Here is a 72,089-nt window from a genome sequence, read left to right on the forward strand (position 1 = left end):
GACATACAAAAAGCTATTCTTACTGTTCTAAGATGTTTTCCAGAGTTCAATGGGGATTCCTCCACAGGGGAAGGGGAGCAGCCAGATGTTACCCAGCTCAGAATTTAAGGTATGCCTCCATAGGGCTCTCTGTAAATGCTGAGAGAGTCTCATCGTCTTCATCCCACAACACAAAATGTTTTAAACATAGGCTACTTGAAACTTATGCATCAGGTAAAATCTGTTGAAAATGAGGCACTTAATGATGGAGGAATGTCCAGAAGATTGAGGACTCCTTCAGTCACTGGAGATGAATGTGGTTAGATGCAAAAGTGGTAATCAGCAATTAACCATTATTCAGATATGATAAACTTGCCATTTGCCATCATCTTGTGTCCTGGGGAGTACTTGGCCCTTATGAGCTCCCCCCTAGAATGACATCCATAAATGGCCTCTCTGCATTCTGGCTGACTGCCAGCTCTTCAGTCAGAGTGAAAGGTGGTGATGGTGGTAGCCCTCCACCCGTTTTAAGGGCCTCCAACTTCTGTCTTCTTGGCTACAAAGTGAAACTCAACTATTATTCCTAGCCCTACATTTACAATTAAGGAAAAAAAATTAGCTATAAAGTAAATAAAATATTGCCTGACTGAATTATGTTTTTGTATGTTTTATGTTTTTGACTTGCTGCCAAGTGCGTTTCACACCACTGGAGTTACATCTGATTCAAAAACATAAAATGCATTCAGTATTATAGTGTACAATGCAGGCAAAATTACATCAAAATTCTCAGAAGTTACTTTAAATATTGAATGCAGCATAACTACTTTACACAAACTGATAATCTTGCGCATTAACTGTCAGAATTTTTTTTGCCACGCCATCTCCCTTCCCTCCCTTGCTGCTGTCACCGTATTACTTTTCTTCAAGAATATTTGCTGGTAATCTTGGCATACTGTCATGAGTACCTCTTGCTCTGTCACTGTAAAAAATGTTCAATGCAGTTTCTCTCTGTCAGCAGAATCAGTCCATCAATGTTCGACTGATGATGACATATAATGTTCGCCATGAGCGTTCACAATTCAGACTCAGCCTGTCTGAGACTAAGTGAACTTAATCTCCGGAAATGGAATCCTCTGTTCTGGAACCAAAAATTCAGCGCAAGTCAGAATTCGAGTTTAAGTTTAGGTTTTAGGTTAAGTTTTCAAACCTGCTTTCTGGAACACACCCAAGATGTCAGATAAGAACAAAATCTACTAAACAAACTGAAAGAACCCATGGGTGTTTATACCAGCAGAGGCAGTTTTTCTATAATCTTAGCTATATCCTACATTTAATCCAAAAAATAACATTTGGTATTATTTAAATTTAAAACTCTTAAAACTTAAGTGAGAACATGTTCAAGTAAATCATAACATGAGTAACAGCATCATTTTCACTATTTAATGAATGTGTGAAATACATTTGGTTATTTGAGGGTTTATTTCATTAAAGAATGCCTGAGAATTCACAAGAATGCACAACAGTCTATTGAATGTTGTCCATTGCAATTTTTTCCATTTCAGTGGATGTGTGGGTTTATTTGTAACAGTCTAGTTTTGTTTGCAAACTAGTGTGGAGTGGGTTATAGTTTGTTAATTACAGCACATTAGTTAGAAGGAGATATGGAGAAAGAGAACTAAAATAAAGAGTAAGCAGCAAATCAAGAAATATTTTGAAATGGGGGGGGACTAAAAGAACAATACACTGATCAATTATCTTTACTACTACCATAATCACAGACTTAAAATGTGCAGTTAAACTTTTATGAAAGGGAAAAATTTGGCACATTTCCATACTACAATTTACAATTACAATTTACAATTTAGCATTTAGCAGTGGCTGTGGCCGAGATTAACAAACAAATGCAAATCTCAATTCAACAGCTGATGCGACAGAAATTCAAAACAAACTCCCTAGTGAAGTAAGCTAGCGCACACAGTTCTAAACTGACAGAGAACCTAAGGTAAAGCGAACCCTGAAAGAATCTAGCACGAAGTAAGTTATACGGTGGAACGGCAACAGAGTACACAGAGCAAACAGAAATCACGGCTACTAAGGCAAATAACATGCAACAGAGACAAGAGAAACCAGAAATCGCGGCTACTGAAGCAAATAAAGCAAAGTCTTACTAGGATCCTGCTCTGAAGGAGAAGCAATCTGACTGAAAAACGATGCACACCATACTAAGGGCCTGCACTGTACTCTGAAGATATATTTGTTTCCCCACTCAATCTCAATGCTCTGCTTCTAAATTACTCTTGATGAGAGTATCTGCAAAAACAAAGTTATAATAATAAAAGAAACATATTACATACATTCCTCAAAAAACCTGTGGGCTTTGGTATTTATGTGAAAGATTTTAAAAAAAAAATAATTCAGTTGGTCTTGATTTTAAATATGCCATTTAGATGCATGCATTCAAGAAGAATTCTGCATTACACACATGAAGGACACTCTTAGTAAAAATCTTGTGCAGGTTCCACATTTGCTTAGTGTTTTCCAGGAATACTGTATCTATTTAAGATGTCAAACTAGACCAACAAATCAATACCTCGTGTAAGCTTGTCATAAATCTAGTGATATATTTAAATAATATATCAGAGAGCCACTCAATCAGTAGCACGTATCTTGTTCAAGATATTGATCTAGAGACCTGCAGCATCCATACACAGAACTTGACCTGTCCCTCCACTTAATATATTTTGTGTTCTATTTTACTGAATGTCACATATTTTTGTATTCCATTTACAGTGGACAACTGTGTTCAAGATCTTTACATCTTCATTTCAGTTCTCGTCATTTATTTAAATACCCTCCACATGTAACACTTGCAATGCAAATAATCAAAACAAATGAATTCCCTTCAAACCATAGCATGCTTCAAATTTGGTCATGAAGTAAGGTAAGCCTCTTCTGCTTTTTCTTTCATTTTTGGCTAATTCTGTGAACTTATTCTGTCATCCAGGTCCGACTAAACATATATTGTATGTAAAAGGTTATTTATCAATCTAAAGCCTGCTCCACTAAACTTTTTCTTTACTCTCCCTATGCCTACTGTTTCTTAGCTTTCACAAAGAACATGGACCTAGCATCATCAGTATTTTTCTGCATGTCCTGTGGTAGGTAGTAAACACTGAGGTCCTGCAGCTGGAAGCCACAGTTCTTCAGGCTGGAACACAGCTGAGCCTCATCCAGGCACATCACGGGGATACGCACCTCTGGTGCTGGGTATTAGAAAGAAATTACCAGGGTTCCAATGAGCAGGAGGTGGCCCCCCTGACGAAGCAGGCTGGAGATGTGACCCAGAGCTCTGTTAAAGGAAGCCAGGTCAGGACTAGCAGCCTCCAGGCAGTAGCAGGAGATCAGACAGTCAGCTCCAGATGGGGGCAAGGCTTCTGGAGGTAACGGGTGAGGTTGGTGTATGTCAACGGGTAACACGTCGGTTACCACGGATCGAAGACGCTGTGCTTTCTCACTCCATGCATCAGGGCTAAAGAAAAAAACTGTTCTCAATCAGGAGAGGTCTATCAGTTGGTTGGTAGATTTTTTTTCATGACATGATCTATTTTTTGATGTTCAGTTCGTGAATGAAACTGTTTTTACAGGAGTTGCTGGCAACCTAATCTTTCCAAGCAACCCTGAAACTCTTACTTTATGGTGAAATATGCATTAATAATGTACAGATAAGGGTGCATTTTGAGTCTCACCTTCTCCCCTCCAGTTTACAGACATGCTGAAAGAGAGGAGTCCAGTCTAGACTGTTACTCTTGCCCTGTAGCCAGTTCTGCAGTTCCCTGCGGTTCGCCTCCACAAAGTCAGAAAGGATCACACGACGAAAGCGCTCACAGCCGCTCATCACTTGATAGAGAGTAGGACCAGAACCTATATCCACCAGAATGTCCCCATTCACATCACCTGAGAGAGAGAGAGAATGGGAGAAAGAGATTTTAAATGTGAAAAAGTAAAAGAGTCCAAAAAGTTATGGCAGCATAACAACTTAAAGTGGGCAGATGGAAAGGGGAGACAGGGACTATGGAAGAGATGTTTGAGGAAGGGAGAGAAAGAGACATAGAGGAGAGAATGTACCTTCAGTGAAAGCCCTGTGTAGCAGGCCAAGTTTCCATGGTACGACATTGTCTTTGTTGTCAAAGCTGGCACGTGGTGGAGTGCAGTTACACTGCAGGATCAAAATGCTGGTAACTTGCCTTCAGCTCGGCCTCGGACAATGCTTTTTCTTTCCCGGCTCTTTCCCTTCCGTTCTGTCCCTCCATCCTATGAATCTGCAAGCTTCTGCTGGACAAAACATCTCCTTGACATATTTATACTTGTATGAACTTGCTTCAAGATGTTTACTTTATGACGTTGCAGCCTCAGAGATCGAGATTCCCCTCTGTCCAACAGTTCAAATAATAACAATCAGGTTTTGTGCCTCTCTGACCTCAGGTACTACTGAAACTAGTAACTGGATAAAGGACTGTACAGGTGAGGATCAGGTATTGTGGTGTCACCATGATGTGTCGGTAAGAACACCCCTGGAGTCAGAATGCTGTTTAAGGGTTTACTGGTAAGGATTTGGGTAGCACAGCAATGCACAGGATTCAAACTCAGGCTTAGCCAACATGAACAATATAGATGCTATGTTGTGGTCTAAAGGAAAGGAAATAAATTATATAATGGGTTGTAGAAGTAACACAAATTATTAATATGTACTGTCATGCCAATGGTTTAGGGAAATTTTGGTTAACAGTTCACTGTGAATATTAGACTAATATCACTTAGCTGTGACCATAACCTGATTTCAGAACCTGAACCCAGTGAATTGGTGTGCATTGGTCCTGAAAGCAGAGAAGCTTGGGCCATAAAAGGGAGAACTAGGATCAAGGGGATAGGGACAGAGAGGGTGAATGATAGTGATAGTGATAGAAAGGGTCAAGGAAGGGTGAAAAATGATAGAAAGGGTCAGAAAGAGAGAGAGAATAGGGGGACATGGGGAGAGTCTGTGCAATGTTTAACCTCAGAATCACTGAAACATTTCTTAGCCCACATATTGCAAAGTAAAAAGTCCTTCAGTTTCTGCCCAATAGTACAAATATAACCAAACAATGCGTTACAGTAAAGATTCTAACAAACAGTACAATCTTGGCGGTTACGATGTGACTATACTGCAGTCTACAAGTCAGTCACATCTGTTTTAGTCTTCAGGAATAAATGAACAGCGCTACCGTTCTAATGCACTGAATGTACAACATCATGTTTTTAATGGAATCCTCTCACTAATGTTTTACATAACAAATGAAATAGACAACCATTAAACTGATTTAACATTCCGAATGCACATTGTTAACAGTTTGCCTCGAACGCACTTGAATTAGCTGGAAATACACTCGCAGTTGCATCTCCACATGACTAAATACTAACAAAGTAGCTGCTAACACTAAAAAAATAATACAGTATGGAATATATATGTCCAACAAGTGAAAACAACTTACAGAATTTACAGTACATCTCTCATTGTAATTAATCTGGCCTCAGCAGTTATCTAATATTTAAACAAATTTGGCCTTTTTCTTTCCTTTCTCTTTTTCTTTTGCTAGTTCATGGGTAGTTGACCAGTGCTTCTTATCTAACTCTATTAATCTCTTATCACCAGCTGCCAGTTGGTCATTTTCTTGTAAATGTAAATTTCACTCCTATTGTAAGTTGCTAGGGCTGAATCAAATGTTTACCAAAGTAACAGGAAAACAACTGCCCTTCAGTGGACTATGCAAATGACATCAGGTGACAGTTTTATTGAAAAACAGAGATTATGTTTGTTTCTAGAATGAGTGTTAAATGCCTAGGTGCATTGCAATACCATTTTTAGAAGTCACTTGAGTCATTTTTGTAAAGAAAATCTTGTTCTGGTAAAATAAATAAATAAATAAATATATTATGAAATAATGGTGTGTGTTAAGAGGTTAAATTTTGCCTGTATTTTTATTGCTTTGTGATGCACGAACTGTTGGTTAGTTTTATAAACACGGTATCAAATTTAAAATAAAAATGATTTTTAAAAGTATCTTATTGTGGAATTTAAACTCCCACATCCAGGACCCACAGCAAAAATGCATGTGGAATGGACAAGTAAGTCCTAATAACTGTTGAATACATTGAATCTTAATGGCTATTTAAAATAAAATAAGCACACTGCCAAACTAGTGCCAAAAGAGGGAATAAAAAATAAGGCAACATCTCTTTAAAATATTTTATACCATACAAGCTACTGCCAGAGCTTGTCAATATAAGAGAGATCCATACGTGCATCAGTGTCTTGCTCAAAATCTGACAACCACAACATATAATTCTCTGAGACAACAAAGGGAGATGGGCAAACATTATTAACCACATGGAGAAAACAGTAGTAATTGTGCAGTACAGGATTACAAAAACCGCCACCAAATGCTTGTAAATAACACAAAGAATTTTACATATTTTTGTATTTAGCACACAGGTCTGTTGCTACGTTCTTGCTAATTTGTTTCTTTCAAATATCTTTTTCAAAATGTTCAATGTTCAACCACAGCTAAGGACTTAGCCCTAGATATCTTGTATCCCACCTTTACATGTGCCAAATGTCATTATTAAAAATTAAAATGTAACCTAAAATTTAAAAGACTCATTTTAGCAGGAAGAACCGAGGGACTGGTGTGTCAGTTTGGCCACAGGCGTGTGCACTCCGTACTGTTCATTGATTCTACTTTAAACACCCTGAAGCTTTTTTTTTTTTAACTGAAAGCATTAAACAAACAAAATTAAATGAAATTAGTACCTTCCACATATCAGTGTTTCTGACAGTGAAGTTCCAAGTATTTTTATTAAAATCTGCCCAAAATCCCCAATGCAAAATCAAGTAACCTCTTAGCCAGACTACTTTTTCAAACATTAATTTTGTATTTTTTATGTGAGAGGAAAACAAATATCCATATATACATGTGGACTTATGTTAGTGTTAGTGAAGGATCACGTTACTGGGAAGGACTGAGGGGCTTGTGTGGCAGTTTGGCCACAGGCTTGAGAATCATTCTGAGAACCAGAGGTGTTACTGTTACTGTTACCTTTGCTCTTGTGACTCACCCAGTGGATATTGTTAAAAAGAGAACAGGACAACAAGAAAGTGAATTTATCAGGAAAAAAGGTTCCTTGAATACACTGTGGTTTGGGTTTCTCCCAGTAATACTGACTTGGTAACAGTGTTTGATTACAGCATGTACAAAGATAGTTTCTCCTTTGTTTATATTCAGTGTGGTTTTAAGCTGAGTATAGAATTTCAGATGTTCCAACAACGTGACTTTTCCGGCGCAGTTTTTCCATACTCTCAGATGTATCCTACATTTAATCTGAAAAATAATAGTTGTTATTTAAATTTAAAACTTATCATACTTAAATGAGAACATGTTCAAGTAAAACATAACATTTAATCAGTGATGGCATCATTTTCACTGTTAACTGACTGTGTGAAATATTTTTAAATTTTGGAGATACTTCTTCTAATCAAAGAATATAATACAATTATATATAAATGAATATAAATGCAAACACCCCCCCCCCCCCCCACACACACACACACATGCACACACACCTTACAAACCTCAATAATGCTGCTAATGTTTACAACATGTGTTTCTTTCTGCGTTTAACAATGGTGTGATAGTGAATGTGTAATAACTTTTTTACATTTAACAAACCACCAGGCCTGAAGCTTCTTTGAGTCTCACAAGGCTAGCATTATATATGTACATAGGCTTATACTATGTATGTAGGTAGAGGTAATACACTGTCCTCTGTTTTGATTTTAAGATAAGGGCTGTTAGCGGTTTACAGAGATGAAACCTGTAGAACAGCAGTGGTATAAACACAACAGTGAAGCCTTAAGAACAGAGTAATTTTGAAAAAGAGCAATTTTGCAGCTGAAGACTAAACCACCTGACCACAAGTTGTGAAACATAAGACCTGGTAAGTGCATGTTGTATATACACTGCATGTATGCCTAATTTGTACTATTCACTCAACAAAGAAGGCAGTGGATCCAGTTGATTTTTAATGTTATGAATCTCGATTCCTGTAATCCTGACATGCCAAGTAGAAATGTCAAGTCAAGGGGATGCTAGTGCAGAGAGAAAAAAATGCTACTGGAGTTTGGAACAGCAGAGAGCCAGATAGAAAGGCTTGAAGTCGTCACCATGGAATTGCAATGTTGGCATGGCAACAGTTTTGGGCACTGAAAAAACATGAAAGGCTTGAGTGTTTGTGCTCTGAAAAGTGACGTTCCTGACATTAATCGTCTACCCTAAATAGAGTGGAGAGCTGCAGTCAGACCCTGCAAAAGCTGCCAGAGATGTCTTGCTCTGTCAAAAAAAAAAAAAATACCTGTCATCTCTGTCATGGATCTCTCACTGGTCTCATCTGGTTCAAGACTGTGGGGAAACCCAGAGGAAGTCAGCACTGCACTGGGCAGCATAGCAACCAGAGCTCTTTGTTGTTGAATGGCTCATTAGCCAAGTGTTGGCAGAAAAAAGCAAAACAAAACAAAAACAAAACAAACAAACAAACAAAAAAACAGATGTATAGTATAACATACAGAAATAATGAGCAAAAGGGGTAGTGATAAGTCTCTTTTCATACCAGCAGCAACAGTCACAACAGATGCCTAAAGAATTTCCTCCTTTATACACCAAAAGATGAAAAATGGCATGAAATAGTAGGGAAATGAAATGGTACCATCTTTGGAGAGACAGCAATAAATAAACATAACTGAGGTAAGGAAGTCTTGTCAACTTGACAAAAATGAGACCAAACAAAATTGTAAATTTATGTACTATTGAGCAGTAGCAATGAATTCATCTGAATCCATCATGCAAGAAAGAATAAAGATCACAAGTACATAAGACTGGTCCTTGTGTTATTAATCTACTATATATATATATCATAGATTCATAACACAGATTCATAACCATATATATATATATATATACACAGTGGCAAGAAAAAGTACGTGAACCCTTTGGAATGATCTAGTTTTCTGCATCGGTCATAAAAAGTGATCTGATCTAAATCTAAGTCACAAGTATAGGCAAACACAATGTGCTTAACCTAATACCACACAAACAATTATAATATTTCATGTCATTACTGGAAACATCCATTAAACATTCCCAGTGCTGGTGGAAAAAGTAAGTGAACCCTTGGATTTAATAACTGGTCGAACCAAGCGCTTCCGGTAGCTGCTGATCAGACCTGCACAACGTTCAGAAGGAATTTTGGACCATTCTTCCTTACAGAACTGCTTCAGGTCAGCCATACTCTTAGGATATCTGGTGTGAACAGCTCTCTTGAGGTCATTCCACGGCATCTCTATTGGATTCAGGTCTGGGCGCTGACTGGGCCACTCAGAGAGGTGGATTCTCTTTTCTTGAAGCCATCCTGTCGTAGATTTACTTTGATGTTAAAGGTCATTGTCCTGCTGCATCACCCAACTTCTACTGAGCTTCAGCCGGCAGACAGCCACCCTCACATTATACTGCAGGATACTTTGATAAACTTGGGAAGTCATTTTTCCCTTGATGATGGCAAGCTGTCCAGGCCCCAAGGCAGCAAAGCGGCCCAAAATCATGATGCTCCCTCCACCGTACTTCACCGTTGGGATTATGTTTTCATGTTGGTATGCAGTGCCATTTTTACACCATACATAGCACTGCATGTTCTTCCCAAATAATTTAATCTCAGTTTCATCAGTCAACAGAACATTTTCCCAGTAGCATTGTGGAGTGTCAAGGTGCTCATTGGCAAACTTCAGGCATGCAGTGACGTTTTTTTGGAAAGCAGCGGCTTCCTCCGTGGTGTCCTGCCATGGACACCATGCCTGTTTGATGTTTTGCATATGGTAGATTCATGAACAGAGATGTTAACCTGTTCCAATGATTTCTTCAAGCCTTTAGCTTTTTTACCTCGCTGAGCATTTTGCATCGTGCCTTTAGAATCAACTTGGCTGGGCGCCCACTTGGGAGAGCAAGGGAGAGTAGCCACAGTACTAAATCGTCTCCATTTATAGACAATTTGTCTAACTGTGGACTGGCGATTACCTAAAGTTTTTGAGATTACTTTGTAACCCTTTCCAGTTTTTTTGCAACTCAACAATTCTTGATCGTAAGTGTTTGGAGATTTCTTTTCTACAAGGTATGGTTCACATCAGCAGATGCTACTTGTGAATAGCAAACTCAAAATGTTTGAGTGTTTTTTTATAAGTCAAAATAGCTCTGCACCTCGCCCCAATCTCATTTTATTGATTGATTGGACTCTAGGTTTGACTCCTGACTCCAATTAGCTTTTGTTGGAGTCATTAGCCTAGAGGTTCAATTACTTTTTCCACCAGCGCTATGAATGTTTAATGCATGTGTTCAGTAATGACATGAAATATTATAATTGTTTGTGTGGCCTTAGGTTAAGCACATTGTGTGAGCACATGTATGAGTGATGGTGTGCTGGTAAAGATTCAACAGACAACAAACAGATGATAATCCAATTTAAACAAGCAAACAAAAAACAAACAAACAAACAAACAAAAAACCACCACTGTCTAACTCCTCTGCTGCAATGCAGCACTGTTGATAGACCTTTTATCTGTGGGCACATACATAAGTATAGACTCTGAACTGAATTTACTGACTCCTAAAAGACATCATAGGCCTAATTCTTATTCTGTAACTTTTAATAAAGTTGAAAGTTGAATGCTGATTATCCTGATATTTTAGCGTTACTGATAATGTTATACATATTCATTAACACTGATTAACTTCACTTAAAGAGAAGAGTACTGCTGTTGTTACAACTATACCAGTAATGCAGAAAATGTTCAGATGTGAGTCGGAATAAGTGACTTTGCACCTTTACAGTGCAGACCGTTTGAAAACTGAAAATTTCTACACACACGATTCTGTTGTTCACGCCCAGCCTCTGTAAAATGTAAAAAACATCTCAGTTTTCCTTAACTCACTACATCTACAAGTATTTCTGAATAATGGTACAGGGTTTTTTTTTTGTTTGTTTGTTTTTGTTTTTTCAGTAAGTTCTAACAGATTGATACTTATACCCACTGTAAGCCAAGCAGATCACAGTGCCTCTGTGTGAAATCCTTGTTCTTGCGAAGAGGAATTCTTCTCATTTGGGTAGCTATGTTCAGCTATTGTTAATGAAGTAATGAAATAAAAATACAATCAAGAAAAACAGGTTGGTTTCTAGCATATTTGGACTGATAAAGAGACCCCATTAATGCAAGAGCTTTTGTAGGCATTGTATACTGTTATAGCCCAATGACCTGAGGTACAGTGCTGCAGAAATTTTAATAAGGCAGCTGTGTTTTTAATGAACTGATATTTCTTGATTACAAAGCTAGCAGTGGGTAGCCAACTCCTATTCAGAGCTATAGCTGGCTGACATGACCAAAAATGTTATCACAAGATATCTTTTCATATGGTTTGACCAATAAGTATGTATCACAATATACATATAGCAATACACAGCATTCTGGTGTAAAGTTCTGCTGTGAATGGACCTTGAAAAACAAAGCAGGCTAATTACAGATTATAATATAAAATGATGTCTGGTCAAAACAAACAGGTTAATAGGTTAATACTCCACCAACCAAACATAGCTTTCCATAGAGTAACAGAATGCTTCAACAAGGCATAACAGTCAGATTGCTTATCTCCTGTTTATTTTCGTCTGTCAACAAAACCAGGGTTATGGAGTGGAGAGGGTATAGAGCAGACTTATTCACAGGTTTGGGGGAAAAATAAATTAGTTTACATACCACGTTTTGTCTTCTCTCTCTTTTTTTCCCTAATTTTGTCAGTCTTGTTCCCTCAGTGTCAGTGGGCCTTGATTCCACTGTAGGAAACAGAAATGAGGTGGACATTCCTTGAGTACACCTCACATAGAAGATAGAAGAAAATGCTTTCCTAGATCCACATCCACTGTATTGATTATGAGAAATACACAAGTGAAGAGACCCTAAGAGACAACCAGTCAGGCCCAGTCTGATCCCTGTCTGAGGGATCAGACTGTCTTTCCAAGAACAAGTCCAAGACCAGAGACAGACATCAGGAAATATATCTGAATATCGCATCCTCATTTGTTGACCAGGGTCACTTCATCTCCTACTATTTGTGTTCAGTAATGTGGAGTAAATCAAACATGTCAACCTGTCAAGTATTCCATTTGGGAAAACATCAATATTCAACATATTATGTGTCACCAAAATGCTCATAAGAAATGTTAGAAAATTACTTGTTCTACCCCAATTATATATCTTATCTGGCAGTAACCTTTTTTTTTCATGCAAACTTATCTGTGAATTTTTTAAATAAATTGGTACCTGTGTGCTGATGTTGAAATGAGGGTGAGAATTTATAAAGGAGAAACAGTGACCTCCAGTGGAAAGTGTTAGTTACAACCGTGCCAAACGTTGACATTTGATGATGCAGCAGTCTTTGTACATAGTTCCGCCCCTGAACATGGAATAAATTGGGGAAAGATGGATGAATGGATAGATAGACAGAGGCAGACAGATACATATTCAAATGTACTTACCTTAAAGGTTTCAAATGCATCTCCATTTGCAATTCCGGTTATCCTAAGTCAGTTCTGAAATTTAAAATTACTGTGTGAAACAAAATGAAAACATCAAATCCATCATCCACATAATTTATAAGTTCTGTAGATGTGGCAAAGTTTGACCATGCCTCTTTGACTAGCATACAATTAACACTAAGATTCTTTATATTAGGCACCAAAATAGCTCAGGAATATTCACGAAAGAGTAACCCTAGAAAAGAGAGCCAGAGAAACCAGTTCTGAAATGGTGTTGTGGCCTGAAGTTTTGGTGTAAGCCACTTTCCCCAGTGTCCAAATCTAAATATGTTTATGCTGTTCTGCATAAACCAGAATAGCTAAAGGCTAGCAAGAGACAATAAAAAGTGATATAAGTGCTTCTTTAAAACAGTTTTACACTTACTTAACCCTGTCTAAGGGGTCTCAACAGTTAAGGAGGTCCTTGAAACTGTTAGACAGAGGGCTGATGCATGTGATAGCTTTAGTTCCAAGAACAAAAGCATCAGAGGTAAAAGATGAAGAGGGAACATAAGTGAGTTTCTTGTTCTGTATTATGTTTTGCGAGGAAAACCTTTAGTGCTACATTGCTGAAGGTCACATGCACCAGTGTGGCATCTCAGAACCTTCTGAACATATGAAAGCTTCTGGCGGTCTAAGTCATAGGACAGGGCTATTTTTTCACTAATACAATCAGTGCTTGTCTGTAGGGGCCCAGCCCATTGTGGAAAATCAAAGACAGAACAAATGTGGCATTTATTGAAATCAATACTTCGTTCTGAAACCAGCAGTAGGATCTTGCAGAGCTCACAGGCTCTGTGAATAGTCATTTTATATCAGTTCACCCTTGAGATGGATATAAAATCATTTCTTCTCCTGGCAAGTTTAGCAAAGAGATATATGAGAGTTAAAAAAAGGGGTACCCACCACAACAGTGAGCAAATGAGATTGTGGGCATTGTATCACCTGAAGCTCCCTGGCACCGTTCAATCTTCTATAAGCATTTTTAGAGGAAATTTTAAGGCAGTTACCCACTTCAGTTAAAAGACTCTGGTGGTATGTGTATTAGTGTGTGTGTGTGTGTGTGTGTATTTCTTTGCTTATGTGTGTGTGTGTGGGGGGGGGGGGGGCAGAGTCCATGCTGAGTGGTTGAAAAAGAATTTTATTCTTATTTTCAGAATCTCCCTCATTACTTTTAATTCAGATTGTATCTTGACATCATTTTTTGAAAGATATTTTGTGAGACTGATGTGAATGCAAAGGAATGGATTTGGATACTTTAGGAAAGGAAAATAAACAAAGTAATATACATACAGGACAAGATCAATTCAATTTCACTACACAATACCAGAACTTAATTTTAAACCATAAGACATTTGAAATCAATAATTAACAACAACATTATTGCAACCAAGTCATCAGTCAGTTGAACACATGTATATCAACCATTGATACTTCAGTGACTCTCTTTTTTTGCTTTTTTTTTTTTTTTCTTGGTAAATCAGATATAAAATGATCTGTGAGACTCTCCCCATATTGTGCTATGCCAAAAGAACTGCAATAGAAAGCAGATTACAAAAAAAAAAGAGTTTTTGAGTGTTGAACCAACAATGCACCAACAGAATGGACAGACAAGTTTACCTGAAGAGGTGACACAATCATACAAGTGTATGGATTTTTCCTTGTGCTTTTCATAGTTTCATTTTCAGATCTTGTTAAGAGACAGATCTTATACAAGATGGGTAAGAATGGCCAACCCATCTGAGCCAAGTCAAGTCAGATTAAGCTGTCTCCACACTGAGGAGGATTTCTCCTGGCTTTGGATCCAAGGTTTTTTAGTCCACTGGATGAGGTGTGACTGACTCTTTTAACTGAGAAGATCCTGTTGTTTTTGGTGAAGTCTCTGATGATCAAATCTGTTACGCTAGAATGTAAATGGCGTGAAGTACACAGATAGGACTGTACTTCCCCCCCATCATCACGAAGTAATACATTTCTTTACTTTTACTGAAATTGTCTTAATTAAGAATGAGTTGTTTTTCCATATTTGATCACAGGAATGTTCTCAAACAGGGAGTGTAAATCTTCCTACAAGTAAGCAACTGGCAAAATCAATCATGGGGAAAATACATTATGTGATACCAAAACCACAAGCAATTCATTGTTTTCTATTTCTCCTCACAACATGATAGGTTTTAACTTATTTCCATCAGATTTCACCTGATAATGACATAACAAATCAACAGGTCATTACACTCAATAGGCAATAACAGAAAACGAAACTAAACACAAACAAAAAGGGTACTTGCTGGGCTCCGACTTAACAGTAAAATCCAAAAGGATTTGAAACACTCAAAACAGTGCACAGCAGACAATCAAATCGCCAACCGTGAGCTAATTTCACTATAATGTGTATTAAACGCGCAAGTAAATCCTCAATCTCGCATGCAACCGACTGAATGTTAATCTACTGCGGCAACATACTGTGGAGCATATAAACAAAGACACGGAAAAATATGACACAAAAAAGGGTGTTGTATTCTGCACTCACCCAGTGTCTCTCTCTCTCTCTCTCTCTCTCTCTCTGTCTCTCTCTCTCCCTCTCTCTCTCTCTCTCTGATTACTCTGTCCTAAATCTAATCATCACTCAGGAACTGAGAGGAAGTGCTTCATCATATTCATGCAAGGAGAGAATGGGTTGTACAGCCATGAGGCTAGGACGCTAATGCAATAACCTTTTCCCGCTCTTCTTCTGAGGAAGGGTCTGCTCTTGTACAGAAAGAACTCCAGATAAAGTTGCTATGATTCTGATAGATCTTCTGACCAAGGAAGACATGGTAATATTATGTTGATATGGAACAATTCCTCATTTTCTCTTTAGTTTAATGCCAAAGAAAGCAACTAAATGTTCTACACTGTGAGGAGAGTCAATGAGAGGATACTGTCAAATTCTCTCGTCTCTCGGTATAACTTAATAACATATAAGAAATTCAGAAAACATACAGAAATTGTTAATCATCAAAGTTGAAATATGAAAGAAAATATGACAAAAAAGATGACATAGGAAAAGAGTCTGTTTGCTTGGTGTTGGGGAGAGCTCCTGTTCCTCCAGGTACACAATGTCAACGCCTCCTACAAAAATTTCTTTCAGCGCCTCCTTTTTGCAACAGATGAGTTTGTTTTTAATGACATCACTTCTAGTTAGAAAAGACCAATTTTATTTTTCCTCCTCTCTCTCTCTCACTTTTTTTGAGGAGTCCAGAGCGAGTGACTGGTGAATCCGTTTAACAGAAGTTCAGTGGCAGGTGAACGGTATGCAGTAGTGCATTGTTTTTACTCTATCTCTTCCTCTTTCTTTTCTTCCTTCCAGTGGTGTGTGGGGTGAGGCAGGGAGCCAGTGCCCAGTCAGATGCCCGTGGTGCTCAGGCCCATGCTGGCGGCCTGACTCATGCAGGGCAGGGCCTGTGCTGCTTTGGGGAAATCGTGGCCCACTACACGCCCATTCTCTCCACCGCTGCCCGTTTGACTCATCCTGGTCAAGGTGGAACTTAGCATGGCTGCATTGATGATTTGCTACAGGAAAACACACAGGCAAACTTCTTTTATTTTCACAGCACACAGCAACTAACAACAAGGAAACCAATTACAAAACTACTACAAAAATCTAAGGCTGAATAGAGGCATCAAAAATGTCGGAGCTTTGAATATGGATCGGGTGTAACTTATCCTTGCTTGAACATGCTCATGTTCAAATTGGATGTTGTGCACGGTCATGCAGTGTAAACATGCAGAATGGCTGCTGAATTGTAAAACGATACCAAAAGCAGTGGAGCATTTCACTTCAAATTCACTTGCTCCAGCCTCAATTTAACATAATGAAAGCCTGCTTGATAACAATGTGAATTCTGCCTAGTACATTCTCGGTGAGTAGATGATATGAATCCAGCACACTTCAGTGGATTGAGAGGATTGTGTTCCTGAGCCGATGCGGACTAATTGGTCCATTTCCCGACAGCGATTTGCGTTCTCTGATATGCTAAGCGTGGCTGTTATGCTATGGTTGATGTCTGCTCGGCATGCTCAGTAAACATTTTTCAAATGCTTGGTTGTGGTTGTTAACATGGCTGAGTGAAGATATATTAAACGTGCATAGAAAAGCCAAATTAAAATAAAACTGTGAATAACGAGAGATCTCCTTCCTTGTGGCTAATTAGACTGACATATTTAATCTTACTACTTATTAGCTTTTAAATGTTGTCAGGAGATCACTGAACGTTTAAGGAAAAATGTCCTTTAAGAGCTTTTTTGAGCAAATAGAAATTGCAGGCATTATAGACTATTTAGAGGTGACACACTAAATGTACCACACACAAACAGCTCTCCACCACAGTCTTCACCCATGCTGCTAATTCCAGTCAAGTGTCACTTAGGTCATTAGTCAACCACAGATAAGGGCTTTGTATAACAGCTCTGACCTGCTTCTCTAATAATTATATGCCTCTGAATCATTATGTTGAAGTTACATGTACGCTATGTGAATGTCTAAAACTATTTTGTGTATGACAGCAAATTCTCAAAGTGATTGATGATATATATATATATATATATATATATCGCTTGAGTAAGACAGGTATGGGGATGTATATGTGTGTGTGTGTGTGTGTGTGTGTGTGTGTGTGTGTGTGTGTGTGTGCAAATGTGAGTCTTTAAAAAGCACCTTCATTCTCCGAGACTCGATTCTCGACTTGTAACAGAACTCGACCAGGGCCACTAGCATGGCCAGCCCGAGTCCTCCAATCAGGATGTAAAAAACTCCAGCCACGTTACTGAGGCTCAAAGCACTTGTCTTGTCCTGTATGACACAGAGACACAAAATCAGAAATACAACACCACGCCAGCATCGCACAAAACTATTCTCTTATCAATCCTAGCACATTTCCTGAACTATTTTAACACAATGGTACAATGAAATAGATATAGATATATATATATGCTGATATTTACATTCTATCACAAGATTTATGACAGACAATCTACAGCTTGACTAAACATGCAGACACATGCACCAAAAACAAGCTTAGGACAAAAAAAAAAAAAATCATTAACTAATTTAGTGTGGGAGTCTCACTATGTAGTTCACACAATAATGCCATGTGCATTACAAAACACTATTTAAACAAAAAACAACACATATATCAGCATTACAGCTCCCCTTTTAAAACATTTATGATTAATTCCCTTCTCTTGTTTATTTTAATTTTATCTTATTTATTACAGCCTTTTTTAAAGCTGTTTTTTTTACGTGTAACTATGCAAGACAAGTAAAGCTGTCGACTTTGCCTTCCAGATTTTTTAGAGGGTATTCACACATTGAATTCTTTGCTATAAAGGTCATATAGATGCTCCTGCTAACCCTGGTGGCAAAGGCTTGGTTTCTAAGGAATGGGAGGTGGGGATAGTTGACATGCATCTGTCTGATGGCCGTAATGAGGTCTCCTCCAAGAGCATGCTTACAGTCTTGGGACACCAACAGGAGGGCGATGAACATTACGGGTGAAAGCAATCCAATTATAAAAAAGGGAGGATTTCATATCGGCAGACCTCTCTCCAAACTGTCATTCACTCTTGTGTCTCAACATCAGAGAGGATTTAATTCTAGTTAAGTCCATATGATTGTCTTGTGATGTAAAAGAAAGACTGCAATCTCTGTTTGCTTGGGAAACAAGTTGACTTTATTTTTTAATAAATTTAGTCTGCCCCACAGGACCTGATTAAAAGTATATTTATCATCTAATAATGACCGCTGGTTTGTAACTAGGTGAGTGCCAATTAGAACTGAACACTGGCTCCAAAATCCTAATAAGCAAACTACAAAAAAGGAAAAAAAAAAACAACTCTGAAACATTGGAAGCTCTTTAGTTTTTCAAAGCAATAATTTGAAGGCTATTTACATGTGGCAAACTGAGCTACAACAAGTACTTAAACCTGGTAAGAAAACTTGGTACTCTGCAGGAACTCAGTCAATTGGTCTCTCTTCTCAGAACACTTACCTACAAGAGACTTTCAAAAAGAGGTTGTGCAGCTAAAGAATATATAAAATAAAAATAGATGCCAAAAGTAGCAGGGAAGAATTCACCCCCCCCAAACATCCATTTCAGATTGCAGTGAAATGAGGGCATCCCTTTAGGTGAAGGACAGATTGGAGATAAAGCCAGAGGACTGGGGCAGGGGGGTGGTGGGGTGGGGGTTGTCGTGCTGTGACTTCTGTGCCAAGTTGCAGGCACATCTCTGTGAGTCTCTAAAGGCTGGCTTCTCTAAAGTGAGACAGAAGACTAATGCGTGAACTGACCTTTCTTCCGGAGTCCTTGTTTCCACACTCTCCTTTATCGTACCACCATTTGTTTTTCAGTTTGTCTAAGACGGCTTGTTCATTGAGTTTCAACACCGCTAGGTTTACGGGGATTCTTCAACCAGGGAAATAACATAAATAACATTAAATATGTTATCTTATGTTATTCAGTATTTAGCAAAACATAAACCCATATTAATGTACTGTTGTGCTCTACATGTCTACAGATAGACAGAGAAAGAAAAACAGCACAATCACAACATGTGAAAACTGTCACTGTCAAAAAAGTGATATGCATTAATACTCCATCTAGCTTTGTTGCCTTTCTCCCTACTGCAAGATGTGTATTACAATATCACTTTGGGTAACCGGCAAAGAAACACTCGGATGTGCAAATCTTTGCATTCGTAATAGCCCGTGAGGCCCAATCATTGAGCTGGATATGGAATCGTCTTTGGACGAGATCTTTCTCACCTCGTAAACAAGCAAGAGAGGTCGCACTGAGACTGTGAGCCTGTTTAACCTTTTTCACCCTTGCTGAATGAATGGGTTAAATCCTTTTGGAATTGCAGCCGACGTGTTTGTCAATTTTGGTTGCCGGTTACCCCCCCGTTGTTGTGGTTACCCGCCAGATAAGCTTGCACTGGGGCTGACCTTGGAATCACCTCCCCCGCTGCCGCACTCGCCCTTGTCGTACCACCATTTGTTTTTCAATTTGTCCAACAGGCCTTGCTCATTCAGTTTTAACACTGCCAGGTTTACAGGGTTTCTTGAAATGATAATAAAATAATATCGGGTCAGCATAAATGGAGAATATGACGAGGCGAGGCAGAGGTCACTTGTTTGAAGAAAAAAAAAATTAATCTTCACAAAGGAAAATGAAACAAAGGTAGAAACTAACTGATCGTGTACCTGACTCTACCAGCCTTTCCAAACCATATTAGTCTGATTTTGTGTGATGTTTGTTCAGTAAATGTAAAGTGGTTAAAGTATGTGACAGATTTTACTAAGCAAGACAAGAATTCTTGGGGAGTGACCCGCTATGCCTGGATTTGTGCTTTTCTTTTTAGCTTAGCTTGGCGTTTCCCCACTATACAAGGACTTTTCAAGTTAAATCTGTATATTTCACGTTACCTGCTAGCTGTATTCAATCTACATTTGGACAAATTATTACTAGGAGTGTCAAAGTCAGTGTTTTAACTTTTGTTACAGAAATAAAATATATGACACCATAATGCAGTTTAAACAGAAATATGTTAGTTTTGTTATCCAACGGATCCAACTAATCGGCTTTCCTGGTTTCATTACACGCGTGTAATACTGACAAAGAAGGGATAATGCAGCGGGAGCAAATTGACTATTAACACATAAGAGCGCGATGGGGGTGTGATATGACCTGACGGAAAGAGGAGTGCTGTTCATCCCCCTGATGTGCAGTTATTTTTGAATAACTGACATGCTCAGAGCATTATCCCACTTTTACAAGAGTTAACTCACCAAAGTAACCAAGGCCCTATCAGTTTGATATTTAGAAATAATCTTTTTTACATGAAACATAACCATGGTCTTTACTGGGGCAAAGCAGCGCTATAGCTATGGAAAATTCGTATTTGCCTATTTCGTATAGCTAGCACGTTGAAGAAAAAAGTCAGTAATTTACGGTTAGAAAGTTACTAATGACTGAGGTTTAGGTAAGAGTTATGATTAAGAATAGAACATTTTTAACTTTTCCCGAAATTATTTAAGTGACATTTCTTACAAATACAAAATGAGCATTGAAAACTTGCTGAGGCATGACATCATTTGTATACTGGAATTGGAGACTAAAATAGAGATTATGATTAATCACAGAACATCACGGAATTCACATATTTTTTAATAATTTGACACCCCTAGTTATCATATGGGATAAGTTATCCAAATAAATAATATTATTATTAATAATAATAATAATAATAATAATAAAAAGAAAACCTTGTATCGTTCTTTGGAACATTTTATCCTATGGCTCAACCCATAATGCCCATAACAGCACCCTTAATGACTGCCGCACCCTAGCCCTAACCCTCTCCTGCCACAGGTTCTTTATGGAGTACAGGCTTTCTCAGATAGACGGTCAGACGGCTTCTCTCCTGTACAGCAGTACATGTCTTTCTCAGTAAAACCCCTGAATTCTTTCTGAGCCCTGCTGCCCGGGGCAGAAAGAGGTGAGTGTATCTTATGGATGAAACCAACACAAAATTCACCCTGTCCATGAGCATTCATCTCTGAGAGTGACAGTTTACTCAAGACGATGAAAAACAAAAAAGCAAAAGGAACAGAAACAGAACTCACATCTAGTCACTGCATGATCAGTTACTCCAGGAGTTGTGAAAAGACATGAAATGGATATGTTTAAGTGTCTGTGTCTGTAGCTGTTATAGTGAAGTATAAACATATGATTTATATTTGCAATCTGTATTTTATGAAGATGAAATCTGACTGCTACCCCACTGTTTTATTTTTACTGCTCAGAACAACTAAATCTATCTTAACATGAAATCTCCTGTATGGAAACTGTGAGATCGACATTCTTTCACCTGAGCTGTCTTTGCACTGGGTGCCATTAAACACTGTTCCACATCTGTCTGTAGATACACAGCAAATTCACCAGTGTTCAGTTAACTCTCAGGGTGCTTCTACTGTCCCGCATTGGTGAGTTTGCTGTGTGGTGTATGGGGAAGGCTTTAATAAGAGTCTGATATAATGTAAAAGCTTGAGCATGTTTCTGTCTCTTGTTTCTATGGTTTCAAGACATGGTTCCGTCTGTCATTTGAATATGCTGGGAATTTCTGGAATTTGTACGTTACGTGGGGTAGAGTGTGGTGAAAGTATGATAGTTTAGTATATGAGTAGTCTAGGGATGAAATGTGCTGTCTAATGCAGTGATAGAAACCAGACAAACATCAGGCTCAATGTGATGCAGCTGACAGAAACAATGTGGAGCTGTTATCCTGATGCAAAGGAATATATCATCATAAATTGAGTAATGGTGAATAAGGTCTAAATGGAATAGAACAACACTTGAACAATCACAACATTTTTGGTTATCATTCAGAAGGAGAGATTACATAAGAGATTCCAAATAAAAAGTAAACCTATAAGAACGAACTTTTCACCAGGGCAATAATACATATACATATTCCTTTATCTGCCAGTGGTTTGGGTGGCAGTTTTTCAGATTTTACTGTTCTACTCAGCATATTTAGTAGCAATGATTAATAAATGTGAGAGGACTTTTTCACCAAATGACTCACTGCGAATTATTAAAGATCCTAAAATACTTGCCCAATTTAAACCAATTACAATTAAGCAATTTTAGCTATTTTAAAGAGTGGCATTTTTCTTTTCCGTGGTTAATTAGGGATGCAGCGAACACAATATGAGGAACTCTTCCAGTGTAACCTCCCTCTTACCAAAATTATCTTTGCATTTTTACAGACAGACAAAAAAAACAGAGTTTTTCCAACTTGTAAATGGCTTTAGATTACCTTAAGGCAGATCCTTTAGGAGTGGCCACGCCGTAGCCCTTGGAGTCCAGGTTTCCTCCGACTTTCATTGTGTCGCAGGGTTTGCGCTGTTCGATGTACTCGTTCATAGTCGATTCCACTAAGTAGGCATACTTCCCTTTGGACTTCCTCACTCTCACCACTCCTTCATCGGTGGTCTTCACAAACACGGAGGGGTCCGCAGATTTCATGTATGACCACATCTTTTCAAACACGGCTATCTTGGATCTCTAAAGGCAGATGAGTTGAAAAAAATATTTTACATGACCAACATACTAAGTTTCAGGTTCCAGACTATTTCTGAAATGTAATAAAGATTGAATCACTCACTCTGAAGAACTCTTTGGTGGATCCTCCATCTAAAGTCCCATAGGCAATCTCGGTCTGTTTGGCCAGGTCTTCAGCGCTCTCGATGGGTGACACCATCCTCTCCACAGTGAGGAAGGCGGCCAGATTAGCAGTGTAAGAGGAGATAATAATGAGAGTGAAGAACCACCAGACTCCCCCAACTATTCGACCAGAGAGCGACCTGCAAATACAAGAAGACATTAGACTGTTCACTCATCTTACCTGACAGAAGAAAGAGACACAGGGCACTAACATGGTAAATGGCCAGAATAGTGGCCAAAAATGTATGGTTGCTCTTTTCATTCTGAGTGGAGTTAATGCAGACTTGCACAGCTAAAATCATGCCCATCCTATTACTGTCGCAACAAACCTTGGTCAGCTTTTTTAAATTTCATTTCAAAACAGCTAAACACATGAGTTTTTGCCTGGCTCCTCTACACAATAGCTTGGTCTTTTTGAAGCAGCTGTTCACCTCAACCGGGAATTGATATGGAATTATTTGTATAATTGTTCTCTGTTTTCCAAGACTTTTTATCACATATCACAAATGTCTGCATATTAACATGATCAGGATCTATAAGATTCGAATGGAATGGATCAAAAAACATAGGTTTTCTAAATAAATGGTGCATTTTAATTTTGTTGTAATTCAGCAGTACAACTAATCAGTGGATTGCTAAACCATGAAAATTTAAAACCAGAACTGTATCCTCTAGACCAGACTGAGGAACACTGGAGTAAACTGACTTCTGTCTCATCAAACAGTAAGCAGAAGAACACCAGGAAAGAACAGCAACCTGCTCTCTCTGTCCAATAAAAGAAAAGAAGATGAGTGCACATGAAAAAACACATTAGCAGTTTTTCCAACACAGTAATTGTGGTGGGAGCCACAGGGCTGATATTCAGATAAGGGTGTTGTGTCGTTGATGTCAGCACCGTTCCAATAAAGGCTGACTTATTAAACATCTCCCGACTGTTGGTGGTTCGACTTCCAAACAAGATAGGGCAGCAGCACAGTAATGAAGCGCTTGTGCATGAGGCTGAGAGAAGATACCGCAGTGAATCTTGTCAAAATACAAGAAACTTAAGTCTCCTTTTTAAAAGCCGACACACAGCTCTTGACAGCAGAGGAAGAGGGGCACGGAGGGAGGAGCAGAAAGAGAGAGAGAGAGAGAGAGAGAGAGAGAGAGAGAGAGAGAGAATGAGCAAAGATAGCAAGGCGTTGTTTGCTAAGCAGCAGATAAGCAGGCCACAGGTTGCTCTTCAGACTGCTAATGGAGAGCTACCAAAAAATGAGAAAGAAAAGAAAAACAAAAAGAAGCCACATCATCTACTTCAACCTCACTTTATGATAATCTATGCTTCCTCTCTATTTGTGCTTCAGGTTAGCGGGTATGATAGAAATTTAGAAGCCGTTTGCTCCCACATCAAGGTCCACTAGCCAGTTTCCCCAATAATCACAGATGTTAGACTGTGACTCATACAGTAATGGTGTTTAAAGGTTCTCACTCACAATACTAATGGCACCTTTGGAAAATGCATCCAACATAAACAAAGGGAGTAGAGTAATGGAGGAATGGTAAAACAACAACAACAACAACAACAACAACAAAAAACAGGCAAACAGCCAAAATGCAGGCAAGTGAATGTAACCACAGCATATGTCAGCACTGGGCCAGGCAGCTCTCCCCACTACCACTGATATTCAACAAATTAAGCATATACTATTACAGTTCTGACTATAACAGTATTACAGTTTTGAATAGTTCTTGTTTGCCTTGGTGAATCTCCCTCACTGGTAGCTATAAAAAGAAGTATCACTATGTGAGGCCATGTTTCCACGTGAAAAAGTACTGGGGTCATTAATGTTTTAAAGCCTGGCTGTTGAGATTTCCATAGGCCCTCACTCAATTACTGCATGCATCTACCAAGTGATAACACAAGGCATGTCTGAAAAAGCCCACCTGACAGTACATCACTAATTAGGGAAAGGGAAATGTTTGGTGAGAGACAATATGATTTTTTTTTTCTTTTTAAAACTTCATCTAATTAAGAGAAAACCTCTAGAAAACCTTTATTTTATAAAATGTTATGGTTGAGTATTTTGATTAATAAAATGAACAAATATTATGAGGGCTGGTATCATAATTGTGATTTTGACTTAATTTTATGAAACTGACATTTTCCCAATATCAGATCTGAAATCTCATTTAGTAAAGACAGCTTAGTTCAACCTGCGGCACCAACCTCCCTAATACAAAAAGACATGTATTGTAGAAGGCACAAATCTGTTTGTCCTAACCCTGTGAGAAACCACTTTGAGAGGGAATACTGTAGCCTCTGGGTCTTATTCCTAATCTATTTATGAAGCCTGTGTGGACATGCTGTTGACAGATCCAGACAGTGCTGTGACACTGTGGTCATGCCTGGTCCTGTTATGTTAAGCTACTGTGTTAAGCAGTGTTCACAATGGTCACACATACACACACGGTGGCAGGGTGACCTCTACAGCAAGACAGGCCTTGGAGGGATCTTGAGCTATTTGTGTGTAAGTGTGTGTGTGTGTGTGTGTGTGTGTGCATGTGTGTGTGTGTGTGCGAATGTGTGTGTATGTGTGCATTTGATGTAAAGAGTGCTGGCATATGAAACTGTATGTCAGTGTGAGGATTTCTGAACGCATTTAGAGATAAGGAAAGCTGCAGTAAAGCTTCAGTGACTGGCCAGAGGAGAGCCAGAGATCAGCATGGTGACATACACATCCAGACACAGATATACTGCACCCCCCATCTGACCCAATCTCTGTGTCTCCAATGTCAAGCTGCACTGCCGCTCTAGGGTTACTCACACACATGCACAAACATGCACAAACGCGCACACACACACACACACACACACACACACAAGGGAGAATTCCTCCACGTACAACTCTAATCGTGAAGCTTTCACAATAATTCTGTATCAGGTGAAAAAATATTGCCTCTGGACAAATTCACTTTGAAGGTTCGTTTGACCCACTTCTTAGGTTTTTCCATGACATGTGCTTAAATTATGAACAAATTCCCAACTGCATGTCCTGAAAACAGTTCCTTGCCATTTAGCATGGAAAAAAAAGGTATTACCTCAGAATGTGTGTATAGCCTTGCACAGAAGTGGAACTAATGGAGTTTACGAATAGTGCAACATACAGTTGTCATAAAAATGAATACAAATTAAATTACAGAAATCTGAAGATTTCTGAGCACCTGTTCATGTTGGCAAAAGTCAGCCACTGTTTATATGTGTATTGCCATTCAGGAAAAACCCTCCATACAGTGAATGTGAGTTTCTGAATTATTTAAATTTTTAAAAACTTTCACTTGCTCTAAACAATTTCACAGATATCTTCATAAGAATACAAGGTACAGGTATTTACAATTTACATCAACAGAGAAAAAAAGGCAGGCAAGCAGCTGTGTGTTGTGGTTTGACTCTGTTTCAATGTCTCCCTCCAGCCGGGATACCACAGTACCTCTTGTCATTTTCACACACTGAATCTTGACTCGTTAATTAATCACCATCATTTGAACAGTTTGTCAGACTGATCTGAGGGGCTATCCTGACAGTTTCTCACAAATGTTTTCTTTGGGGACCCATCAGTGTTCAGGGAGAGAAAATGTCTTCAAGCTCACATTACCAAGCCAAGAGTAGCTAAGCTGCTCATTTTTGTTCATTTAAAAAAAAAAATTGCCTGACTGTCAGCAACATCCATTTTGTGTCTTTGGAGCATCAAACACAGTATATACTGAAAAATATCCATGGATATTTATTTATTTATTTACTTACCTATTTATTTGTAATTCTATATGTAAATATGTCCATATTCCCTTGGAATGACAGGTAAAATGAGGCAGTCTCTAAATGATCTTGTGTGGATTGGCAGCATGAAAGACCGCTCTAATGGGCGTGGCCACAGAAAGCCTGGCACAGGAGAGAACAGTCGTCCTGAGTGAGGTGAGTCAAAAATACCGCCGGGTAGTGATGTGCGGGTCGGGGTTTTTTAATACCCACACCCACCTTTATTCAGCAATGAAGAACACCGTGTTCCAAATGCTGTTTTTTATTGTTGAATAGTGGCAAAACAAATAACCCTTCATTAAAGACATGATCTCTTTCTCTCTCTCTCTCTCTCTCACACACACACACACACACACACACACGCGCGATGCATTCTTCACATCTTAATGGTGTAATGGTGTCATCGGACAGAACAACCTGCCCGAATCTCTCTCGTATCTTACTTTTTTGGCTCACTTTGCATGAAACCTGGGAATCACCCGTTTTTAACTTTTCTCTGATTAAGCTGCCCATATTGTCAGCAGTAGCCTCTTCTTTCTGACCAAAAAAAAAGACTTCTGGCGATGTATAATCTAAACCAAAGCTATGGATATCACTTAGGAAAAATATTCTAGGTGAAGCTAAACATCATCAACACTCTAAAACACATGCATTGACCTAAACCACAATCCCAAATTGATGATAAAGCTGCTGATAAGCTATTAGGCAAGGCTATAATTGTAAATTTTGGCTTGGCCTAATGCATTATATAAATTATAGTCTGGGTGCAGAGAGATGTGTGATAGATGTAGATGTGTTACTTTACAGTTTGGTAAAGCAGATTATTGACAGCCAGGGCATAAGAGGACCTGAACCCTCCGCTGCATGCGTGTGTGTTTGAGAGAGAGACAGAGTGACAGAGAGAGGGGAAGAGAAGGTTGAAGGTGGATTAGTAATCACAGCCTAGCCTATTGCACGCAATTCGAAGAGCCTATAACACAAAGCCTATTAAACGCAATTTTTCTGTAAGTTATTTATAACTCAGTCAGAACGCTCCTTTGTCACTTTTTACCCGACCCACCCGAGCCTGTGGTATGTTGTAGAAAGCTTACCCGAACCTGCCAAACCCGCGGGTCGACCCATAACCCGTGGGTCCCGTGGGTTGACCCACGGGTTTGGCAGGTTCGGGTAAGCTTTCTACAACATACCACAGGCTCGGGTGGGTCGGGTAAAAAGTCACTACCGCCGGGACTGCATGAGCAGTGGAAACAGATACATCACAGTAGCTCTGAGTTCTTTAATCAAAGCCATACACCTCCTCACATCCCCACACAGAGAAAAAAAAAATCTTTGACTGCTCTGAATGAATACTGAAAGGGTCCATTTTATGCCCATGTTATTTGTCAAGTGAAGGCGAAGACAGTTTGTTCTGATTGTTCCAGTGATATTTCATTTCTGCTATTATTAGTGAGAGTTAATATCTTCATGGTTACATTTTTCAATAAGTGAGTCAGAGGAGCTGCCTAAGAAATATTTGGTAACTTTTGTTTAAAAGAGAAACCAGGTGGGAAGCTATGGTATAACACAGTTTGAGGTCTCACCTCTGAATGGCAAACCTAGCCACTGACTGTAAACAAGCTCTTTTCTCAAAACTGTTTTTAGTTCAGTTGAGTTCCAAAACGCACGTGACAATATGCTTTGAGGCTTGCCTAGGGTTTGGGTTATGTTAGATTATGGTTCATGGTAGGGTGAGGGTGAGGGTTAGGAATATGAATGACAGAATTGTTACATGTTTTAGAAACAGCCAATCATCCAACAACAGGAAAGAGACTAAAACTAGAGAATAATTAATGTTTCCAGTTCCCTTCATGCTGTCTTCCCTGCTCTCACTGTTTTATTTTAGCCTGGCACATGCCTACTTTATTACTCTAATCAAATGATCATAAGGCCCAAGCAGTGTGATCAGGTACATCAGCAGATGTCTACACTAAAAATCCATTCAAATAACATCGCCAAGTGCCAGCCCTTCAGCCCAATGCAGCATATGAACCTTTGTGTTACAAATTCACAAAGTGAACAAGTAATTCAGCAAAGCTGTCATCAAGTCATGTCTGAAAGGCTGGATAAGTGCTAGGGTTCTTTCGGGGTTCTGAAGCCCTACGGTAACTAAAAATGATTCACCCCTATGTCAGTCATTCCAGAAAACAAAAGAGAGAAGGCTCTTCCCTCCCCTCCCTGCCTCTCACACCATCTCATCTTTCACCACGTAACCTGTAACCGTAAGGAGAAAGCCCTGCCGAAGGGCCTGCTGACTCCTAAAAACGCTCATTTTTCAAAGTTGCAATATGACTAGATGAAAGGGGGGAAAAAAACAAAACTTCTGTAATAATTTCATTAAAGCCTTCCTCTTAGCCATATCACCATTGTGCCCCTTCTGCTTAATTGAGGTCCCGGACAAAAAAAAAAAAAAAATGGACCCAGTGGGACATTTGTAATGTCCTCATTTCACTTTGCGAGGCTCAATGCCTGCCTCAGAGTGTTCAAGCGAACCAGACACGTCGGTGACACAGACAACAACAACATCTGTCATGGGCAGCTCTCTGCAAATGTAATCTAATTTGAGAGCATTGGTTCTCCCCTCAAGCGGAGATATACATGTCCCACCAAAATGTCAGACGCCGTCTGAGGAGTCAGGCAGCACTAAACAGAGGCTCTGGGGCCTTCTCTTCATAATGAGCGGAGGAAACAATCAGGGAGTGTCACCATTCAGGCCCCTGTGTTTAACAGTTAACAGATAATGACCAGTATCATCAAATAAACATGACGAAATGATTAAAGCTGGCACGTTAGCTCAGACAAAAGAGACGTGTCAAATCATCAGAGACTGGTAAAAAAGGAAAGGTCAGTAACTCTTTGGCTGCAGGCGAACGGGCTCTTAGAGGAGAATGGGAAGGCAATGCTGTGAATCTGTAAGTATGACTCCACTGCAGAAATACCACGGTCTTCGTGATGTGTGCTAGACTATCCTAAACCCTGACTGAGAATGCTGAGTGAAGTCTGCTTTGTATCCACATGGAATAATACGCGGCTGTGATCACACTGAGAGAACCGCAGATACAAGAACCATCAAAAATGATATGATCTAAAATGGGGATGAAAAAAGTCTAAGCAACAAATCATGCTAAAAAAAGGAGAAAACAAAACAGATCCCATGTGAAAACACAGGCATGCAAAGGATGTTCAAAAATGTTGTAATAAGCAGAAGATTTTGAAGATCTTGAAGGAGACAGTCTGGGGGAAATTCAAATGATTACCACGAATGATATGCAGTCAGTGACTTTCATTATCACATACACATTCTCTTTAAATTCAAAATCAATATTTTTTTTTTTATTAGAGCTAAAAGCTTACCACTATGGTCAAAAGCATTAAAAAAACCCCACAGTTGTTTATGAGTGAACTAATCCCTTTTGAGACTTCATCAGTCAGTGGGCTCAAGACTAAGAACAGTCCTTATCCCTTGACTTGTCTGGATTTTGTGATGTCTAGCACTGATCTACGAGTCCTGCAAAACAGGCCTTTCGTGCAGCCAAGTTTTTGACTATTCCAAAGAGTTTTAAACACCCTCTGCTGGTCTACATGTTTGCGCTCTTTTTGTTCTCCTTCTTAGTGATGACTCACTCATCTGTCTTTTCCTTTCCATAAATCACTCCCTGACAGTCTTCTTGTATCGCTTCTTGATCACTTTGTGTTGTGCAACTTTGAAATGCATTTTCTTTTCCTTCACTGTCATACATTCATACATCTTAATACATCAGCAGCCAGCATTTTTCTTTGAGACAAATAATGGTGTTTGTATCTGTCATTTTCAAACATTAAGAAATAAATGTAGGCCCTAGAAATGTAAACAACAAAAGACAGTTCAACTGGCCGCTACAATCAGTCCGATTTGATGGTGACTATGACTGTGCAATGATGATGATGATGAAGATGATGATGATGACAATGATGGTGATGATGATGATAATGAAGAATGCAATAAATCAGGCCCTGGATTTCTTACCTTGGGGAGATATCACACCCTTGCTGCATAAAGGCACCCAAAGAGAACCACAGACTGTTGAAAATTCCAAACTCATTGGTGTGTTCCTGTTGCTGCTGCTGCTGGTTCTGCTGTTGGTTCTGGGCTTGGTTCTGCTGACTCGGAGACTGAGAATGGCTGGGCTCTGGTGAGGGCGACCTGTTTTTCCCTTGATCCTGCTGCTCTGCGCCGTCTTCTGAGTCTTCACCATGCCACTCATATGGGCTGAACCGGCTCACCAAAAAGAGCACCACGCTCACGCCAATGTACGCGAACACAATACACATCCAGATCTCATAGGCCAGAGGGTCCAGGAAAGAGAAGACCCCTGGTTTAGACTTGGTTGGCTTTTTGATCATGATGGAAATTCCGAGACTCATGAAGGGTTTGGAGAAATCAATGACCTGCTCCCTAACCAGAGTGATGGTTAGAGGAGCTACCGCAACATCAGCTTTCTACAAAAGACAAACAAAAATAATACCTGGTTTAACTGGTGACATCACTCACAAGACCAAGAGATTTGTTGTTGCTTTAATTCTTTGTCCAGAACAAGCCCTGCTTAAGTGGAAAAAGGTTAAAGAATTACTACTCATTTGAGACCCCGTGAACAAACAAGTCGTGAACGTCAATGGTAGAAGTAAATGGTGTTACAATGTTTGGTTTATTAAATATTTAACTAAGAGGGGCTGTCCAATTTGTGTTGACTGAGATTAAAAATACATGTGAACTAAGCACACTCATCAATAGGCAATGTGTTCTGCGGCTGCTTTTCTGCACACTATGAAATAATAAAATTAAATGGGACAGCGTCAGTGCTTTTACATATTGCTGCTGCATTGATAACAGTTAACCAAAAAAACACTCTCCATTCTAAAAAAGAACACTGGTTACATATGGAAATGGAATTCACTTTGAAATTATTATAATGTCTGTCTGTCAAGGTTACCAAAATCCCTTACTTAAGAGGTCGGCTGAAAAAGCCTGCTTTCGAGAGCGTCTCATGGTCCACTGGTCTCAATGCTGAATAATAATGCCTCGCTTTCAAGTAATATTAAGAATACTCCTTAGAACAAAACCATAATCCGCACAATGAGTCATGATTGGGTTAGTGTCTGTGCCTCTCGGCCAATGAGGAAGGGCTGTAGAAAATCCTCTGCAGTTTGCTTAAGCCTGTAATACAGCCAGCTGAATTTCCTGAGGGCAAAAGGCTCTGATCATCAGAACAGAATATTTCATTAAAAAAAAAAAAAAAAACAACAACAAAAAAAACATGGAAGCACACTTCAGTGTCCCTACTGTGATTCTGCTAATTGTCCTGCACTATCGTCATGTCCTTGGCTGTTTTTCTTTTTTTTCTTCTTCTTTTTTTTCTTTTTTTTTTTTTGCTAGTTTGCAGCTTTTGTAGTCAGAAAATCTGCAACAATTTGGATTGAATCCAGGCAGTTCTGTGACATTGTGTATTCTACTGGTCATGTAAATGGAGGGGCATAAGCCTTTGCCAGACTCAAACCTCTAGGTCACTGACACAGTTCAGACTCTAACAAGAGCCCATTCATGCCATTCTTTGCCAGCACACTATTTTCCTTTTCACAACGGATTTGGATCAATTTGGCCTTGTGCTAAGGATGAGGAAAATGTTTCCTTCAGGCATTTTATAAAGAATTTATAGACAATCAGGGTTAGAATCTTAGAGATAACCCAGGAAATTCCTGACATACTCCTCAAAATTTCATATATAAGTCACAGTGGTGAATTTCTATCATCGACACTCATTACATCATAAGAACAATCCAATTTCACTTTGGAGAAAATGCTAAAATTTACTAATAATGAACAAGCAGTATGGTTTACTCATGTCCTGTCAAAGGATAAGAATCAAATGTCTTCATTTGACGAGAGCCAAGACAATTTCCCTTACCCCATAAACCAGTTCACCAACCATTCCATTCCACATCTTGGTTTCGGAATCCCTGGCCCCATATTTGCCGTCTCCCACTATCTCCAGCCGGTAGGAATAACCCACGTGCTTGGCAATCTCAGCGGCGAGCTCCACGCAGTAGCCTTCATACTTATCGTTTCCCACCAGCTGTTCATGGTTTTTCTTCAGCATCACGTAAGGTGATTCCTGAGCATCAGGAGCAGAGGAGAAACTTAAGCTCTCAAGAGCATTTCACTAGCATTACACACATAAAGCCGGAATATGGCCTACCATAAAAAAAGAAAAGAAAAAAAAAGAAGAGAAAACTGGTATTAATAAGACGGCGAGCTGGGATTTTATAATATTTCAGAACATTCCTCTTTTGAGGATTATAAGATATGCTCATTAGGTGAGGTTATGACGTGTGTTATGCACAAAGGATACCCAATCAGCGAGGTCACATGCGCCGGGGCCAAGAAAATGTGTTATTAATAAAACCGAAATGGCAACCCCTGGAGTGTACGTTCTAAGCCCACTCTTAGTGAGTCCTGTTAGCATGGTGACTCAGATCAGAGGAGAACACAGGGGTGCACGCTACTGATTCCTTGGCCTATTCAGTTCTGCCTCTGGGCATTCTAAAAGTGTCTTTATATGAGAGAAAAAGACAAACTGTTTTGATATCTGCTCTGTTATCCACTCTAGCAAAACAAAAGGACACTTTGTATGTACAGACTCCACAAAAACAGGAAGAGAATTTCTAAATGGAGCATGTCATACATTTTCATTTGTACTTTTTTTTTTCAATAGATTGATTTGAGATGAAGTGACTTATAGTCAGTAATATCTGAAAAATGAATTTTCTTCTTGGAGTCCTACACAAATTCTGGCATGAATTATTAAATTGTTTGTTGGATGACAAAAATACTCTCAAAAACTCATTAACTGACCCATTTGTAATGATCATTCATCATGAGACGCAACATTGCTGCTGTGGGCTGTCAGCAATATTCTAAAGTCAAGAATATAAAGTAATGTCTGGATCAAATAGGTCTTAAAAATAACATAAATGAGAGGTTTTTTTCTGTACTTCTTAAAAAATGAGAAGATATAGGCCTACTTGAGATTACACAGTCCAAAAAAAGTTACAAAGAAGCTACAATATGTTTTGTTTTCAGCTTAGTAAGAATGAGGTAACCAACACTGAGAAAAGGCATTTTTAAATACCTTATCACAAACTCTCTACTGATTACAAGTTGTACTACGTTTAATGTAACATGTTTAGTACAACATGATACTACCAAAGAAATGGCTCCAAAAATACACTTATTTTGACTTTATATTATATATCTTGGATGGGCAACAATTGGAGATGAGACATTTCATTACATGATTGAGAGACAGTCCTCCATAGCCCTCTCTCTCTCTCTCTCTCTCTCGCTCTTTCTGCCTAAAACCCCTCTGTCACGACATTTTTCACACTGGCAACAATGTTTTCCATTCACTGAATAGGCCTAAAACAAAGAGGACATTTATTTAAAAACAGGTTTTATTTCTCTGCTGTGTGACTGAGGGATATCCAGCAGAACTAGGTTCTTAAGGAAGAGGAAAAGGTTCTGCAGTAGAGAAGACCAGGACCACCTGTTCCTTTGTGTGTTAAATCTAACCTCACAGGCGCACATCACTGGAGCTTTGCACCTGTCTCATGGCTACTGTCTTGCCATCTCCTCTGGGCAGGAGCACTATCAGGAGTGACAGGGCTTGCATGCCAGGCTGTAACAGTCAATGCAGTTTATCTGATGATACACACAGTGGGCTGAGCTGTTCCGATAAACTCGAGGAAACACTGGGAGATTTCTCATGCGCTCTGAGAAAGGCTGTCAGGATGAAGGGGGCACTTTGGGGACACGTCTCTAAGGCTAGATAAATAGTGCAGATGCCTGGGCCACCAATACACCATTGTATGAAAGTGCAACTGGATTGATGCAACTGGACTTCCTGCTCTTTTTTATGGGGTTACTATTATCACTCTGTCAAAGAAAGCAACTCCTTGGATTTGGAGGCACTTCATGATATATGACAAATACTCTATTTTGTTACCTAGTGAAAAATATCTTCTCCTTGGTAGTTCCTAAAAGCCAAATATATTTTCTAACACTGGATTCAGAGTCCAATGTCACATCAACACACTGAACACCAGGACTGATGAATTTCACAAACAGGAGACTTACAAGGATGGTGGTGACTATGTAGGTCCTGTTTTGCAGTCCGAAGGTCTCGTTGAGGGTATGGGAAAATGTCGCCGTGCTCACGTATTTTTCGTTTTCGTTCCAGTACCCCACCTGCAGCCATAACGGAGGAGAGGATGTCATGGCAGAGAATTTCTTTACTGCTATTAATAGAGTCATAAATATTCATTTTGGAGACATAAGAAGAGGTGCAATCACTTGAAATGCATGTGCACCTCTCTCACCTCTTCAGTGACTAACATCTCGTTGGCACCGCTCATTTCTGACACAGCGTGTCAAACTCAAGGACTTTCAGGTGTTTTCTGTGCCTAATGTTTCTAGTTGACTGAAGTCAAACTAACAACTCACAAAAAACACAGTAGTTTGTCCTCTGGAAACCTGTTTCAAAAACACTCTTCTATTTTTGTCATTTCAACAAACTCTATTCAGTTAACATGCCCTCATCCTCTTATTTTAGTTTGAATTTCAAATGGCCAGACTTGAAAGGAACAGCCTAGTTCTGCTGATACTACAGTCAGTCTCCCGGGGTTGTTCAAAGACTGCTCAGGGATATTCCAAAGAGAGAAACACTACAATGGCTGCCGTGTAGTCCTGTCACGGTTTCTAGCATTTGGACAGAGAGTGAGGGTAGAGGGTGAGTGGGAGTTTAAGGAAGTCGGCTTTACCTTCTTGGGTCCGGTTTGGGCCATTTCCATCACGGTGACAGTGAAGTTGGTCCTATGCCCTTTCTCATTAAATTGGACATGTCCTGTCAAACCCTCTAGTTGTACCTGTGGAGAGGGAGAGAGAGAGAGAGAGAGAGAGAGCGCATTAGCAGTGATTGTTGCACAGGATACCTCTTGTCATTCACTATGTTCGCATACCTCGCGATCTTAGAATTTGGACACCTTGCTAAGACACCGCCAGATTAACAGAAAAAAATCATTCAGAAAACACGACAGTTTTTCAACAATACTCTAAAGGGATTTGATGTGTCATACAGGTTAGCTGATCTGGTGCAGACATGTGTTGCACGATTTTCATTACCCACCCTAACCCAGTACCTTCCATTGGCTGCCAAGTCAGTTACCTGTTGAAGAGCTCTTTGTATGTCGATACCTTGGCCCCAGGGAGCAGGAGGGTTGGCCAAGCACTCACCGGCATTTCCCCTACGAGAAATATCGATACGCTGCTTCCTCAGATTCTGGAAGGCAGTGGCCATAACGCTCATGCCATCGTATGTGAGAGCTCCCATGTACTGAAGAATTATCAAAGAATAGAGTTGCACAGAAAAAAAAACAATTATGACAAATGGTTAAAATAATATTTAGAATGGATTAAATAAAACTTCATCCCCTCGAATAACCAGACACTGTTCACTCCTGACAGTTCTGTATCCAATTCAAATAAGTTCAAAGAAGTTGAAGCTCAAACCTAAGCTGTGCCTTCTCTAAAAGAGTAAATCATTTCCTTCTAAGTGCACGGGTTGAGAACAGCACAAGGACTCTATCTGGTGTCAACCTTTGTTTTCATATAAACAATTAGCGCCAGAAAAAGCTTATTTAGAGTATTTTTCCTTACCTTCAGTCTCCTCTTGGGCACTTTGAGGTCTTTGCTGTCAAATTCGAGCCAATCCCGAATTGTTCTACTGACGGTGGGATCGCTGTAGTTCACCAGCTGAAAGCCTGTGATATTGGCACCACCCTTCCTGAACTCAGTGAGGTTTAAGTCTAAAAATCCCTGGGAATACAAAAATACATCAATCATATTACAGAATAAAATGCTGCATATGCAGTCTAAGACCCATGACTGTTTTGGTGGCCTATGCAATGGCACCACAAGAGTATACTTCTCAAGAAAGAAAACTGATGTGTTGATTTCAAAACAACAAACGCAGAGCAAAATGAGGGGGAAATGTAGATCAATAAACTATTCCAAAACATTTCAGTCTTTGTGCAACAATGCAGGCACGGTTCAAACCTGAACCAACTCAAAGTTCCTTCTGACCTGATACAGAACAATATTATTTCTAACAGTGACTGGAAATGCAGCAGAGAGAGAGAGAGAGAGAGAGAGAGAGACCGAGAGATGGAGTGTTAGAGTGAATGAGTAAAAGTGGTAGTTCAGTGGAGTATCTCTCAGAGAGTAGGAAAAAATTCTGTAATGAATTCACAGATCTTTCTTTTCATGCTGTTATTTCTCTGAGGCTAAAACTAATGATTCTGAGACAGAGATTAGCATCTAGATAGAGCGGTTTATAGCTTTATAATAGCTAATCAATAAAAATCCAAATCACTGGATTACAGTTTAACGTGTGCCAGGTGTACAGCAGAGCACTCCAGTAATCAGCATATTCATGAGCAATGATACAGTCATTTCCATATCGATTATGTATGCTGTGTAAGTATCACACTGCATGTGACAACAGCAGTGTATGTGCCTGTGTGTGTGTGTGTGTGTGAAACTGCCTCACATTGAGATGAACCCCAGGGGGTCCTCTCTCTCTCTCTCTATCTCTCTCTCACACACACACACACACACACACACACACACAAAAAAAGTGTTGGCTCGTCTTATCATAATTATTTATGGATTGACATCTCTCTTCATTATTGCTGAATCCAATTATGCAGTTAAGAGTTTGAGACTCTTCTTGTACAATTGTCGTCCGGGGGAATCTTTCTTTTGCTCTTTTTCTCCCCTCATCGCATCCAATTAAGAGTAACAGTGTTTCCTGTGAGTGTATGCAGTCTATGGATCTGTTTTTGCTGCACAGTTATGACATTTCAATGACCCTCCTATTTTACAATTTGGCTCACTTGGCAGATGCTCTTATCCAGAGCAGCTCACAAGTGCGTTCAGAGTGAGAAGGAAATGAAAGTAGAGAATGTTTTCTATTAAAAAGTACTGACTGTCATTATCAGAAGTTCTTTTTTTTTTTGAGTGCAAGAGATTGAGGAGTGAGGTGTTAATGAAGAAATGTGTTTTCTGTCTCAGATCTCCACAGCTCTCACTTGGAACGTGATATTAATTTTAATCCTTAACAAATATATTTATGTATGTATGTATGTATGTATGCATGTATGTATAAACAATCTGGCAAAATAAAGTAACTAAATTTTTCCACAATTGTCTTTTAATGGCCCACATAACAGACTGTCAAATTATACTGCATGTTAAATGGCACTCTTAAAACAATGGCTACTGGTAAAATATAGACTTTGTCAGAAAATGGCTTACCGGAGCTGGCTCTTACTATTGTGCTCTTTAGATATAAATTTAACTAATCCTTCAGATTTTTTTTTCATGGCATTCTGCACTATCCGTATCTGAATCATATTTGACACCGATTCCTGCCAGCATGTTCTGTGTGCAGTGCTTTACGCATAACTGATTATTTACATGCAAAATGGTGAATTTGCCAGTAGCAAATGAAAAATGCTGATCTGGAGGGGCACAGCTGTCTAATACCCAATTCATTCCCATGTGGACGCAAATTAACGCAAAGATGATACCCACAAACACACACACACACACACACACAAAAACAGTGATTCTAAACAGCTGAGAAAAGAGTGAGGTCATCCATGCTTTTCAAAAGGAGTAAGGGTAATAATTCCTTTCCTCAGTGGGTAATCAGAAATCTGTTGGCATTGTGTTCTGCATTTAAGAGGCATTACAGGTCCTGTCAGACACAAAGAGGAAGACTGAGAACAAGCAAATGGACAGATGCCACAATCGATTTGGACGAGCACTTGGCTACGATCACAGACAATCTGCCAGAGGTGAAACGACAAATGTGATCGTGCTACCAGCCAAAACGAGAGGAAAACAGAGAGAAGCGGCTAATTGAGTCTTACCAGGTTTGCCAGTATGTAGTGGTAACTCTTCAAGTTCTGTCTTTGGGCTGCAATCTGAAGAAAGAAAGAAAGAAAGAAAGAAAGAAAGAAAGAAAGAAAGAAAGGTGTGAGTGCAAGAGGAGTTGTGACCCATCTGTTCTTTGCCTGACTGCTAATAGTAAGGTTTCTTCCCATGACCACTGCCAATTATGGCATAATTTTTATGGTGGTTCTCAAAATAGGGAACAATTGATCCCATTTCACCAGCAGTTAATTATACACCTCGGGTCTCCGCCCTGCGTGTGGAATATCTGTAATCAGCAGAGACGGGCAGCAGGGGCCACACGATGACAGCAGGCAAGAGAAGATATGACATCTGTCAACATGCGAAGCTGAATTATGACTTTAATGACTACATATGCAGGCTCAGCAGATGAACTTTGTGCACACCTGTGAGCAGAGTCAAGTCCCGAGTGTCTAAAACACAGTGTTTAAAACATCCTCACTCAAGGATAATAGTGTCTGATGGGAGCTTTCACTCTGGAGGATAATTTGAATTTGGGCCAAAGACAACTTGTACATGGGGAGGTGTTTCCGTCTCTTCCATCTCTAGGTTTGTTACCTCCTGTGTGGACGGGTCAAGTCTGAAAATATTTTTACCAGGTTGAGGATAGAGTTGAGCCTCTCAAGCTCGCAGTCTAGAATGATCCGGTACTCTTTCTTCTGGTCCAGGTCTTGGATGACTTTCAAGAAAGCTGCTTCTGTCAGAGTGTCAAAATTCACCGACGTCACCTGCCAGGTTTTCTCAGCTGCCGTGTCTAAGATTTTCTGGAGCACTGTCAAACCTTCACAACAACAAAAAAAAAAAGAAAAAGAGAAGACAACTTTTACAGCCACTTTGAAGCTTATAAACCCTTATAAAACTGATCTTGTCTTCTTTTCCATCCAGTCTTTTAGCTCAGAACGTGCCAGAATAAGTTTTGAATCAATGAATTTGTCACTGAAATGCCCTTTGGGAAGGTATTTAGCTTGTCATAAATTTCTTGAATGAACTGGTTCACCTCTGAGTGAGACCCTGAAACAAATAAGTACTATGCTTTAAATGACGCACTCTTCGCAAGGAGAAAATGGAAATGATCAGTGTTTTGCATGGAGATGAGAGGAAGAGGTGGAGCTGAAGTCATTTAGTCTGAGTGCTCTCTGTTGACTTTAGGGTGGTAATAGAGAGAGAAGTCTGTAAGTGTGGGGAGCTTTTTAAAAATCACCCGGACTCTCCAATTTATGTTCTGTTGAATGCTACTAAGAACTGAGAAGAGCAGAATATGACTAGCTTGATAAAGCCACTGGATTAGTTTCAGGCACCTCACAAAAAAACCCACTTCTGTCAATAGGATCCCCATTGTAAACCCTCAAGCAGTCCCAATGTACCTTCAAATACTGGACTTCTGTTCAAAGTTTTCTAATTGTGATTCCATGTGAAATTAAATGTCTGTTAAAAAAACAGTATTCATATCTACTGAAGGCAGAATTATGGCTGTTGTCCTATCATCACCCCCTACTGTAACCATGACAACAATGGATGGACTAATACAAACTAAACTAAGTCTCTGCAACGTATCTAACTGATAAAGGGAACATAGATATTTCAAACTCAAAAGAAAAGTTTATTGAAAAAAAAAAGAAAGACAGAAAGAAAAAAAACTGTTCAACTGTAATAAAGTGATTAAAAGACAATACACATCTAAATAGAAGTTTCTGGCATGCTCTCAGCAAAATGTTACCAATTCTTTAAAGCTCCGTCTGTGACATCAGAAGTGAGAAGAAAAGGAGATGAAATGATTACACTGAAAGTGAATACGAGGTCAAGTCTTCCTGCTCTGCAATCTCTCAGTATTGTGTGCAACCTCATTCCTTGCCAAATTTTGCACTGATTGGCCTTTGTTGTTTAGACAAATAATCACTGCTAGCACTTTAATACAGAGAAAAGGACCTGCCTGCAATTTTAGTTTTTTTTTTTTTTTTTAACAGTGATATCCCAAAAACCGTCTTGGCAAAGTTTCACAGACAATAACTTTACAGATAATAGCAAAACTGTGTAATGTTGACCTGTATTTTGAATCTTGGAATAGATGGTGAATTGGGATCAAACAAACTGGGGGGGGGGTTATCCTCCCAAACCACAGTGATCTGTGACATCCTTGATTCATTTAAAAGATGGTCTTTAGTAATGCAGTATGTCATAAATGCAGGCTCTTCATTGTTCCTGTCTTCCCCACATAGTCGTGTCCACGTCGCACAGAATATGGTTTGAATGTAGTGAAAGTAAATGTTATTATCTTCTGCTCTGTACAACTGAGAACAACTGTTTCGCAGCACCCGTTTGAAAACTGTGTAACCCAGTACAGTAAGTACATGTTTACGCCCCAAGAAAGAAATATAGTGGACACCAGTGTTTTGAAATGAAAGTGTTGCTTTCCTTCTTAGCCGGCTCGCCATCTCATCAGAAAATCAAATCACACCAAAAGATTTATATGTGTTATAAAGCATGGCTTATAATAATCTATTCACGGCAAATGTACTTTTACAGCTTCAAGAGCTGCAGGAATAACGGATTTTCAGCAAAGTTAGCAATATGCAAATCACAGTTGATTCCAATAAATCGTCATCAATCCTCACACATTAACCCTTTTTAATAAAAGGTCTCCTAAATAAACATTTTGAAATTGTTACCTGTCAGCATGGTACAAACTATCAACATAAAATGATAAAATAACCAGAAATATGAATTATGACATGCTAAATTATCTTCTCTTCTATCAAAAGTAAAGTTTACTCAAACATAACAATATAAAGTAATAAATGACATATGATTAACAATCATTCAAAACTAATGAAAAATTAAATTAAGTTTATCAGTGGTCAAATCAAACATCTAATAATGCAACAGAACATAGCTTAATCGAATTGGCTTAATGAAGGCTAATTAACGCAACTCGTAATGAAGTTAAAGTAAATCACCAAGAAAATATCAATGTCAAAACCGCTACCCAATCGTTTCAAACTTGGTGCACAGTAAATCAAATGTCAAAATGGGAATTAATTAAGCTTTAATCTTCAATTTGCCGAATTTCTCTTCATGTCATAAACTTACCGTTTGCCTCAGAAATGTGTAGCATGTGCTCACCTACTTTGTCAATCGAAACAAGACGTGATGTCAACCAGTAGTGTGGCAGCAATAAATTTCAGAGACACAGCTCAACAGAAAACGTTTAAAGAAATGAATAACATGGAAAAACTGATAAATTAAGTTTCGAAATACCACTGTAAACAAAAAAAATCTTTAATGGTAAAAGCTAACTGAATGCTAACTAAAAAACAAAACAAAACAAAACAAAAAACTTTAGAGCTATGATATTTGGCTTTATAATGAGAGCCTATGGAAGAGCTCTGTCTTTAAGCTATCACAGTTTGATATGCGATCTGACCCAGAGGTAAATCCTGGCCACCTTCTTTACACTAACAAACGCTGTCAGATGAGAGAACCACAGGCCATTCAAGAGTGCCTTGAGATCTAAAAGCTCAAAACTGAGCGGCACCTAGTCGACACATGGCTAAAAACATCCCCCTTATTATCAACTGCCTCCATACAAACTGTGTGAAGTAGGTATTATTTGTAGACAAGCAGCAGTACAAATCCCCCGGGTTTACACCCACTCTTCTAACTGAACTATTTGTTTTGGTGCAGTTTGGCTGTGATGGGTGATCTCTTGTTGTTCTTCTCCTCCTCTTCCTCATGGAAAAAAAAACAATAAAGGAGGGAATGATGGTAACTGTTTATCAAAAGGGAATAATCTTCCCAGGCTGACAGCTTGGCTGTGCAGTGCACACAAGCTGATATAATTAGCTTTATCATAGTCTACTCTCCCTCTCTCTCCCTCTCCCCCTCTCTCTCTCTCTCTCTGTTTCATCTCTGTGGGTTTTCTCTTCAGGTAAGTGCACTTCCCCCTGAGAATGTGAAAATCTGATGACAAAAAGACAAAAAAAAAAAAATAGATGTATGAAAGTTTAAATATGTTTGATTTCTCTAAATTAGACTACTTCTGAAATATTTAAAGCTGGATATTTCAAACTGACAGGTTTCTACTTGTGCTTTCCAAACATCTATGAGTAGATAACAAAATTAATGGTAAATTCTAAGGGCATCACTGAAAAACTACAACCATGCCTACAGTGAAACAGACTAAATTAATGTAGAATCCTTTGACTGTATTTTATTATTAATTTAACATTGAAAACTCCCTTTGGAAGAACAAGACAGCTCTCCAGCATAAGGACTTGAACCTGACCTGAAGAGTTCCTCATATAAACAGGTTTTGTCATAAACCTATTAGCAGTAACGTTACAAAAAAGGTCTCCGTGATCAGGGTGACTAGAGCGTTTGATGCCTTAAGAATCTTGATACTTGCAATACATATTTTCTTAAAAAATCGTGGAAATCGTGGCAGTTGAAGCAAATTCAGGCAGTTTTGCTGACCGAATCAGATGAGCACACTGTAATCCCACATCTTCAGGGTGATGATCAAAAGAGTCTTGGTTTTAAAAGAAATAAACCATGACACCATATTATAGTCACCATCACCCATGCTGTGCACTTAAAAGATAAGCACAGTGGTCAGTCTTTAAGACATATACCAGTACACAGCAAAAAAAAAAAAAAAAAATCAACTTCAAAGAATCCAAATCTTCGGTTCCTACCTGAGGCAAAGCACATCTGCCTTCAAAGCAAACTTTTGATCTACACCGAAACCTACAGTAAGCACAAAAGCCCAGCTCAAGAGTGTTCCTGTCTGTGCACTCTGAAAACACTACAGATTCATACACGCTGCTGAATCACAAAACATCTCTGGAAGAACAAAGACCTCACCTGAACAGAAAGATGAGGGTGTGCGAGTGTAGGCTGAGAGATATTTTACAAAGGCAAAAGCTATTGTGATTAAAAGTGCCTGAAGAGCAAATTAGCAGGAGATCTGAGTACGGAAATTGTAACATTAAAACCCATTACACTGATATCCGTACCCACATTTACATATTTAGATGCTATTATAATTTAGTGATGCTGTGTGGCTGTTCCTGGTCAAGAAAATTAATGGCAGTTAAATGGAATGTAAAATAGGAATTACCAATCATGCAGTGCTTGGAAATAAAGGCTGAGTCAATGAGAAATTCAAGGGAAGGGGGGAGGGATATGATTTGTTTAGTTGTGATGTCAAATACAGCATGAGCATTGTCTTTTTATTGGTTCGTATTCTCATGTGTATCACAAGCTCTCATTAGAATCTTCCAAGCAAGAGTCTAAAAAAGAGCAGACTACAATGACATTTAGGCAGTAAGCAGACAGGGGTATTACAAATATAGACATTAATCTCACCACACCGCATCTTATTAGCATACACATTAAGACTGAATATCATTTACTAAAAATACGAAAGCTTTTTTTTTTTTCAACCAAGGCCCTTAAAACCAGGACTGAAAGAAACCTGCAAAGAAATAGATAGGAACGAGAGAACAGAAAGAGGGAGTGGGAAAGTATACATAAAAGACATACCAATGTAAAAGAAGAAAAAAGAAAAAAAAAGACTGGTACACAGACACAGGCCACTGGTTGATTACACTGGAGCTGCAACTCTCTGCTTCATATATCAAAAAGAGGTCAAACTTTCCAATGAATGATTGACATGATTAATATCTCTGAGTAGCCTACTTGTTAAACATTCTCACCCTCTGGGCAGAGTTTTTCTATTCAGTGAGTAAACTAGGTAAGTGAAATTGTACACTTTTAAAGACAATGTCTATATTAAAACCTTGTCTTTATTGCCATAGCCCCATTGCATATCCTATTAAATGCGGATTTGCTAATTATAGATGATATTTTGGTTATGTAACAGATGCCAAAATTAGGATTGTCACTGAAAAGAAAATGGTGTGCGTCGGCCAACCCATTCCGAGTTTATTAAAAGCCCATGTCAGATCGCGTTTTGAAATGCCTCCTCTGCTTCCGCTGGGCCCGTGTACATGTGTTTATGTGTATATGTTTGTGTATGTGTGTGCATGTGTGTGTGTGTGTGTGTGTGTGTGTGTGTGTGTGTGTGTGTGACTGAAGATGCGTTTGAGCATATCCCAGCAGCTGTGAAATTGTCTCACACCATAGAGCAAACCAGCTTTATCGCCTATCACCCACCAAGCAGCACTAACCTGAAGATAAAGCAGAAGGAGGGGAATATGAAGGAGGGGGAGAAAGAGAGAGAGAGAGAGAGCGGGAGAGAGACAGACAGACAGACAGACAGACACAGGATTCTATGTGCCTAGCATTAGTTTTTGACTCACACACCTCTGCAGCAAAGCTGATAAGGTCAGAGTAAAAAGGGATGGAGATGAGCATTAGAACTAGCTGGGACAAATCTCTCTCTCTTTCTCTCTCTCCTTCTCTCTGTCTTTCTCTCTGTGTTTCTCTCACCTCCTCATCCTGGAATGTCTGAATGTCAGAAAAAAGACAAACTGTGTTCCTGCCCTTCTTAGTTTGAAGCAAATTAATCATTTTGACCAAAAACAGTTGAAGGCCCATCGGCAATACTACAGTCTGTTAATCTTTGAGGCTGGTTAGCTAATGTAGCAGTAAACTTACCATGTTTTAACTCCATTAGCATCTGTGTGAATTAGCAAGAGGAGACGCTTAAGTCCTGTTCAGTCCTCCAGCATCCCTGACCACACACCACCACTGACGAGTGCTGTGACATGGACTCGGACTAGCTCAGAAACTACTTACAGAAATATGTGTGTGAGGTGTGTATGAGGTCAATTTAAAAACCTAACAATAATCTGAAATGTTCAGAGAGTGAGGACTTGATGAGAGCTGCCTCCTGTTGATAAGTCATATCCTGCATAATGACACAGGATTGTAGACCTGCCGAGAAACTTGATTGAGTCTGTGGTAGCATTGCTTTACCTGTGAGCTTTGGGCTTTAAGTGTGAAATAGCTCTGATTCATTTTATGTCACTCAAACACACACCCACCCACCCACACAAACACACACACACACTCATACACACGTGCACACACACATACACGTACACACACACACACACACATGCGTACACACACACACACACACACACATGCGTACACATGCACACATACGCACACACAGGAACTACTTAAAAAGGTTTTAAAATAACCCAGAGACTGAGCACAACCGTATCTAGGCAACAAGACAGCCATGGGGGGTTTTGGAAGTGTTTGTGTATGTTAGAGAACAGTGAATGACCTTGAGTTCCGATTTCAGTGGCAGCGATCATCAAGATGATAAGCAAATCAAAAAACTGTTTATTTGGTGTTTTTCCCCCTTTTTTTCCTGTGGTCCAACTGCACAAGCGTCTCACGAGAAGACAACTGGCACATTAATGCCCATAAACCCTTGCTCTTTTTATGCAGACAAAGGACTTTGAGCATGTTACATAACACTGTTTGTTTATCTCTTTCTACCTTTCTTATTTCTTTTCTTTTATTAAGGCAGATAATCCACTTCCCATATTAGTCTCTGATGGCCTACAGAAGTTTCATGGGTGATTGCTTAAGAGATGGAGATGCACTATGTGCTGTTTCTGCTCACTGTGAAGATTTAAGAACAATGGCAGAGTGGGGCCAAGCATAAGACATCTAGGGGCTTCTAGGGGCTTTACAGAGCACTGGGCAAATAACAAACAAAATCCTTCAGTCATAATGAGGTCGTAACTAAAAACAAGCACAACTCAGGCACTGTAAATGTCAGACTCTGAAGCTTTTAAAATGAAGAGAAGGTGACCAAAACAAAAGCCCAAACGAGTAATTTGTCACACACTACAACTCCAATGATGAAACCGTGAAAGTCCTTTGAGATCCAAGATGGAAGAATTTCAATCTCATTAGGAATCATGTTGCGTTTCTTCAAAACCATCCTCTCTTCTCTGAAAATCAATACTTTCTGATAGATCTTTTGCTGTGTTTCAATGAGGAACAGTAAAGAGAGAGAGAGATACCTGAATCTGAGCTGTACATGTAGACGAACTTGGTCCATTTGTAGTGCTCCACAAGGGCGATTAGAGCATCCTGCAGCTGCGGCCTCAGCTGGATAACAAACTGGTTGTTGGTGTCGATGGGGAAGCTGGGAGTTACAAAGCACACATGCAGAGCCCCACAGAAAGACATGAGCATATTCATGGTCTTCCGGTCATACAGCCCTATGATGGCATAAACTCCTCTGGAGAACTGCGAGCAAACTGCAGGAAAGAAAGAAGAGGTAGTAAGGAAAGCAAACAAGAAAAACAAAAACAGGTTGTTACCTTCCACTTAATTTATTGTATGCGGCTAGAGTGAGCTACTAATGCCATTTGTAAATGTTAATGTTCTTTAAAAACACGAAACAAATGGTGTAACTGCTGACTGGTCGGACACAAATATATTGGCCAGTTACCGACTATGTTATTGGTTTTGTACAAACATTTGCACATTCTAATAGAGTCATTAAATTGAATCCTATGTGCTTTTAAGAGGTGTAATAAAAGTCAGTGTTCCACTGGGGTATGCAGTTAATGCTGTGTTGTATTGTAACACTGCAGACTATAGCAAGATGGAGACAAGGGTGTAAAAATGTGATAGAAAATAGAGAATGATGAGAAATATAAGAAATATCAGTACTAAGAAAAGTTCTTGCTATACATACGACACACATAAATATGAAGAAGTGTCTGGGTTGAGCACTGAGTGAGGGAGAGTGGCTGATTAGCTGATCACACTTATAATAACAGATGGAGCACCAGCGTGTTGTTTTATTCAGTGAAAGTAATCCTTGTTTTGTTTCAGTGGGTTGTCAAAACTGTGTGAGTGTGTGTGTGTGTGTGTGTGTGTGTGTGCATGTTGGGAAAGGGGGGGGGGGTGCTATCTCTTCGAGTCTTGACTTTTGGTTTAGTCATCCAGTTAATTGAGAAACCTTCCCTGTAGGAATAGCAAGTCTCTGTGTTTCATTATGGCAGTGCCATTCTTTTCTTGTTAATAATGCCAGTGAATTTGTGTATATGCATGTGTCTGTATGTGTCAATATGAGAGCCAAAAATCATGATCATCTAAAAGTAGAAGTAAAAACAGTCAACATGGGCAGCTTTGACTTTTGGCAAACTATTACCCTGCTAATTATGTAAAACAGATCCTACAGCATACTTATCAGATGACTCAAATCACTGAAAACTCACACAAACTCCTGGAGATATAAACAAACATATACATCTATACTTCTACTACAACATATGTAGTGGATGAGGGATATTCACGTGAATGAATGATGCAGTAAATGGCATGAATATTATAAAATTCATTCATTCATTTTCTAAACTGCTTATCCTAATTAGGGTCGGGGGGGGGGGGGGTGCTGGAGCCTATCCCAGCGTTCATTGGGCAAAAGGCGGGGAAACACCCTTGACAGGTCACCAGTCCCTCGCAGATATTATAAAATGCTATAGAATAATGAAGAAGATGGAGATGAGATCAGTGATACGACTTTCAAAACAAAGAAGAAGTGAGAGCGACAGAAGTCCGATATTTCATGATGGCAAGCATGCACTGTCATTCATTAGCGATTTAAGATAATATTTAATATTTGTTGTTTTCAGTAGCATCTCCTTCAGATATTTGTCTTGAAATAACTTTGACTTTCCACCATCAAAAATTGTCAGTATGACACTTTGTAAATACTTTATAGATAGCCTACAGCTAAACTGCATAGTAATGTGTGAGTAACTTGTGCAATTCTTGCACACTGATAAAAGACATTGTGAGGGGTCATACTATGTCACATGATGCAATGTCACTGCTTGATAAACCTTAGCACTGTTTGTGACAGTCGGATGTCACTGGCATTGAAATGAAGAGTGACGCTCCACTAGAGGTAGTTGACATATTATAACAGGACAGTCTTGGCATTTGAATCGAGACGCGCTGGTTCCTCCAGGCTTTAAGGATGCAAATGAAGTATCTGCCCACCTCTGCCCTCACATTCCCTTACTATGACCAAAAATTTCCTCCACCCCAGCGACTATGAGCTCTACAAACATCCAGGCTCAGTCTTTCTGCTAAAAAAAAAAAAATTGTGTCCATTTTCTTACCACAGAGCAGATATCAGAGATTGACAAATGTTTGGTCATTACGTAGACAAGCTTATCTTTTAAAGGAAGATAAATAAAGACACAATGCTATCGCCGTTGTTTAGAGAGATAACATCGTATTTTCCCGTGCATTCACTGGAGATTTAACACATCCTCTTTATCAGTCTTCCCTCCCCGTCTCCCACAAAAGAAACCAAGCGATTTAACGCATTTCAGGGCATTGGCCCTTGGAAATCAAATCTGTGTTATTTCCCCCTGGATCTCAATGCTCTGTAGAGGGTGTTGCAGCTGCCGTGAGGGAGAAAAAAAAATGTTTCTGCCTTAAGTGTTTTTGACAATGCTGATTTTGTTTGCAGTTTGGTGGGGGGTTGCAAAGATTGGTGATCCTCTCTGATCTTCTTAGCCACCCCGGTGAAGGTTTTAAGTGGCTTCCTGCACCAGCACCTGCTGTCTGTTCAGGCTGTCTTTCTTCTCTATCTGTTCAACCTCATTCTTGCTACTGAGAACTTAATCAAGGGACCAGTGGGTCTGTGGCATGTCTCTCAGAAATATGACATCAGTGTGATGTCATTTTTAACCAATGACGGTCATCATCTGTGTCACCCATAACAATACTTACCCTCACGTGTGGTAATCTTTGCTCCCACACTACCCGTTCATTGACAGGTGGAAATTAAAATGAAGAGTAAGCCCTTCTTGACTCTGAAAATTGAATTACTTTTCAGAGGAAACTTAGCTTAGTTCAGTTTGTAACTTCTCAAATTATTGCAAACCAAGGCAAATTGAAATTTAGTAAGATTATTTTAGGATGAACTTAGAATTAAAACTACTAGCTAAGGCATCTAATGCTTTGTCTGAACGCATTATTGTTCAACTGAAAAATAAAAAATTAAAAAAAAAAACTATTCTGCAGGTAGATAATATTGGACAATAAGATTGTTCTCCCTGTTAACTGAATCTAAGTAAATCCTGTGATCGTTTGAATATACACAGTATGCACTGTTGTATTGATGTCTGTGAGCCAAATAAGAACTGTTATGTATCATTCCTCGAATATCATCCATCAACATCAGTGAAGGTCAGAGGTCCACCTGCCTTTGAGAAGGACTGATTAATTATGAGTTAAACTTGTCTGACTGTCCATGTCCTGAGATCAGATGGTCTATTCCTTCCTCGTAGTCTGAATCCTCTTCCTGTCAGCTAATCATATCAAGCTAATGTGATACCTGTCACGCGCAATCAGCAGTGATTAGGCAATGCCCCCTTCAACCAACCCACAAAAACAAGCTCCATGTTTGATGTTACCTTACACTGAGAGGTTTAAAGCAGGAAGACCTTGCCGGAGGCTATGCAGCTGATGCTAGCCTGCCGTTATCACATCATGACCTGTAGGTGTCAGTAGAGAGAATGCACTCTCTCAAAATTCCTGCTAAACTTGTATTAGTTGTTGTTGTTTTTGTTTCTGTTCTTCTTTTATTTCCCTTTTTTGTGCCCCTCCTCTTGTAGTGCAGATTTGAACTGATTCTTATGGTACAATAGGACATGATAAATGTGGGACAGTGTAGGAGACATACATGACACACAGCCAGTCCAGAGACATAATGCCCTTTTTGTTACTGCCTTTCCTTTGATGTCAGTGGAGCCTTTTGGGGCAGAGCTGATTGACATGCTGTGGACATTTGGCCTGGCTGCATGTCTTTGTGATGCGGGGACTGATATGTGTCAGGGGGTGACTAAGAAGGCTGACAAGACAAATTCACCAGGCAAGCTGTTAAATAGGCTTCCACCAGTGCAGGTACTAATTCAATGTGAATCTCAGACCAACATACTCAAGGCTTGTTTTAGCAGATGATGTGCAGTTGAAAAACACAACTGAATCCCTTTGATAGATTACATTTTGAAATGTGAACAGCATTCTGTTTTTATTTCACTTCTGTCAACTGACTTGTCTCAAAATAAGACCATTCTTTGGTAGCATGTAACAAGAGAATAAGGGGTGTCAAAAGTAGCCTCACAAAGTACTGAATTAAATGGCCATGAGAGTGCCATTTCTCTGAGCCTTTTCACATAATTAAAACACATCAATCTGTTTAAAAAACTGAGAAGTAAAAGAATTAGACCAGTGCAAGAATGGCCATTATCCATGGTGATATCATTGTGAGTTGAATGGCACAATTTCTTTTCCTCTGCACTTAATTGTATCACGGTATTGTTGACAAATATGCTGATGGCATAAAACACTATAAACTACTGTTCCTGGCAGTGTATGAAGCCCTGCTTACTCTTGATACAGAATAAATTCAGCTCAAATCCTATATACCAACCAATCCCTAACCTTTATTACATATTCAGATTATAGAGGACAATCACAACAGATGTGATGTGATGCATAACACATTAAATATGTTTAAGTATTGTCCAACTACACTGTTGTCACAGCTCTGCTGAGACATGTTCACTAAGGTAAGTGTGTTCATGTTGCTAAACCAAGGTTACAAATTTGTCCATGTACACATCAGCACTTAAGGTTCCACCACATCCTCTGCGTACACTTCAAGCCACTCTTCACAGTGCATAGGTCATGTGTTACAGTTATGAACACACACACACACACACAGACACACACACATGCACACATACGAGCAAATGAACAAGAACACATGCATGACTACACATGAACACATATTTAAATCAATTTGTGACCATGTTTCAATCTGATTGCGAAGTCAAGCTATTCCAGTGAATATGCAGCTAAGACTCAGTTTCTAAATTTAAAGTAATGCGTGACAGTGGAATCTTTATTGGATGAATTTTCACCCATCTCTGCCTCTGAATGTCTGACTCCTTGCAGCATTTTTTTAACAGTGCCTTCACAATTACTTTGAGTTTTTCCATCACTCTAATCAACAATTTAGTCACAGGGTACATTTTGGCGTGAATATAGAGACAACCGAATATCTAAATGTAAATGTGTTGGGTGCATTTACACAAATGTGGCGAACACTTACGATATGTATGTGAAAGTGTTGTTTTAATCTAAGTCAGCCTCAGTGACAAATTATGGAAATGTATTTCCACTGGAGGGCATTGTAACCAATACCCTAATTTGCATAAAAACACAAATTGCATGTGTATTTAGTGGAAGATCTACTACAACAAAAAGAGTTGATGGGACAGCTAAAATGATTTGCGAGCTGAGCGTAAATAAACAAATTCAAACAAACCAAATCAATTTACAGCAAGTAATTGGCATATTTATTATTTGGGTGATATTTTCAAAGGCTTAACTCAAATGGAGGTCATGTATAACTATTTTTTGGGGGGGGGGGGCAGTCTTTAAAGTTTTGCCTCAGCTTGTGCCAGGATTGAAAAAAACAGATAAATGTGGGAGTGTCTAGACCTTTGATCAGTTTAAAAGGACACCATAGATTAACACATTAGACCAGCAACAACTTTTCTCGGATAGCCTCAAGCTAGTCCACTGAAGGTATAGCATTACTGACAGTTCCAAGTAAGTCAGACAGAGGAAACACAAAAATGCTGTGTTTAAGTTAGCTATGAAAAATTCTGTGGAAACTTAAGCATGTTTCTTGCATATTTTATGTGCATGTCCATTTATTTGTTTGTTTGTTTGTTCAGAGAAAAACATATCTTATTGGAGAACCTATGGCTATGCTTTCTTCCAACAGCTGTGCACTATCTCAATGTGAAGGTTTCTATAATACGTGAAAACTTGACATTGCTCTGTGAGTATGGCAAAGGTCATGAGTTTTTTCAGCATTGTCTCCACAGGTTGAAACAAACATAGAAAACAGAATGGGTCAACACTCTGCATCAAACTAGCATCAGCCCCTGTCTGACAGAGCCAGACAAACCTTGGTAAGGATGCAGCCATCTTTTGTGCTATGTGGAGAGTGTTGAAATGCTGATTTCACATTTGTTCAGAATGCATGACTCTAAGTCTCCCTTCAGACACAGACAAATTCCTTTAGAGATTTGTGTTCCCTAAATCTATCTGTCTGTATGGCAAAGGTTCAAGACAACAGGGCACTGATATCTGATCCCACATTCAAATGACTCCAGGAATAAACAAAAATGGTAACATTTATCAAAAATAATTAAATAAAAGAACAACACACAAATATTGGGGTAAAATGTGAACCCCATAAACCAACAGAAGATATAATGAAGGAAGTGGGACCAAATATTAATCTGAACCAATTAAACAAAATTATGGCATGGCCAAATAACACTCAGCCATTCAGTTTAACACCCTCTAAATGTTTTCCTAAACTGCAGTCTACCGAGCATCAGCACATCCGGGGAGTGACCCCATCATCTGTCAGTTTTTCCACAACTGTCGTCTTCAATCAAAACATCATGCATTTAAACGGGTCGCCATTTTACTCCACTTAATCCCATATAATTTTAACAAAAACTGTAAACGAAAAAGTTCCCGAAGTGACGTCCTGGCTAAATGACTCACAAAAATTGACGGCATTTTGTCGATGACTAAACTGCAGAATTTCCTGCTGCTGAATAGCGACTAAACACTTGACACTGACTGATGTCAGAACACGTCCTTATTATAAAATGAGAGTCATATGCTGCATTTTATCAATGATGGACATATATGCAAGGACTGATGAACAGAATGTACCTCCATCTCTGCGTTACGAGATCACAGCGAAGTACCCCACTGACACACTACAGACCATACAGTCTCTGAACTACTTAAACAAATCTGTGTGACGTTTCAAAATGCAACAGATTGACAGATACTCTTCATGTGTGCGCTACTCGTCCACATTGACGCAAGGATGTGTATGAACCGTTCCTCCAATATTTTCGCATTAAAAACTTACATGCATATGTCATGGCAAAGCTGCTCCCTATATCAACCATATCCACTTGTGGTACCAGTTTAGGGACATCCTGGTGTTGAGAAAGTGCAAATCGAAAGACCTCATATTCGTGGGAATCGGTTGGGAATAGTCCTCCTGCCAAGACAAAAGCCATCAACTCATCAACCAGTATCATAAAACTGAGAATTTTCTTTAAACATGCACCCACACGTCTACAGTTTACCCAAAAATGAGACTGCTGAGTACAAAATCATATAACTCACCTATATTGATATTACTTGGGAAACTTGAACTGGAACAGAACCCGAGGAAACTGGCGAGAATCAAGGCAAGGCTTCGATGCATATTTCCTTTTGCATTGGCGACGAAAAAAAGAGCCGGATTCCAAACATATACCCCGAAAACATCCGTCAGTTAATGTTCAATTCACCCATAGCAGCGAAAGACGAGATGAACTTGCTGCAGAGCACTACATAAAGATTCTCTTTGCCGCTCGCGCACAGCTCTGCTAGTAATAAAGGTGGCGACTATAGGACCGTAACTTTGTTAGCCCTTGGACTACGCAGGGGTGAGGGGACTCAATATGTGTCAACAGAAAATGGGGTCGCGGTCGCTTTCATTGCGCTGGTATTTGTCTAGGGTCTTCAGTGTGGGATTGAAAGTCTGCAACTGACTGTGCTCCAGCTATTCGAATCTGTATGCAGACTGTACCATTTGGACGTCAGTGATGTTTCTTGTGTTATTCTTGCAATCCATTTATTTTACCCGTATTTTAAGTCTGTTGCAAGAATTATTATCAAAAATTATTGATGTTAATAATTATTTTTTTAGGGTACAGTAAACTCGCGTCAGGTAGGTTCATGTAAATTCAAAATTACTTAGCAACGCACGGTATTTGTTTACTTATAATTGTCCGCTTCCCCGATTATGCGATGCACTAACTGCACGACTGTGGCACAGTAAGAACATTTGTCGCAATTTAAAGCGCTTAGCGGTCTGACTGAGTCTTCAAGAAAATTACTTCACACCCTAGAGACCACATTCGTGGTGGAAACAAACTCGTTCCCTCACACAGAGTTACGAGCGTTCCGTTGATGCTCTGTCTGCCCGTATCGACGCGATGAGCGCATTGCTTGGCAGGCTGAAAAAATAAGAGATCTTAAAGAAAGATATTAGCTTCAGCGACTGCACTTATCCGTGTTAAGGCTTGCAAGATGAAACTGCGGGAAAGGTAGCTCCCACTGGAGCGCTGGAGACGAATGCTCAAACACACGAAGTCCTGATTGCTAGATGAGTAATAATTGCCTCTTTACGGACTCATTAGACTGAACAAAGTGTCACATTAAGAGGCAGGTCGATAGCATTGAAGATGAAAAAAGGTGCAGGGTGTTTATTTATTTTACTTTTTCCCCCCTTCACAACGATTATTGAGCATAAACTGGGATATTAAAAATTAACGACGACAAATTGCGTTTTCTTAAATCAATAAATGCTTGGAGATGACTTAGACTGCATAACTTTTAAGAAGCAGAAGTCTTGTTTGCGTCTTTTCTGCACAGCGCTTTTCTATTGAATTGGTCAGGTTCATTTTTTCCCATTTCACTTAGAATCAATTGATAAATAATGGACGCATTGTGTGTCTACCGCATCTATATTACATGTAATGCATTACAAACCTGAATGTGTCAGCAGCTTCTGATTTCAAGTTCTTAACTCAGACTTTTTTCGACAAACAAGACACGCGTGGCTTTATAACATGCAAACTCCAGTTCTGCATCTTCATGCCATTGATGGAGGTTTGGAATTCTTTGAATATAAGTTCTACAGTAAAACCATCTTGATAGCAACACAAGTATGTGTCCACAACCTGGCTGTGTTCTTTCATGTTCACAATGGAAAGCTTAACACCATATTGCGAGATGTATAGCAATATAGATATATGTGTAGAAGGTGAGCATTTTCTATTCGGATTTGATTGAGTTAGTAGAAAAAGAGCACATCACAGCACAAAATGAAACACTGTCAGTTTGTGGTCTTGTGTGTAAGGCCTTTGCATAGTTAATGGCCATGACATAGACACTATGACATAATGTTGTGGGGATGCTCTTGTCCCCCTTGTCTTGCAGAAATGGAGGGGCAGTTCAGCCATGTCATATGTGTGTAGGACTGAGTACCACTGGGCAAGAGCAACAAGATTAAAAAATGACACGCACAAGTACATGATATAGGTTATAGTAAGCAAATTCACCTGTGGACAGAAACATACAGCATCTTAGATTGTAACCTCAAACCCCATATTCCCCAAATCTCCAGTCACCCCCCCCCCCCCCCACAATTCATTGCAAGGAGCTGTTAAGCTAGCTGTTAATTATGAACTACACAACATACACAACATACTAGATAGGACAACACATTTAACCTTGAATTACTGAACTGTAATTTAAATCACACTCCCCCAGTTGTGGATTGACAGTCCAGTCATATCAGAGAACAGCAGGTGAGAACAGGGCTCCTGGCAGCACCCAAACACCCTGGTCTCAAAGTGTCCATTCAGTGTAAACAGAGGTCCGGGTCCAGGTAGGTTTCCTTTAGTTCATATACAGAAGTTTTTAATGAATAGCTTTGCCTCACCTGTATCCCCCCCAGCCCCCCAGCCTCAACTAACCATATCTTTGTCTCCGGATACGGCCTGTTGCCCTCAAGAGACTAATGGCGAACCTCACATCAAAAAGAGTGCAAACTAAAGTGCATTCTGCTTCTCATCTCCCCCTATCCTGGCTCTAATAAACAACTCTAATAAAGAGTTCCCTCCCTGAGTCTCTGATGGAGTCCCAGTTGTTTATAATTAACCGCTTTAATTGGAGAAGTGAGTATACTTCCTCTACAGGTTTCTCTAAAGTCATTTTCCCATGGTGAATCAAAGTACATTAAAGTTCTGATTTTGTGTCATGTTGATTGCAGTTGAGAGTTGGTTTGTATGAGGAGGAGCATAAGCACACAGGGAGAGGATCAGAGCTGGGTTCAGTCCAGGTTGCTGTGCCGCTGTACGGTTAAAAATGAGAAAACTTCCGTAAAGTTGGACTAAAGTTGAGAACTGGAAGATTAAAATGCACATGTCCAGGTAAAAAAAAACTATTACAGTAAAAAGCAACAAAAAACAAACAAACAGACAAAAAACAAACAAACAAACAAACAAAAAAACAATGTCAAATGAACATCTGGAAAGTAGACATTTGATCAGAATTCTCGCTTGCAATGCAAATTCAGGAGAGGTCAGATACCTCTGGTTGCTTTTTAGTGTGCGTAGTAATCTGGTATACATCTCACGTGTTCTCCTTCTTGAGGCAGCTCTTGGAAAAGATCTGCGTTATGTGCTGAATGTAGAAGGGAAACAGGACACCGATTATACGATCTAACTCTGGCTGCCAGAGGGAACCAGTTTCATCCTGTGTTAATCACAGGTAAGTTTTTCTTTCAGTTTTTATGTAATAGAAAAGAGTGTTCCATATCTTAAGGCAGCTGCATCTGTGGGAGAGTTAGCCTTGGTCCAGTGGGGAAGCAAAAGTCATTAGAGTTGCAAAGAGTGATAATAGGTTCCCATTTTTTAAACAACTGTGAGAACTACACAAAGAAGACAAATATAATTTCACACATTATTTGCAGACGCATTTTGCACAGCGGCTATAGTTATTATGAATCATCCCAGTCAATGAATAATTTCTCTGGACCACAAAGTGAAAGCAAATCATAAATCAAAGAAGAAGAAAAAAAACCAAAAAGAAACAAAATCACACTTTCTTTCAGTTCTCAGGCTAACACAGCTATCGGACAGTTATGTAAGCCCATCCACAAAGTATGTGAATACAATGAAATATTGATAATGTTTCATATATAAGAGGACAATGCAGTTTTTAAGCTCAAGATCTAGACAGACTGCTGCTAGGTGGACTCTTCTCTCACCAGGGAAGTGTTTGTCTTGTTCAGTTTGGGCACTTCATGCAGTTTCTCCCTCAGATCTGGACTAAGATGCTCAGGAACTCTTTTTCTGGCCCAAAATTTCCTGAGGCAGTTGCTCTTTGATAATTCCCTTTTTAAAAACTCTGTGGAGCCCAAGTATTGTACATAAGCTACTGGCCAGCAAAGCTGCCTGGCTGAGTTTCATATCTTAGTATCACTGATATAGTTATGGAAGCAATATGCTGAATTGACTAAAAAGGTGTTGCTGACTCATTCTCCTGCCCATCGCTTGCTACGCAGACATGGCAACTTACTTTCTGAAGTTTACACCGACACAGGAAATCAGAACTGCTCAACAAATTAGAGGAAAGCACATTCAGCTTTTTGCTACTGTACAACTGAACTCACACTAAGTTGTATTTTTTTTCCCTCAGCTTCAAAATATCATATTCCTCAGTTTGTCAAATCTTGAGTTGGCTAATGACATTCCTCAGACATAAAAGCTGAAACAACCCTTTGTGCATGATCTGCCCTGGTTCTTTGGACTGATAATGTCTCTTTATTTATATACACAGTTCCACCTTTCATGTTCAATATTTCATTCTTTTAGAGTGTTTCTTTCAACAATCCCAGCTAGAAGGTCACAAAAAAAAACGCAACAGATCTGCGTGTGATGGAACATGTGGTAATCAAATCTTTCAACCTTGTCAGACTTTTTCCACAAATGCCAGTAAGTTGCAGTCATGAAGATTCATTTAATGCAAACTCACAAACAAACAAACAAACAAACAATTGTAACTTATATATGAAATGTCGAACAGATGCATAATACAATCTTGCCTTTGACCACCTGCCATCTATTATTCTAGATGTGGTTCTAATGCCAAAGATGTATGTGATGTCCAGCTGCATTGAGGTACAGGGCATTTTAATCATTGTGGAGTGTCTTTAATGATCAAGGATTGCACCGCATACTTGTGTCCAAAAGGTGACAAGGCATGGTTAATGACCAGTGCCCTGAGGTAACATTTGCATCTCCATTATTCCTTAAAAGCTTTTCACCCTGAAGAGGTGGAATGTGTGGAAAAAGGTCTGTGAGCAGGACATGACAGGGCCATTACCGTCATTAAAACACAACGCTGTGTGCAATGCTCAAAGAGCCCCATTGAGTTGAATTAATTTGGCCACTGCATCTTGACTGTCATGATTTGTTATTTCTGGAAGCGAGAGAAGAGGTGAGTGTTGGTCTCAGAATGAAGGAAACTATTTTTTTCCCTCCCAAGTTAGACGATGAAGAATAAGAGCTGTGCTGTCAAAACTCTTATGTGGCAGAAAGAGTAGGAAAGAAATAGATATTATGGAACATACCGCTAACTTTTACAATACAGCGGAGTGAATTAGAAAGTAAATTAGGGTACTTAAATTGTACTGAAACAACAACAACAAAAAAAGCTACATTTAAAAACCGAAATCGGATCTCTTGTAAGGAAAAGGTGCAGATCTCATCTGTGTTCCATTTGTTGTCTTTAGTCAGGGGTCTGTCAAGTGCACGAGGCAGTCCGGGAGGTTTATCTTCATCTCATGGACAAAATAGAAAGGTTCCTTTCACCCATCACTCTGTAGTTAATCTAGTCAACTGGACACCTTTATGGAGTCATAAGGGCAGTCAGCAGCTGTATAGTGCTAATGCGTAGTTATACAAGGGGCAAACAGAAGGCTTTTGTGTATAAATCATCAACTTTCTCTCAGTGAGCTTTTCCCTGTTTGTGTTTTTGAGTCCGACATCAGCTGTGCGATGCTCTTTCCTGTATAAAGACACAGAGCACGATGAGCAACGGGATCATGGGATCATCCGTCAGCGATTCTATTTTTCTCTAAGTCATACTCAAGGAGATGGGGGGGGGTGAGATAAGGAATGACATTAGTTCCTGACGCTGATAGGACTCTGAGGGCCATGTGAGGAAATTACAGCTCATCAGCTTTTTCCCTCTTAAATCATATTTAATTGCCTTTATTTCGGTCGTCATGGCAACCGCAGCCAACTCTTTGAAGCCATTTAATGGATTCGGCAGGGGGGTAATGATTCTTCTCTCTATGGCTGTCTGCAGCAGTGGAGCATAAGCGTAAGACATCTGTGGTGAAAAAAAAAAAAGATGGGGAACTGCTGCGTCTGAAAGTAAATGTGGAGATGAGAGCAACAAGCATTAGGCAAAGTTTTGAGAGACACCCATTGTGATGCTACATTAATCAAATGGGTACAGAAATGGGACATGGTGTTTTGTAGGCAGAAAAACAAGTGGGGCTACATACGTATACATTTCAGAAGTCAGGGAGAAAGTTTGAATGTTTTTTTGCTCCATTTTCAGAACAGTGGGAAGGCGAATAATAGAGGATGATCCTAAAAACGGGGATCCTAACTCTGAGACACCAGTAATGCTCCACGGGACTCAGTAGCTTTCTGACAGATTAAAAATGTGAAAAATTCACAGTAAACTGTACAGTAATTCACTGGCAGCCCAGGAAAGAGGTGGTTCCTACAGATCTACAGAAAATAGATTTTAATCACCATGTTACCGTAAATAATTTACAGTTTTGTACTTTACTGTTCAAAGTTAGTGTTACTGTATTTTTTTTATAGGCCAGTATATAGATGAGATGTCAGCTGTCATACAAATTTCATTAAGATTAGAGTAGTAACCTGCTCATTTCACTGCAACAATAACATACACAGTAAAATGAATGAATGAATAAACAAATAAAAACAGTACTATATCAGCAGAAGACCTTTTGAAATATAATCTTAATGATTTTCAGCTGCCGGGTTAATAAATATTTTCCTAGTTAAATCACCGGTTTAGAGGTGGGCTAAAGTAGTGATGGGACACACAGTTCTACCACCCTCAGTGAGACTCAAAAATGTCAGCTGGCAGAAAACTACTTTGAAAGATGGATCGCGTAAGGTAAAAAGGAATTGATCTCATCACAGTAATTTATCTCTCTCTCTCTCTCTCTCTCTCTCTCTCTCCTACACACACACACACACACACACACACAGAAGACTCAGAAATAGATTCAAGATGCTAGGATAGCACGAGTGCAGTGAGGGAATAGTTGTATTCCAGAAAGAGAGAGAACCAACTTTACAAGGCAGTGTAGTGCACATCTTGCCTCCTAAAATGACATCACAGATCTTTATCCCATCTGGCCTGCCATTCTGCAGAGGAAACAAACTGAAAATTAAACTAAAAATAGCCTTTTAGAGTAGGATCCAGTCACTGGCAGGTTACAATTAGCCATCATTTGGGACACGCATCCTTAAAGAAGGGCCCCACCAGCCTCAACATTTAGCCAGTATGCGTTCGATGGTAATGATTCAGCACCATGGACAGCAGCTCATGGGAACATAGTGTGCAAATACAAAAATCCGTACAAGCCCCCACTCTTTGCAAAGAACCCCTCTTTACTCTTTACACAGCATACCACATCTAGAACCACTTCTTCTCTGTGCATCTCAATAAGTGATTCGAGTTAGTCTTTGACCTCAGAACATGGCCTTTGCATTTCAGGTTATGCTTCATCTGCCTCTGAGACAAGAGAGGGCAGTGTTTGTATGTGATATTTAACAGCAGTTGGATTATTATATTCAATTAATTCATTATTATCATAGCTGTTGGTTTGATGACTCTCTTGTTATGATTCATCTATCCTGGAGGAGGCTGACAAGAGATCAGATAGTAAACAATATCAGATTATTGTACAATATATAATGGAATTCCATCCATCTTAACTTTATGCATTAACAACGCATTCAAGATCAAGCATATCTTAGCATGTAATAAAACATAGCTCCAAGTGTTTCAGATGGAGCCGGTTTAGGAGCCATATTTAGTCAGGAGTTTCGTCCAAAATCCAGGAATGGCAAAATCCATTACCTTGTAAGTGGCACTTTATTATTATCTATGCTTATTCTCTGCGCTTATCCTACGCTCTGCCACTAAAGCTGTTTGCCTTGCCCGTGCTCCAAGAGAGAGAAACACAGGCACGCCCAAATCTGCACCACATTACTCTCCCTTTGACTGCATACACTTTTGCTGCGGTTGCAAGCTGATGCATTATGCATTAAATAATGTGATAAATAATTTGTAATCTGACAATTAGTTGTGTGTTAAAGGTTTCAAGCTGAAATTGAAGGACTAAGTCCATGTTGCACCTATGTTTTTTTAATGCTCTTTTATTCTGTAGCAAAACTCACATGGCTTGCTACAGCAAAATAGAAATCAGCTAGAAAGTTTTGTAAGGAAAAAAACAAGCGCAAAAGTGAGCTAAACCAGTCATGAATGACCTTGGAGAACTGGAAGTATATGATGTAGCAAGTTGTATGGCTTAGTGAGCTGTCTATCTGGAGTTTTGCAGCTTGTGTGAGCATTATTGTAAAAATAAAATAGATGTAGTTGACAAAAACAGTGTTTAAAGCGGTGGGGAAACAACTAATAAAAATAATAATTTAAATTAATGCTACTTTTCATGTTTTCCCTTAATTTATGTAAACAATACACACAATGCCATTTGATTAAGCAATTACGTTTACACTGTTTAAACTCAAAAGTCCATAATATAATGACTCTGATAGTAGTGCTTAAAATAATATTTTGTTTCCTGAACAATGGAATATAAAGCTGTTGCTAATTATAAACATTGTACAAAAAGACTCATTCTCTCCTCGCAGTCTAGCACAGAAATATAAACTTTCTCCCTCCATGTCCTGAATTCAGAGACATTATCTCCTCTGACCCTATCCATACCTCTGGTCATTTGAGGTACAAACAGAACAATGAGACCCAACTAAATATCTCCATTTCCCGTAGAAACACTGAGTAAATGGGCATGACAAACAAGGAACAAGACCAATTGTGAAATTCTACTTGTCTTCTGACCTTAGACTAAGGTCACAGATATCTCAATTTGTCTTTGCTGATCTCAATTTTGACATTACTGATTGTTCATTTTTGTTTGATAGTTCATTTTAAAACTTAGGAGGCTTAGGGACATCTTTCACCTTTAAAAAACTGTCAGTTTAAGTAGAAAAATACTTGGCATAATAACAATTGCAATAATGTAATCACACAAACTTGGTTCTCTAACATTTCGAAATTTATTTTGCTGTCTGTTCAGATTTACCATAATTAATATAACCTATACATCAATACATCTCAGACCAAAATGCATATGCATGTTTGAATATTCAATAACATTTACTTCAATTTGATGTGTATTTAAATATTTAACTATTAAGTAGCATATTTGAATAACATACTAAAATAACTTATCCATCAATAAGGAAAATTTACAGAAAGTGAAGCACTGAGGTACACCTGTGCATCATGATTAAGTAAACGTATAAGAAACTGTACTCTTGGAATGCTGCCCATCTCTCCATTTGACTGGAGTTTATCAAACATTTTGGCATATGTTTGAACATAATAACCTCTCTGAGAGTTACCAGGTTAAGTCCTGGAGACTCTTAACCAGAGCTTCAAACATTAAAACATGTCTATCAATTAATATCTTAACAATGTCCTCTATGCTTACCATGTGGCCTTATTCAAATTTGTGTGACCTCAATGGTTTGAGATCAAAATTAGAAATTGTCTCAGATGTTTGGAATGTAGAGTGGTGAAAAACCTTTCCTATAACAGGAATGAAAATGTTCTTATTGCTGTACCACATACCTCTGACTCTCTGTATATATTCTGAAACTGACTTTAGTATGTTTTTAAATGTTTTTTTAATTACTTCGGATGGTATAAATCACCAAAATTTATGGGTTATCACATCTGTGGGATATAAATTAAAATGTAGGTGCAAATTTCCATTGCTGTACTCAGCCCAGTGAGGAAACCTTCCAAAGGGGTTATTAGAGATAATGACATAATTATTGGCCTGTAGATGGTGAAACAGACACCTTTATGAACACATACAGAGAGTCTTTTATCTCCTTTCCTGCTCAGCTTTAAAAATGAATAAGAGCCCCAAGCAGCATGAGTATTGACCCTGGAGCTTCTACTGAGTTTCAGCCTCTTCCCATCTCATTCTCTGACTGGTGTGAAAAATCACATTTCTACCCCAAAAGCTTATTATTCCTCAAGCTTTCCAAAAAAGACAATATTTTGCCCAGTGCCATTTCTTTTCTTTTTTTTCCCCTTTCATTTTAAATAATGGAAAAAACAAAACAAAACATGCATGTAACATTTTGAATAAATAGGTGTTCTACTCATAGCTACATGTGCAGCAAAGCAGAAATCAGAAGGTAAGAAATTACAATGTTTACACAAATGTGGAGGGCTCTGGTGTTCTCAGAGCCAAAAAACCTTCAGCTATTTCCAGTCTATTGAGTGTTCAGTGCTCTGCATATGGCTGGCTGAGATCACCCTTCTACTGCCATCTGCAAGGTTGGATTGCTGATCCCCCCGAGTGGGGGGGAGAATGACTACCACATTACAGCAGTAACAGCCATGTCTAAGAGGCACTAACACACACACACACACACACACGCACACATACACACACACACACACACACAAACACACGAGCACAAATTATGAAACTTCACATGAATTCTCTTTCACACTGGCAACATCTTTGTGTAACCATTTTTATGGAAACACCTGAAAGCCAGTTTGCCTATCCTTGTATCAGGTTACACTATAATTTCATGGCATAGATCATTCTCAAATGCAGAACGTTGGCAATTACAATTATATACTGGTTACATCTACAAACCAAAGTGTATTGTATTGCCTTTAAAGCAGACTATGAACTATATAGTGTCAAAAATGAGATTATGAAGTTTATAATGTTAATTAAACATAAGAACACTTGAATCTTGGCTTCACCTTCCGGAGCATTTTAGATTGCCTCACGGACATTTTTGCACATTTTTTCAGTAATGGCAGCACAGAGAGAGAGAGAAAGAGAGAGAGAGAGAGAGAGAGAGAGAGAGACACGGTAATGCTTTTGTTGGGTAAGTCATGTTAATAAATCGTGTTCATTCCTCCAATACTATTACGAAAGATTTAAGAGTTGTAGACAGCAAGAATATCCACCAGCAGGGGGCCTGCAGATTGGGGTTAATACATTACCTCAGTTATTTAAATATGTTTTTCACCTCACATTTTAAGAGAGAGACACTTTTCCCACTTTGAACTCCACAGAATTTCAGGAGACCATATTTCATTACTTGCCTGGCATGGCATTCCTGATTCAATAAACGAAGAGCATTTAAATCAGTGTTCAATTTGAATGAGGCAAGTCTGTACATAGTAGCAACACAGCTGTGCTCTTCTGATGGTGGAGATGGTCTGAGAGATAGAAATAAAGAACACTTTACTGAAAGTATTGGATCAAATGACAGAGTCACAGCTGGGCACTAAATAAGAGAAAGAATTTTACCTTAATAACACAGTCATCACATGTCTTTTTCTCACAGCGCTCTTGAGCTCTACAAGGCTCAAAATCCCCCTCACCCCACCCCCACACCCCCACACCCCAAAAAATAGAAAATTCTATTTTGCTACACCGTGCCTGCATCAGATTATTTCTGGCAGAGTGAGAACATGTACGGCCACAACAAATTTAGTCTATTGCAGAGGTGGAGGGGTGAAAAAAAACATAAAACCGGTTTAAAACTGTCAGGTCAAATGTAATCTAACTCAAAGCTAAAAGAAGCATTAACATTTATTCTCCATCCAAACAATTTATTTGGTTGTTCTCTTTCATTCTCTGAAGTGCACAATAAGCAATTTGAAGGCAAAATTGCTCATTACTGGAAATTTTTGATGGGATCAGTTCCTCTCTTGCAGAACCACGACCTGGTTGCTGTCAAGCAGTTCTGTTTGTCTCTCTGTCTGGCTCAGCGAGTTTTGAGGTGTGACGATGTGATTTTGCTGACAGGCTGAAACAGGGGATAAAAGCAGGACTCCAACCCCCCTCAAAAAAATGTCCCTCGGGAAATGTACACATGCTTTTGATCTAAACAAGAGAGGTCTTCAGCTTGCATGACAGCTTTTTTTTTGCTTTTTTGCATTCGTGTAATTGTGTGTGTGTGTGTGTGTGTGTGTGTGTGTGTGAAGCGAAAGAAATAGAGTAAATATGTGAGAATATAGTTACAGCGCTGAGATATTGTGCTTAGCCCTTTGAAAGGCAAGAGGATGAAACAGTACTGTAACTGAAGTATAGGATCTGACTCAGACACCACTTTTACACCTTACCTGTCTCATGTTAATCGTAAAAATTGCAGACATTTATGAAAAACCAAAGACTGTCGTTTGTGCAGATGTCTGACAACTGAGAATAAATCACATTCAGGCATTTACATTAGCAAATTGTCTTAAGAGTAGACAGTCTCAAGAACCAACATTACAATTACCTCTGAATAAAACAGATGCTTTGCTGCATTGTCAATAAACAGTGACTAATTTCTCAATGTGTGATAGAGGCTGATAGTATCTTCATATGGCTAAACATCTCAAATGCTAAGACACATTTGCAACGACACCGTAAAGTAAGTCATTTCACTGTTGTCATTTGTAATGGAGTCTTCAAACAGACGAGATTAGCAGTTATTGCCACGCTTCTGTCTTGCAACACTACAACAACAAAATGCAACGTTGAGTAAGACACACTTTCTGGCAATAGAGGTATTTGGGATTTTCTTAAACAGAGTGTAAATTTGATACAACCTCTATTTTCAACCCAAAATTATATTGTTTTTATTTGTGCGTGTCGTCTTAATATGACTTTCGGCGTCTGTGGCGCCGAAAAGACGTTCTGCGTTAGAGAGATAGCAGCGTGTTTGGCTAGGGTTTCATGATTCAGTGATTCATCGCTCCATGACTGCGGCCCACTCAAATTCAGTCCCACACAATTCGACACCGTCAGCTCTGTCATCGAGCTCCTGCCCAGATTATGGGCTCAAAGCGAAGGCAAAACAGAAATCCTCCTCTCCTACATATAGCTCCTCATTCGCAGTTTCATTTGTAACATGTGGAGAAATGTGAGTTGCGGAACCCTTAGCCAAATTAAGCTAATTTTCTCCGTGGTATGTCCGAGTATACAATACTTATGTTCAAGATAATATATACTCTGTTTTGACCGAATGGGTATTGTTTCAAATTCACAAATCATAACATTGTCCTTCTCTAGTAATGTAAATCATGAAATGTGTTTGGTGAGTTTCTGCTCCTGGAAGTTTGACACAAACGTAACCTAAACAGAACATGTTACAGCCAAACCATATAATTAGTTGTTTGAGTCTGACTGAGCTTTTTCAATTCATTAAAATAATTGAGGAATTGCAGAGAGCAGTTCCGGACTTACGGAGCCAAAGCCTTCTCCAGCACACTGGAAAAGCACTTCCATTTGGCAAATCGTCTCTTTCATAACTAAATATAATTAACTCCTGTGAATACAGATGATTTATCCAAGAAGATGATTTATTCAAGAAGTTGACAGGTCAGAGATGGGAAGCTGGAGATAGGCTTCCCACATTAAAATCCTCATCAGAGACAGGCAATTTTCTAACCGACTCCTGGCTGCTCCTCTAATGTGAGATAGCAGGGAATCTAACATGGCTCTCACACTTTATATACACTGGGTCCAGAGATTTAGTCTTTATGGATTTAGCAAGAACATGCTGGTTTATGTACCAGACGGTCTAATTCATATACTAGACTATTCTAGTTCATCAGACTCAGATGGTGATTAATCTGCTGCCACTGTTTATATTCAACGATGGGTTTGCTCCTAGTTTTCACTTAGAGAATGTTTTACCAATGAATATTCATTCCCATTACTGAGAACTGCTTAAATTCAAGTTCTTCAGCATTATTAAAATTTTTTAAAAAAATGCATGTGAAGCCCTCTCTTTGCCTATGACATATGTTTAATTTTGTTACAAATCATCCATAGGCAGCACTGGAATATTGGCAGATGTTGATTGTATAATATTTCAAGACTGCCTTTAATTATGTGTGCTTCAAGAGCCTTCCTGTCAATTCAACACAAAGGTCCCAACAAAAAAAATGTAGGAAGGAGAAAGATGTCTCTGTTTTCTTTTCATTTTCAGCTGTGAACATTTTCCTTGTGGGCAGTCTGGTCTCTGTTCTCCAAAATGAGGAAAGGCAAACAGGCAAGGGTTACCTGACTCCAATCTATCTGTATGAATGCCATGCAAACCAGTCTTTTTACTTTTATGAGATGCAGGCACTCTTAATCAAACAGTCAGACAAGGGGAAGGTCCTGCAGTTTATCCCTCAGACAAATACTGCGACCCAATGACAAGACCTGATTTGGACAACTTAGAAAAAAGAAATCACAGAAAGAAATGCGCTGAGGGGATGATGTGGAGAATATGGAACATGTGTGTGTGTGTGTGTGTGTGTGAAAGAGAGAGAGAGAGAGAGACAGAGAGAGAGAGAGAGAGAGAAGGAACAAGACAGAGTGATGAACTTGTAAGATATGCACAGAGGGTCTCATTGCTCCTTCTGCGGCCCTGCCTGAGGAATCACAGCTGGGAGGCACTTCTGCTCACCCTGGGCCTCTCCTGGAGGAGTCAGCAGTGGCTCCACGGATAGTTCTACTGAAAGCCGAGAAGAAAAAGAGTTTAAAGAGATGCATTTTCAGCTACTTTTTTGCTCAGAGCTCTACTCATTTAGAGCTAATTAAAACTCAGATTCTTAACCAAAATATTGAAGCCTCAGGTAATTTCTCCATAATCACCAACCTCTTAATGATCATTTTGCGGCAGACTATAGTGTAATGCATCAGCAAAATTTCTGAGACTCTTGGAAAACAAGCTAAGAATTTGGTGAGGGTTTTTCTCAGATCACTAGTACACATGCAGTGTAAAAGAACAGTGGAGATGAAATAAGGATTAGGCTTTGGCAGCTTTTCCACTGAGAAGAGTCTTATCATGTTGGCAGTAAAAAAAAAAAAAAAGAAAAAGAAAAGAAAAAAAAAAGAAATTTGTACATCTGACAAACAAATAGGTGTACTCACCTTTGGCATAATGACAAAAGACCAAATAAAATGATTTGATTCTAGAGCTGTACTGTAGCCTGGCTGAATTATGCTGTTGATATATATAGGTATATGTATATGTATATATATCTATGTGTATATGTATATGTGTGTGTGTGTGTGTGTGTGTACAATTTTTTTAACGAACCTAAATGTTTTGAGTTAGTCTTGACTCTAGGAAACAAACATGACACTGAACTGAACCATGACAAAAGCTAAAACTGAGTCATCCATTTTCACCACAAGCCTTTGAGTTCTAACTTAATTCAATTTTAGCAAAATATCATGTATACTTAGCATCCACAAGTTTTGGTACAGCTTGCATACTTTGTATGGCTAGGTGAGAGAACACTTAGCACTTAGCTTTACCCACCATCTCACTGAGTCGTCAACAAACTCCATAATTTTTACGTCACCTGCCAGAAATGAATCTTCATCACAAACTTTTGCACTAATGCTTGGTTGTCTCATCAGAAGAGGGTCAAGCCCATTACATTACAATTATAAGTTCATTCTTTTCAACATAATTCCACTATTTTCACCCCCAGAATACATGCAGCTCAGTTTAAATACTAACTCAAAACTAAGTGATGGTCACTGGAGTGTTTACAGACAAAGTTAAGTGTAAGAGTTCTGCAAAACCAAAACTGCATCTGGACAGAGAAAAAGAGGCAGAAGACACAGGATCTTTGAAAACTGACTGACTTGATTATACAACACATGCAGTTAGTTTGATTAGGGGAGACTGAGGGGCTGGCCTTCTCCTTTTTTTCAATATGGAAAGGGTTGTCAGATGAAAGTACTTGGTCTCTGTGGGTTATATGACCAGGTACTGTATGTGAGCATAGAAGGGGTTGAGATAGAAGGACGTTTATCATACATTTCCTTCATACACGCTAAACTAAACAACTGACTAGGTTTGTGCTCTAGAGTTTGGCTTCACTTATGGTATGGTAACACACAATTGCTGCCTATTGTCCAAAGAATATTGGTGTCCCCAGGGAAAACATAGTCACCATATTCTCCGATTTCTCTCTTGCAAAACATTTTCCGCATGTCAATATTTTTTAGCTGTATTTTATTTTGTTTTTTCACCTGAGCCGCATCTTTAAAGTTTGACTTCCTGTCCTCCAACAGTTGGTCTTGATCGTTATTCCTCTCGTCATCAGAATGTCAGCAGTAGCTTTGTGTAGTGTCTGGAACCTCACCTGTTCTTACATTAAGGAGACAGGACAGAGTGCTGAGCTGTCAAAACCACACTCTACTCCCATTTCCAGTCATCATTCACATTCTATGTCTGTCTATATCTATACCCATAGCCTCCACTGTTACGTAGAAGATTTTTGTACAACTACCCCTTTAACGGGAGGTGAATTCATTTGGAATTGTACAGAATCGGTTTAGGTGACATTGTGAGTAAAGTAAGTCTGTTGTGAAGGACATAAAAACATATGATTGTATTCTAAGGCTTAGAAAATTAGAGAACTTTGGTAGAAGTGCATTAGAAATTACATCCACATCATAGAATTACTGCTTAGATAACCTGGCAAAATTCTGGGTAGGAAGTGCAGATGGAGTTAAAGACACATTTAAGTAGTTAAAACAGGAAGAGCAAAAGACAGTATGTTCGAACCCAAGTTGATTTGATGAATGCCGCCCTTTGTTTGAAAGTAAAATTTAAAACCCTGATTTAAAAAAAAAACTGTTTTATATGCTTCACTAATATAAATTGTAGAATTATGATGCTACTTTGTCCAGTCACACACATTACATTCCTTGTACAGCACACATTCTGTAGCAAGATATGGAACAATGATTTGTTATGCAATATAAAGATATGTGTGTTATATTCTAGAAGGCGCAACGAATATAACTATCACATTTGTAATTCTTGCCACCTTTCCTGTCACCTTTTAACGGGACTGTGGTCTGCTCCCTATTCACTTCTGCACTGCCGGGCATGGAAATTGGATTATGCTACACATTCTGTTGAGGAAAATGGGCAAAAACATTTCATTTATTTATTTATTTTGGCTGGGGAAAGTTTCAAATGACTTCATCCTTTCTCCTCACTCATTCACTCCAAGTTCATCATTATGTCAAATACTGAAATGATAAACTGTTTCATAAAATATTTTCAGAGGGTAAAATTAAACAAACAAACAAACAAACCAAGATGTGATTTAGGGGGGAAATTTCACGGTCACCGTCACAGGGAACCAAAGCGCAAGACTTTCGTGATCTGCCAAGTCCATCCAAGCTCTGATACATACTTATCTGCTCCAGTTCTAACAAATGATTGAAATATAATAAATAATGATTAACTGAATCAAAAATGTAAAACAGAATTGAGAGAGATGGTGGTTAAATTATTTGTTGGGGTACATAAAATGTGTGATAGTTGCTGCTAAAAGTTTTAAAAGGGAGGGACTTTTTTATGATGAAACTTGCTGTGTTACTAAGCTTGCATAAAAGATGAGGGAGACAAAGACACTTTTTACTCTGATCTTTGCAAAAGTTATTAACTTGGCCAGATCAATCATCTATGCCTAATTACAAATAACTTGCAAAAAGCTTCTCATCTTCACCCTGTTTTGACCCATGGGATATCATGGATTCGTCTCTTTGGGATGTAGATACATGTTTATATCAGAGAGATGTAGGTTATTCTTTTTTTCACATTTTTAGCATCATGCGGCTGTTGTCCATTAAAAACTGAGATTATGTCTTAGATTATGTATCAAAAGACTCAACCTCAAACTGTGACGGAAAGTCACATTTTGGCTCTGTGTAAGTCTTCCATTTTATTCAAAACACCGTGTTAGACTATGAGTCTTTTCCATTAAGATGTGAATATTCTTGACACATCTCTCTGTCTCTCAAAAGATCTCAGATCTCTCTGCCTGACAAAGAGGCGTCCAATCTAATCGTGCAAAGTGCCTTTTCTTTAGTCTCTGGGAAACATCTTGCATTATTTCTCATGTATCTTCAATGTAGCAGAACAAACCCAAACAGTTCTGAAGAACATGGTCGCATATTTAAGATGTTTTTATCTAAAGCTGGCTGGCTTGGCCTCTTTAATCATTTCCAAAGACAATTTAAAAATGCTTCTATTCTCCTTAAAACTATTAGGCTTTATCTTCTGTGTTGCATGAAGGTGAAAGATCAATGTAAATTTGGTAGAATTTCCCCTTTGCTAAAATTTGACCTTAACAGAGA

The 72,089-nt window shown here is 39.1% G+C and overlaps 1 protein-coding gene and 1 pseudogene across 1 annotated transcript; both read right to left on the reverse strand.

Annotated features, from left to right (window-relative positions):
- Positions 1 to 3,069: 3,069 nt before the first annotated feature.
- LOC115819552 (phenylethanolamine N-methyltransferase-like) lies at positions 3,070 to 4,289 on the reverse strand (annotated as a pseudogene).
- Positions 4,290 to 16,065: 11,776 nt separating this feature from the next.
- gria1b (glutamate receptor, ionotropic, AMPA 1b) lies at positions 16,066 to 54,182 on the reverse strand. Its single transcript, XM_030781031.1, has 16 exons — positions 54,101 to 54,182; positions 53,838 to 53,972; positions 46,855 to 47,094; positions 39,442 to 39,626; positions 38,803 to 38,856; positions 36,524 to 36,682; positions 36,033 to 36,200; positions 35,629 to 35,733; positions 34,946 to 35,056; positions 32,718 to 32,924; positions 30,782 to 31,254; positions 22,888 to 23,086; positions 22,540 to 22,787; positions 19,664 to 19,778; positions 17,378 to 17,512; positions 16,066 to 16,233 (listed from the first exon to the last, which is right to left on the reverse strand). The coding sequence occupies exons 1-16, from the start codon at positions 54,180 to 54,182 to the stop codon at positions 16,066 to 16,068; spliced, it is 2,784 nt and encodes a 927-aa protein (XP_030636891.1).
- Positions 54,183 to 72,089: the final 17,907 nt, after the last annotated feature.

The sequence above is a fragment of the Chanos chanos genome, chromosome 8 (assembly GCF_902362185.1).
Source record: "Chanos chanos chromosome 8, fChaCha1.1, whole genome shotgun sequence".
Taxonomy (NCBI): Eukaryota; Metazoa; Chordata; class Actinopteri; order Gonorynchiformes; family Chanidae; genus Chanos; species Chanos chanos.

Bases quoted from the DNA above. Each gene is read 5' to 3' on its own strand.
- gria1b (XM_030781031.1), bottom strand. From the start codon at position 54,182: ATGCATCGAAGCCTTGCCTTGATTCTCGCCAGTTTCCTCGGGTTCTGT. The intron at 53,973-54,100 runs GTGAGTTATATG...TTGTCTTGGCAG, and splicing joins CCCAAGTAATATCAATATAG to GAGGACTATTCCCAACCGAT. The intron at 16,234-17,377 runs GTGCTTTTTAAA...GTTTTCCTGTAG, and splicing joins TCGAGTCTCGGAGAATGAAG to CAAATCATCAATGCAGCCAT.